General features: G+C 40.5%; 3 protein-coding genes and 1 long non-coding RNA gene across 5 annotated transcripts; 3 read left to right on the top strand and 1 right to left on the bottom strand.

The window, feature by feature from the left end:
* Positions 1 to 11,432: 11,432 nt before the first annotated feature.
* LOC138210782 (zinc finger protein 233-like) lies at positions 11,433 to 12,649 on the top strand. The gene is made up of 2 exons (XM_069170106.1): positions 11,433 to 11,565; positions 11,950 to 12,649. The coding sequence occupies exons 1-2, from the start codon at positions 11,541 to 11,543 to the stop codon at positions 12,576 to 12,578; spliced, it is 654 nt and encodes a 217-aa protein (XP_069026207.1). The 5' UTR covers positions 11,433 to 11,540; the 3' UTR covers positions 12,579 to 12,649.
* A 12,256-nt stretch (positions 12,650 to 24,905) lies between these two features.
* On the bottom strand, positions 24,906 to 25,769 carry LOC138210786 (uncharacterized). The gene is made up of 3 exons (XR_011179282.1): positions 25,683 to 25,769; positions 25,088 to 25,352; positions 24,906 to 24,994 (listed from the first exon to the last, which is right to left on the bottom strand). It is a non-coding gene; the product is annotated as an uncharacterized lncRNA (long non-coding RNA).
* A 691-nt stretch (positions 25,770 to 26,460) lies between these two features.
* On the top strand, positions 26,461 to 27,604 carry LOC138210697 (zinc finger protein 233-like). The gene is made up of 2 exons (XM_069169989.1): positions 26,461 to 26,591; positions 26,976 to 27,604. The coding sequence occupies exons 1-2, from the start codon at positions 26,567 to 26,569 to the stop codon at positions 27,602 to 27,604; spliced, it is 654 nt and encodes a 217-aa protein (XP_069026090.1). The 5' UTR covers positions 26,461 to 26,566.
* A 4,008-nt stretch (positions 27,605 to 31,612) lies between these two features.
* Positions 31,613 to 36,059, top strand: LOC138210770 (immunoglobulin lambda-like polypeptide 5). Of its 2 annotated transcripts, XM_069170082.1 has the most exons (6): positions 31,613 to 31,850; positions 31,944 to 32,748; positions 32,872 to 33,307; positions 34,895 to 35,203; positions 35,320 to 35,394; positions 35,630 to 36,059. In XM_069170082.1, exons 3-6 carry the CDS (start codon positions 33,190 to 33,192, stop codon positions 35,761 to 35,763), a joined length of 636 nt encoding a protein of 211 aa, XP_069026183.1. In that variant the 5' UTR covers positions 31,613 to 31,850; positions 31,944 to 32,748; positions 32,872 to 33,189; the 3' UTR covers positions 35,764 to 36,059. The 2 variants fall into 2 exon arrangements, with proteins under 2 accessions (XP_069026183.1, XP_069026184.1); XM_069170083.1 differs by lacking the exons at positions 31,613 to 31,850; positions 35,320 to 35,394 and having other exon boundaries at positions 32,115 to 32,748.
* The last annotated feature ends 14,555 nt before the right edge of the window (positions 36,060 to 50,614 follow it).

A 50,614-nucleotide genomic window follows, 5' to 3' on the forward strand; every position in this document is an offset into this window, starting at 1 on the left:
ATATCTTAATGAATATTAACTGTTTAATCATCTCAGTAGTTTTGTGTCATCTCTTGATGTTTTGGAAAAACAAGATATATTTTATTTATTATATATACATATATATATATAGTATTTTGTGTTAAGTTAAAATTTCGTAAAAACAATTATGAAACAAAACTACAAAAAGTAAAAAATGTAATCAATTGTCAATTAGTAGCTTAATTGTTAATATTGAATCCTGTTGGTACTAATAAAGTAAACATTTCTGTTAATTGTTTTGGACAGATAATTAATATCTTAATGAATATTAACTGTTTGATCATCTCAGTAGTTTTGAGCCATCTCTTGAAGTTTTGGAAAAACAAAATTATACTTTATTTTAAATTTAAGTTGAAATTTAATTTTTTTAAAAGAATTTTTAAGAAAACTATAGATATATATTAATTTTGTCGGATAGTCAATAAGTAGCTTAATTGTTGACGTTAAATTCTTGATAATTATTTGTTACATGAAGGTACAACTTTAATGTGAAAATACATGAATATAAAAATTTAATAAATATATATGCATTTTAAAAATATATATATTTGCAAAAATAAAAAGGTGATATTTAAATGAACACATTTTATTCCGTGAATTTTCATTTTCAGAATAATGTCTTACAAAACAGAATATTTAAAATTGTTATGAAATATAATTATCTAAAATTTATTGGTGTTTTGATGTGTTTAAAACAATGTTTTAAATCAAATAACAATGTTTCTCTCTTTAGAGGCAACTATGGAAACTTTTATATTTACCTGCATATTGAAGAAATATTTTCCATTGATTTCATGTAAATTCAATTATATATCATTAAGTTACATTAAAGTATTTGGTAAAATAATAACCGTGCAAATAAAGCTGTCATATGATTTAATTATTCAAACATTTTCAGTCTTCTACATGTGACACTTGAATACATGAAGTGATGATTGTGTCTGATATGAAGGTGAACACAGTATGTAGTGAACTTTGTGCTGTATTGATGAGTAGTTTATTGATCAGAGTCCATGTAGTTTCCAGGATCAGACTGAATGCAGTGCTGGAAGCTGCTGTTGACTGTGTCACTGTGTCTGTGCTGCTTGTTGCTGCTGTCAAACTTCAGATAAGCCGGTGGTGAAGCCGGAGGTAATCATGTACCCAGCAGCATGCAGAGCCCACCTGGAGGGGAGGACCTTCCTGCTGTGTCTGGCCTCAGCCATGTTTCCTCCTGAGGTCCAGTTCTCCTGGAAAAGACAGAACAAGAGCGACTCGCTGGAGAAGCTTCTTTCTTCTGAGGGAGAACAGCTGGAGCTCAGAGAGCCGGGACGCACCGCCTCCATCAGGGTGGTTGATCAGGATGATCTCCACACCTTTAAATACCACTGTTACGTCAAGCATGAGTCGAACCAGAGAGAAGGTAATGAAGGCTTGGTGACTGTGTTCAGCAGGGATTCAGCTTCATGTGGAGACTCTGTCAAAGAGGACAGACATGTCTCACTGCAGCTCCAAACATCTGTCTCCATTTTATTTCAGAGGTTCCAGCTCCAGCAACCACCGATCCTCCACAGACAGAACCAACAGCTGACTGTAAGATCACCTGCTGTCGGTGTAGGGGTCATATTAAAGCTTGGTCAGGTCCTGAAGGGCCTTTGAGCTTTCAGTCAAACTGTAGTGGACACGTGTCTTCTTGTAAAACTGGTTGTCCCGCCAGGAAATGTTAAAGCGATTAAAAATTGAATGATATACTAAAGAAATGTATATATTTGAACAGACTGTGGAGAGATGAATGACCTGTCTGTCTGTCTTTCTGTCTGTCTGTCAGTGTCCTTCCAGTCTCTGCGCAGGGTGAAGCTGCTCTGCGTGTTGTACACAGTGCTGATAGTGAAGAGTCTGGTGTACTGCTGTGGACTTTCTCTGATGACGAGCCTGAGAAACAAGAGACCGTCCACCAACTGAACACATGCTCACTGACTGTTCATCTTATATAAAACTTTAATCAGTGTTCAGAAATTTTATTTTTGACGTGTGGTTGGTTTAAATGTGGACTTGGATAGAGTTGTCCAAATGTTTTTAAAAACTTAAAGTGTGACAAACAAAACGTGAAATTAAGCTGAATTTTTAGCTGCCTTGTTGGTATTTTAGCAGTTAACATTTCTTTCGTCTTGTTCTTATTTTTAAATATTGTAGGTTGTAGGTTCCTCTCATTTATTCAGTACAATATTCTCAATAAACTAACAAAAAAACATTATTGTTTCAGGTCTCTGCTTACAGTTATTTACCGTGATTGCATATAAATTCTCTCCCATCCAAAACTGAAGTAAAAAAAAGAGAAACGTTCAGGCTGATACGAATATCATTGTACAACTAAACACAAACCATTCCTGTACTATTTTAGATAAACATGAACACGCAGTTTTTTATCTAAACAAGCAGGTGTGTGAGATCCAGCTGGTTCAGGTCTGCATCTCCTGATCATTTATTTTGTGTATGAATCATTTTGTTTTAACTTGTGTCAGTGTCAAAGTAAACCTCTACGCCAGGGGTGTCAAACATACGGCCCGCGGGCCGGATCCAGCCCACCAGCGGGTCCAGCTCGGCCCGCCGGATGACTTTGCGAAGTGTGAAAATTACAGAAAGACATAAATGGCATTTCTATGAGAACATGGAGGTTTATGAGTACAAACGTTTTGTTATTTTTGTTTTAATCGATCCAGTAATTGCTTCAAAAACAGCGTAAATGCGACGTCTGCTCCGGAGGAAGAAGCGCTCGGTGCCACAGGAAGCAGCGCTCGCTGCTCGCTTTGTGACGCGTTTGACGTCAAACGCGTCACAAAGCGAGGGAATCTGCAGAGGAGAGCCAGGGCAGATAAACAGTGGGCTGATGTCTGAGTTTTTGGTCTTTATGTTTGTAGTTTATTGTAGAAAGACCTTAAAACAGGGTTTATCATCCAAAAACCTTCACCAATGATTTAAACAAAGAGAAATATTGTTGTTATGTATGCGTTATTATGCTATGATTTTACTGGTCTGGCCCACCTGAGATCAAAGTGGGCAGTATGTGGCCCCTTAACTAAAATGAGTTTGACACCCCTGCTCTACGCTGATGACACTGTTGTTTACACACATGAACATACAGCAGATTGAGCTGCTCTGAAGCTACAAATGCTCAAAAACAACAATCATGCAGCTTTTTGATAAATCAGGGCTGAAGTCTGAATGCTGAAGAAATGAAGGGCGTGTTTATTAGTAGTAGAGAATGAGTTTAATTCCCAGTAGGTTGGTGTGTCAGTGGAACTTATGAGGTGAATTTGTTTAAAGTTAACAACTGAAAGTGCACTTTGATGTTCCTCTTACTGGGTCAATTAATTCATGAATCTTAATCACTCATTGATAGCGATAACTTGAATTAGAGTAGATTGAGTTTAATTTTCTCGTGTTGCATTTTCTTTCTTTGTAAATTTCTCCTTTTTTTTGTTTTTGTTTTGTTGTATATTCATGTGATTCAGCTCGGACAGCGGGGTCATTTAATTTTTGTATACGTGTACGTTCTCTCCTGTTCTGCTGATTCATAATTTAACTATAAAAAGGTGTAAAAACCTCCAGGTCATTTTGTGATGTACCGAAGTACTTCTGCATTAATGTCAAGTGTAAAACTAACGTGCCCCGAGCTTCAGGTGGGCGATGACGTTCAGTTTCAACTCTTGGCAGACGGGGGGCGCAGTGGAAAAAGTTATTTCGAGTAAAGAAGGAAGACCAACGACAGAGAGGGGAGCTCATAACAGCTGCAGATATGAATCTGTTCTCTGTGGTTAGAAAAACCAAAAAAAAAACTGTTGACTGCTAATGAAAACTTCCTTTCCTGCAGCAGACGGGCTGCGGGGGTTTCTGCTCTGCAGCCTCCACATTGTGGGTTTAATAAGACGTTGACAGTTACAACCGTTCACTCCGGTGGAAGAATGATTCCAGGAAGGAGCTGTGTTATTCATCGAAGAGAGAAACAGCTCAAACCGTAAATTGAGATCAGAGAAATGAACTTTGACAGAGTAAAAGCAGAGACCATAAACTTCCTGCTCTCTTTTTATGACCCGATATTTACAGTGTTTTTAGTCTGATAGAAATGATAAGAAAAAGTCTAAAAATGAATCTTGGAGAATAATAGTGACGAATCTTGGAGTGAGGTGTTGGTGACATGGCATTTTTGCTCATGTCAAACCTGTTAACAAGGTTATGCTATTAATACAAAGAGCAACAGCGCACAAACCACACAGAGACAGAAACACAAACCACAGAGACAGAAACACAAACCACTGAGACAAACAAGTCATGACGTTTCACACGTTAACAAAACCTGGAACTTGTTCGGTGTTGGTTCACTTCAGGTCTCATTATTTTAGGTGCTCATAAAAACAAAGAAATGTACCCGTCAGAAGAGTCTGTACATGTTAGTGAATTTAATCCAATAAAATGTAATTAATTCACCTCACTACACACATTGACCCACTTCTCTCCGGGAAATTTATGTTAAATTTTACCATTGTAGCCGTCTGTGTTTCACTCATGACGTGTCACATGATTCTTGCATTATAACATATCTTTAAGCTTATTAAGTCATTTTCGCTTCATTTGGGATCAATGCTACACTGATGTGATTTTGTATCTGATCTGTATTCACTGAAACGAAGAGATTGGCCGACTGTGGCCTCGATAATAAACTGGGGTTCCAGAAATCACAGCCCACCACTGAAGTGACTGGTCAAATCACTACTGAGTCCAGAGGTTCCAGTGAAAGAACTTTTATTCAACTTAGTTAGTCACCCAGAACGGAGGGGGTTTGCTCACATTCGTGGGTTAGTGTGTTTGTGTGGTTCTGAAACAGAAGAAGAACACACAACGTAAGAATAATGTAACTTAATAAAGAATAAGTTAATGGCAACTCGACGCCGTGTGGCATAACTAACACAAAGTGTTGACATCGATTCAAGGAACAAAAACACAGTCAGAATACTTGAAACAATGAGACTCAGGAACACATATCATACGTCAGTGATGAACTAAACAAGATCTCAACAGAGCGCTGAAGAAAGCATGCAGTGTTAATTAAGCCACGTGTGCAGAATGAATGGATGCTGCATTGCGCTAGCACTCGGCATTACAGGCTACAACAAACAACATGATGAAGGACGACTACTACTGATGTTACGAGATGTGCCGACGCTTCGAAGCGTGTCGAGTAACGGAGGGGGCGTTTCCTCGAAGCGCGTGTCGAGGGTTGCTTCATTTAGGGGAGGAGCCAAAAATGATGACCTCCGAAGCCTCGCTGCCCGGCTGTACCACGTGACTGCTTCGGGAAGTGGTTCAGATTTTGCCGGGAGGTTTGACGTCAAACGCGTCACAAAGCGAGCAGCGAGCGCTGCTGCCTGTGGCACCGAGCGCTTCTTCCTCCGGAGCAGACGTCGCATTTACGCTGTTTTTGAAGCAATTACTGGATCGATTAAAACAAAAATAACACAACGTTTGTACTCATAAACCTCCATATTCTCATAGAAATGCAATTTATGTCTTTCTGTAATTTTCACACTTAGCAAAGTCATCCGGCGGGCCGAGCTGGACCCCCCGGCGGGCCGTATGTTTGACACCCCTGGCGTAGAGGTTTACTTTGACACTGACACAAGTTAAAACAAAATGATTCATACACAAAATAAATGATCAGGAGATGCAGACCTGAACCAGCTGGATCTCACACACCTGCTTGTTTAGATAAAAAACTGCACGTTCATGTTTATCTAAAATAGTACAGGAATGGTTTGTGTTTAGTTGTACAATGATATTCGTATCAGCCTGAACGTTTCTCTTTTTTTTACTTCAGTTTTGGATGGGAGAGAATTTATGTACAATCACGGTAAATTACTGTAAGCAGAGACCTGAAACAACAATGTTTTTTTGTTAGTTTATTGAGAATATTGTACTGAATAAATGAGAGGAACCTACAACCTACAATATTTAAAAGTAAGAACAAGATGAAAGAAATGTTAACTGCTAAAATACCAACAAGGCAGCTAAAAATTCAGCTTAATTTCACGTTTTGTTTGTCACACTTTAAGTTTTTAAAAATATTTTCACAACTCTATCCAAGTCCACATTTAAACCAACCACACGTCAAAGATAAAATTTCTGAAAACTGATTAAAGTTATATTTAAGATGACCAGTCAGTGAGCATGTGTTCAGTTGGTGGACGGTCTCTTGTTTCTCAGGCTCGTCATCAGAGAAAGTCCACAGCAGTACACCAGACTCTTCACTATCAGCACTGTGTACAACACGCAGAGCAGCTTCACCCTGCGCAGAGACTGGAAGGACACTGACAGACAGACAGAAAGACAGACAGACAGGTCATTCATCTCTCCACAGTCTGTTCAAATATATACATTTCTTGAGAATATCATTCATTTTTTTATCGCTTTAACTTTTCCTGTCGGGACGACCAGTTTTACAAGAAGACACGTGTCCACTACAGTTTGACTGAAAGCTCAAAGACCCTTCAGGACCTGACCAAGCTTTAATATGACCCCTACACCGACAGCAGGTGATCTTACAGTCAGCTTGCTGCAGAGATGGAGGGTCTGTTGATTCTGTCTCTGGAGGATCGGTGGTTGCTGGAGCTGGAACCTCTGAAATAAAATGGAGACAGATGTTTGGAGCTGCAGTGAGACATGTCCGTCCTCTTTGACAGAGTCTCCACGTGAAGCTGAATCCCTGCAGAACACAGTCACCAAGCCTTCATTACCTTCTTCTGTCTGGTTCTTCACTGTGTCCCACTCATGCTTGACGTAACAGTGGTATTTAAAGGTGTGGAGATCATCCTGATCAACCACCCTGATGGAGGCGGTGCGTCCCGGCTCTCTGAGCTCCAGCTGTTCTCCCTCAGAAGAGAGAAGCTCCTCCAGCGAGTCGTTCTTGTTCTGTCTTTTCCAGGAGAACTGGACCTCAGGAGGAAACATGGCTGAGGCCAGACACAGCAGGAAGGTCCTCCCCTCCAGGTGGGCTCTGCATGCTGCTGGGTACATGATTACCTCCGGCTTCACCACCGGCTTATCTGAAGTTTGACAGCAGCAACAAGCAGCACAGACACACAGTGACACAGTCAACAGCAGCTTCCAGCACTGCATTCAGTCTGATCCTGGAAACTACATGGACTCTGATCAATAAACTACTCATCAATACAGCACAAAGTTCACTACATACTGTGTTCACCTTCATATCAGACACAATCATCACTTCATGTATTCAAGTGTCACATGTAGAAGACTGAAAATGTTTGAAACATTACAGCTTATTTGCACGGTTATTATTTTACCAAATACTTTCACGTAACTTAATGAAATATAATTAAATTTACATGAAATCAATGGAAAATATTTCTTCAATATAAAGGTAAATATAAAAATTTCCATAGTTGCCTCTAAAGAGAGAAACATTGTTAATTGATTTAAAACATTGTTTTAAACACATCAAAACACCAATAAATTTTAGATAATTATATTTCATAACAATTTTAAGTAGTGTTATGTAAGACATTATTCTGAAAATGAAAATTCAAGTAATAAAATGTGCTCATTTAAATACCACCTTTTACATTTGCAAATATATATATATTTAAAATGAATATATATTTATGAATTTTTTTATGTTAATGTATTTTCATATTTAAGTTGTACCTTCATATAACAAATAGTTATCCAGAATTTAATGTTAACAATTAAGCTATTTATTGACTAGCAGATAAAATTGACATATATCTATACTTTTCTTAAAAATACTTTAAAAAAATATGAAACTTTAACTGAGACTTAAAAAAAAGTTTAATTTTGTTTTTCCAAAACTTCAAGAGATGACTCAAAACTACTGAGATGATCAAACAGTTAATATTCATTAAGATATTAATTATCTGTCCAAAACAATAAACAGAAATGTTTACTTTATTATAAACAACAGGATTTCATGTGAACAATAAAGCTACTAATTGACAATTGATTACAATTCTTACTTTTCATAGTTCTGTTTCTTAATTGTTTTTACGAAAACACAAAATACTATATTTATATAATAAATAAAATATATCTTGTTTTTACAAAACATCAAGAGATGACACAAAACTACTGAGATGATTAAACAGTTAATATTCATTAAGATGTTCATTAACTATCTGACACGATGATTTAAAACGTGTACTTTCGTATACATTTAGAAGAACAATACAATATTAAATTAAATTTACCATAAATCTCATCTTGTTTTCAAAAGTCAAGTGATGATTTAGAACTACGCAGATAATCAAACACTAAATATTCCTACCAAAACTAAAATGTCACTTTTTGTGGATAATTTCATTCTCACGCAGAGAAAAATAAAAAGATTTAGTTGTTATGGGAGATTCAAACATATTTTCAGAGATTATAGATTTTTTCTTATGTAACAATGTCTGCAAGATGAATTCTCTGCTATCTGTTGAAAAAAATAACCTGTGAAGCCCGAAGCAGCAGAAACTGACTTTAAACACATTTTCAGTTTCTAAAATAAAATAGCTGAAGCAAAATAAATGTTTGTTCTTACCTGTTACATACAGTTTAGTTCCAGAGCCAAAGATCCCCCCACAGTGAAACAGACTGATACAAAAACCTGTCTTCTGCTGAACGTGTCAGATGAAGTGAACGAGTCCAAAGTGTCATATTTCAGCTCCATGATGTGTTTCTTTCAGGTTCATATCAACATGACTGTCTCTTCTTCTGATGGATAAGATGGACGTGAGGTCACAGTGACCTTGACCTTTGACCTCGACATTTGACCTTCCAGTCAGTTTATCGTTGACGTAGTGAACCTTTGTGCAACATGTGAAGAAACTACCTCCAGGCATTTATGACATATTATATTCATGAGGATGGATCAAAGTGAGCTGACAGTGACCTTGACCTTTGACCTGTGACCCCAAAATCCTTGAGTACAGGTGCTGATTTTATCCAAATTTGAAGAAATTCCTTCAAAGCGTTCTGAAATTCAAGGTGACAAGAATGGGATGACGGGATAGGAAAGACATGAGGTCACATTAACTTTGACCTTTGACCCTTGACCACCAAAATCAAGTTGTAATTCATCCTTTAGCCCGGTAAACGTTTGTACCAAGTTTGAAGAAGTTCTCTTGAGGCATTCTTGAGATATCGCGTTCACGTGTCGGTGAAGGAACCTGAAAACATAAAGACTCCCGTTATGGTTGTCGCTAAAAAATAAGATTTAAAGTACTTATATTTACAGAAGATGCAGCCTGTGTGTTCAATAATATAGTCACAGACTCTGATGTAAAACTACGTCACTTTTCTGACTCAGCACTTTTTATTTGACATTTTAACCCAACTAATGGTTCTTTAACTTCAGAAAATAAAAATGAGAACAAAAATATTGATCTTGAAAGCTGCTGAAAACAAAATGAAATAAATCTAAAATAAGTTCTGACAGCAGTAAAGAAAAACTTCCCTCAGCTCAGTCTGTTTGTGAGATGGAGGTGAAATGTGAACCTGAGCTGTGGTTTACTGCTCTCTTCCTGTCACAAACACTGTTTGACATCTGCTGGTTTTTGTTCAGGCTGCAGGGATCATTTCTCACTGTGGGTAAGACAGGAGCAGTAGTAGGTGGCTGAATGATGGAGTTTAACGTTCTGGATCTGCAGGACGCAGCCGTTCTCTTTATTCACTGAAGAGAAATCATCTTTTTGAGGATGATTGTACCCTGAATATATTTCTCCATCGCTCCTACGAATACCAAGAATCACTCTGAATGTTTCTGTTTCTTTCTTCTGGTACCAGAACACATAATCATTATCACACTGGTCAGTTTGTTTACAGCTGAATGAGACTTTGTCTCCAACTTTCCTGGTCAGAGTTAAATCATCCTGAATGAGCTCTGCTGCCATGGCAACCAGCGCTGTGGAGACACGGACGGACAGATGAAGGTCAGCGTGACGGCGTTAGTTAAAGGTGAAGTTTGCCGGCTCCCGATTGGCTGGAAAACACTCACCTGAACACAGACAGCACAGAGCAGCAGCCGGGAGGAAAAACATTTCGTTTCTTCGGTGCGGCGGCGTTTCCTTCTGGTGAACCTGGAGAGAAGTGACGCTCCGACGCAGCCGAGGACGAACGAGGACGAGCCGTGAGAGACCAGACGAGGGACACGTGGTTTCTAACAGGTCCTCAAAACCCTCCCATCAGCCCCTGCAGCACAAAGATAAGACTGCTGCTGCTGATTGACAGCTCGGCTGAAGCTGCTCGTGAGGTTTCATCGTCTGGATTTGAAAAAAAAAGAAAAAAAAATCTGGGTCACATGATGCAGAAACACTGAAAAACATTCAGGTTGGTGGTGAGTTTATAACACGGACTGTTATCTGATGTTTAAAATACAAAACTACAAATCCTCACAGCTCCTCAGAAACTGATTGAACTGATGGATTTAAATTTATTTAATAAAGTAAATTAAATTCTATTGATTTGAATTCTTTTCTCTCTTCTAACATCACAGATTTTGATCGTCATGTTGTTCACGTTGTTTCCACGAAACAAATATTTCCCCTCAGATTCAGTCCGACATGTTTCAAACTTTATAATCTGCTCTCACATTTTAAATAAAGTTCTGTTTTGATTTATGAGTTCGTGGAAACGAAGCCGTCAGAGATTCTGCTGGAAACAGAGTCGACTGCAGCTTCTTTTTTTTTTGTCTCCTCCACCTTCCAGCTGATGTGAAATTCATCTCCAACGAGTCGTCTGGATCTCGTTGTACTTGCGGTGACTCGCCTCAAGATGGCGCCGCCTCTGTTTGCTTCTTTGTTGAAGACACAGACGGCAACAAAAATCCTCCTGATGATAAAATATCAGTGTCGCTGCTCATTCTGTCAAATCCATCACATAAACCCAGCGGAAGTTTCAGCTGGAAGTTGTGAGGTTTCACATTTAAAGGGATAGTTTCCTCACAAATGTTCCAGTTTTGAATGAAAGCAGTTAAAATCCGAAACAAATATTTTCCCCCAGATTCAGTCTGACCAATAGAAACTCCCGTCTCCAGCGTTGGCCCCGCCCACTACATCCAACTTCACCTTCAACAATGCTTTTGACTTGAGAGTGAAGGTTTTAAATTTGCAGCCAAAAGAATTCTAGTTTCACGAGCAAAATTCTTCATCTGTGACCAAAACTAACAAAACTTTAAGAGCAAATTTGTTGGCAATGCAATAATTTTATTCTCAGTTTATATATGTTTTCCTTACAAACTTGATTTGTGACTACAGTGCCAGAAATTTGCTTTTAAAACTATTATTTGATTTGCTTGCATAATAAAGACACAAAAATACCCTTCATAGATGTTAATGTTCGCCAGCAGATGGCAGTAGCGTCAACAAGATCTCAATGAAGGCCGCTGTGCTCCTTTACAACAGTTCGGTCGACCCAGTCGACCCAGCGAGACCGTTGGGACGGACGTTAGAAACGCAGATACTCAATCGATGCTACTTTTATTTGTATTTTCAGGTAAGAAAATGACTAAACACTCGTATTAAGTTTGTTCTTGTTCGATATGCCGTCTGGTACGTTTGGTTGTCCAAGACGGGACTCGTGAATGTCCGTAAGTCAAGGAGATAACCGGTGAAACTAGATGATCCTTTCATGCTAAAAACAAGACCGACTAGATTTAAAATGTAAATATAAGATTATTTTACCCGGTTACACCGTTTTCTAGTCTAAGACTAGAAGTAAAAATCATTTGATGTCAAAAAGGCCTCTGGCCAGCTGGAAGGTGGAAGAGGTGAGAAAAACAAACTGACATCAACATGCACTACAGAACAACAACAACAACTGTGTGTTTTTCTGTCTTTACGTTAATAATCTTTTTCTCGCGTCTTTTCGTCCCTCCAGACGTCCCACAGCAACATGTCTGTCAGGAGGAGGAGGAGTTTCTCTCAGACCTTCAGCTCTGGAACGAGGAGAGGAACTCCGGTTTGGACCAGGAGGAACCAGAACCTCCGCAGATCAAAGAGGAAGAGGAGGAACTCGGTCGGGACGGAGAGCAGCTCGTTCTGAAGCTGGAGACGGAAACCTTCACGGGGACTCCAACTTTTGAGGAAAGCGACCGCAGCGACCCGGAACCGGACAGCGATCGCAGCTTTCTAGTCGCCGAGAGCCGAGATCAAAAAGGAGGCCGGCGCGCAAAGGCCGAGATGAAGCCGAAGAAGAGACGCCTCAGGAGCAACGCAGACGAGTCGGTCGCATCCCAAACGGGTAAAAAGCCTCTAAAATGTGACGTTTGCGGAAAGCGCTTCGACTACAAGTCCCACACGGACAAACATCGGAGGATCCACGCGGGCGAGAAGCCGTACTCGTGCCAAACGTGCGGGAAGCGCTTCACGCAGACGGCGCACGTGAAACGGCACATGACGATCCACACGGGCGACAAGCGCTACGCCTGCGACACCTGCGGCAAACGCTTCACCCAGACGTCGCACCTGAAAAAGCACACGAGGACTCACGCGGGGGAGAAGTCGTAGCGACCCGGGGAACTTTTTCTCTACCGGAAGCGCTTATGAATCATAATGTTATTTATTTTATTTTTTTCATGAAACTTTTATTTTTATTTTTTTTATTATTAAATCAGGTTTCAATCTGTATCAGACTGCACAACCCGTGTAAGGTTGTCTTGATTGTGGAGGAATCTTTAGCAGAAAGCTCATTGCATTTTTACTTTTAACAGTTCTGCATCTTTTTTTTTCTTCTTTTTTTTCCACTAATAGTGTTTTTGGAAAACGTCACGTTAAAAGTCTTCACTGATGCGAACGCGTGGAAAAACGTTTACAAAGAAAAGGGGAAGTGTTAACGTTGCCATGGTTGCGGCGAGTTACACTTTGGGATTTTATGGTGCGTTCATAATAAAAAGTAAAAAGACACATTTTGTTGTATTTATTTTTTAATGTTATATCTATTTCTAAATCGCTGTATTCCTCAGACAAATAATAAACTTTGTAGTTGGACTACTTTTAGTCATTTTATTTAAAAAATACTGAGATAAAAAAAAAATTATAATGAGTTTATATATTTTTTACTTAAAAACTTGATTTGTGATTGTAGTGCCAGAAATTTGCTTTTAAAACTATTATTTTATTTGCTTGCATTAGAAAGACACAAAAATACCCTTCATAGATGTTAATGTTCGCCAGCAGATGGCAGTAGCGTCAACAAGATCTCAATGAAGGCCGCTGTGCTCCTTTACAACAGTTCGGTCGACCCAGTCGACCCAGCTAGACCGTTGGGACGGACGTTAGAAACGCAGATACTCAATCGATGCTACTTTTATTTGTATTTTCAGGTAAGAAAATGACTAAACACTCGTATTAAGTTTGTTCTTGTTCGATATGCCGTCTGGTACGTTTGGTTGTACAAGACGGGACTCGTGAATGTTTTGTTTGTTTGTTTGTTTTATCACTGTATGATATTTAGATGAAGGTCAGTGTTTTAGTTTCCTGTCTGTTCCAGTGACAGAGAAGCTGATCGTGTGACCTTCAGGAACATGTTACATATTCCACAGTAAACCTGCTCTGTGAAGGATTTTAACTGCTTTCATTCATAACTGGAACATTTGTGAGGAAACTATCCCTTTAAATGTAAAACCTCACAACTTCCAGCTGAAACTTCCGCTGGGTTTATGTGATGGATTTGACAGAATGAGCAGCGACACTGATATTTTATCATCAGGAGGATTTTAAGTTAAAGGTCAGACAATGGACCGTAATTTTTCCACGTTTCTGGCTGGGGCCATTGTTATTGTTTACTCTCGTGATCAGCTGATCGCTGAGTAGGCCCCTACTGCTGCTGCCCGGAGCGAGGCCTGAGATCCCGGACGAACTTCGGAGAAGACGTCGGGGTTGCAGAGCTGGAGCTAAGCTGAAGGCGAAAAGGAGGAAATATAAACCAGCGGTACCGGAGATCTTAATGGGGAACGTGAGGTCGTTGGCCAACAAGACGGACGAGCTCGGCGCGCTGGTAAAGACCCAGAGAGAGTACCGGGAGTGCAGCATCATGTGTTTCACCGAGACGTGGCTGCACTCACATCTCCCGGACCACAGCGCGGCCGTACCCGGCTTCAGGACTGTTCGGGCGGACGGAGACGTTGTTCGGAGCGGCAAGAAGAAAGGTGGAGGGATTGCAGTCTATGTGAACGAGAGGTGGTGCAATCCCGACCACGTCTGTGAAGGAACGTTTCTGTAGCCCGGACATTGAACTTCTAGCCGTGGGGATGCGCACTTATTATTTGCCGAGGGAGTTCACGTCCGCCATTGTTATCGCTGTGTACGTTCCTCCATCAGCTGACGTAGAGGCAGCAGTGGACACCATCTACTCCACCGTGTCCAAACTGCAGACTAAGCATCCCGTTGCATTTTTGGCAGTTACTGGAGACTTTAACCAGTCTGGATAAAGTACTGCCAACTTTGCACCAGTATGTTAACTGCCCCACACGGAACAATAAAACTCTGGACTTACTGTATGCTAATGTCATGGATGCATACAGTACTACTGCCCCCCCCCCTTGGTAGATCAGACCACAACCTGGTCCTGCTGACTCCCAAGTATGTCCCCCTGGTGCAGAGGCAGCCTGTGACCACCAGGACTGTGAGGAGGTGGACACAGGAGGCTAAAGACGCCCTGCAGGACTGCTTTGAGTCCACGGACTGGGATGTGGTGTCCAACATGGGGAGGACATCAACAGCAGGACGGACTGTATCACAGAATATATTAAATTCTGTGAACACACCACCGTACCATCCCAGACTGTACACTGCTTCCCCAACAATAAGCCGTGGATCACCAGTGACCTGAAAGTTCTTCTTAAAAAGAAGAAAGCAGCCTTCAGGTCTGGGGACAGGGAGGAGCTCAGGAGAGTGCAGCGCCACCTGAAGGAGAAGCTCAGGGAGTGCAAGGACTCCTCCAGCAGGAAGCTGGAGGCCAAACTCCAACAGAACAACGTGAGGGAGGTGTGGACCGGTATGAAGGAGATTACTGGGTTGAAGGGGAGAGAGAGACAACCAGGGGGACCACAGTTTGTCCGTCTGGGCAGTGTGCTGTCTGATACGGTGGTCAGTGGTACTGGAGCTCCTCAGGGAACTGTTCTGTCTTCCTTCCTGTTCATCTTATACACAACTGACTTCCAGTACAACTCAGAGTCCTGCCATCTGCAGAAGTTCTCTGATGACTCTGCAGTGGTCGGTGTATAAGGGATGGACGGGAGGACGAGTACAGGACAGTAGTGGAGGACTTTGTGGAGTGGAAGGGAAGAAATCACCTGCTCCTGAACGTGGCCAAGACCAGAGAGATGGTGGTCGACTTCAGGAGGAAGACGACGGCTCCACCACCGCTGAGAGTTCTGGGAGAGAAGGTGGACATGGTGGAGGAGTACAAGTACCTGGTGTCTCCATGACAACAGACTGAACTGGAAGACCAACATCAACGCTGTCTACAAGAAGGGGATGAGTCGACTCTTTTTCTTGAGGAAACTTCGATCCTTCAATGTGTGCAGCAAGATGTTGGAGATGTTCTACCATCTGTTGTGGCCAGTGCATTGTACTTCACTGTGGTCTGCTGGGGGAGCAGCATTGGAGTCGGTGACACCAACAGACTTAACAAACTGGTTAAGAAGGCCGGCTCCGTCATCGGCTACAAACTGGACAGCCTGGAAAAGGTGGTGGAGAGGAGGATGTTGAACAAACTATGATCCATATCGGATCATCCTGACCACCCTCTCCACCACCTGCTGCAGGGACAGAGGAGCACTTTCTCTAAAACAGGCCTGGCCAACCCGCGGCTCCCGAGCCGCATGCGGCTCTTTGCCTGGTTTCATGCGGCTCTTTTACGTTCATATCAACATTTGTGTTTGTGTTTTTTTTTGTGTGTGTGTTCGCTTCGCTTGAGTTCAATATGGTATTTTCGTCAAACGCGCATGAGGTGAAATTCCGCAAAGCAGGAGGGGCAAACCCTTTCGAGTAAACAATTAGTGTCAATTTCGCTCTCAAAATGGCAGAAAAAAATGCACAGCTAAACGAAAATATGAAGATGAACACAGGACGTTTTTAACAGAGTGGGAAAGTTTATATTTTTTTGTTGAACGTAATGGCGAGCCATTCTGCCTGATATTTCAGACGTCATTAGCGCATTTCAAAGCTTCAAATCTTCAGCGCCACTTCAGCTCGCTCCATGCTAACATCGATAAGGAATTTCCAAAAGGTACTGAATTTCGCAAGCACAAGTTGGACACTTTGAAAAGTCAGGCAGAAAAGCAGGTACAGTTTTTCCAAAAAATTACAAAGCACTCAGAGACTGTCACGCTTGCATCGTATCAACTGGCTTGGAACATTGCACGGGCTAAAAAGCCATACAATGAAGGGGAGTTCGTTAAAAAATGCCTCAGTGACGTTGTTGAAATCTTGTCTCCTGAAAACGACAAACTAAAACGGATGGTATCAGATGTCCAACTGTCCCGCCACACTGTTGAACACAGAATATCGGACATTAACACGGCTGTTGAATCACAGTTGCACTCTGACCTTCAAGCATGTGAGTATTTTAGTGTCGCATTGGATGAGAGTTGTGACATACAAGACAAGCCTCAGCTGGCAATATTTGCACGGTCTGTGTCAAAAGATTGTGTGATCAAAGAAGAACTCCTTGATGTTGTGCCATTAAAAGACAGAACCCGTGGCATAGATGTGAAAGAAACAATGATGGCTGCATTTGCGAAAGCAAATCTGCCCGTACCGAAGCTAACTGCAGTAGCCACGGATGGAGCGCCGGCCATGATCGGATCTGTGAAGGGACTTGTGGGGCTGTGCAAAGCTGACCAAACATTTCCCGAGTTTTGGAATTTCCACTGCATCATCCACAGGGAGCAACTCGTGTCTAAATCATTGAATTTAGACAACGTCATGAAGCCTGTGGTGGAAATCGTCAACTACATCCGCACACATGCGCTTAACCACAGGCAATTCAAGGATCTCATCGCTGAGCTGGACCAAGGACTTCCAGGTGACCTGCCGCTGCACTGCACTGTGAGGTGGCTGTCAAAAGGCAAGGTGCTCGCTCGCTTCTTTGAGCTTTTGGATGCCGTGAAACTGTTCATGGAAGAGAAGGACAAGGACTATCCCGAGCTCTCGGACGTCGAGTGGATTATGGATCTGGCCTTTTTGGTCGACATGCTGTGTCACTTGGACAGACTGAACCTGACCCTGCGGGGTAAGTTAAAAATGCTGCCTGACCTGGTGCAAAGTGTGTTTGCGTTTGTCAACAAACTGAAGCTGTTCAAGGCGCATATTCAAAAGGGAGATTTAACGCATTTTCCCACTCTGCTAAAAGCCAGCGGGCAAGTCACCAGCGCCGCCGCCCTGAATAAGCAAAGAGCCAGATATGCAACACTGGTTGAAAACCTGCACGAAAGCTTTGTCATCCGGTTCCGTGATCTACAACTGAAAAGGCCACAGATTACGTTCCTCGTCGACCCATTTAATGCGGAGACGGACTGTTTGAAAGCCCCGCTAGTCACAGATGAGGCCGCGGCTGAGTTGGAGATGATCGATCTTTGTGAGGAGGACCAACTGAAACCTGCTTTAAGGGAAGGGACCATTGAGTTCTGGAAAAGTGTGCCAATGGAAAAATACCCCAATGTCAAACGGGCTGCGCTTAAGATACTGTCAATGTTTGGGTCAACATACGTCTGCGAGTCTGTGTTTTCTACCCTGAAACACGTGAAATCAAAGCATCGATCTGTTCTGACTGACACCCATGTGAAAGAATTGCTTCGAGTGGCAACAACAGAATACAAGCCAGATTTGAAGAGGATTGTTCAAGGCAAGGGATGCCAGAAGTCGCACTAAGCAACATGCATAGTAAGTGAAAAACGCTATTGTAAATTATTATGTTTTTGTTTGTGGACTTTGTTGAACTGAGAGTTTGTGTGTGTGAGACAGTGCACACAATGTTCATTGTTGAAAATGACTGGCCTGTGGTCTTAGTACTGTAGGAGTCAATTTCTGTCATTATCATGTTGGTGTGTGACATGATAATGTCACACAATAAATTTGGCTGAGCAGAGGTGTGTGTGTAAGAGGAAGGGATGGGGTGATGTTCATGTGTGCCCATGTGTATGATGTGGCTCTTTGCGGTAACACAGTAAAAAATGTGGCTCTTAGTCTCTGACTGGTTGGCCACCCCTGATCTAAAAGATTCCTCCAGCTCCGCTGTCACAAGGACAGATACAGGAGATCATTCCTGCCGACAGCAATAAGACTGTACAATAACTCACCTCTGGCAAAATCCATCACATAACAATAACACTGTTGACTGTGTGTCTTGGTTTGTTTGAATATAACATATATACATATATACTGTACTGTATATACTGTGCTTTTTATATTTTGTATTTTATATTTTTTACTGCTATTTACTGCTATGTTATTGCTTTTCTATTATTCTATTCTATTCTATTCTATTCTATTCTATTCTATTCTATTCTATTCTATTCTATTCTATTCTATTCTATTCTATTATTTTATTCTATTATTTCTATTATTATCTTATTGCTTCTGTATGCTGCTGTGGCGAAAAAAATTCCCCTCGGGGATTAATAAAGTAACTACCTACCTACCTACCTACCTACCTACCTACCTACAACACCATTTCCAATACATTTCTTAATTTTAAATAGACTAAAAATTACAATCTAAACACATTAATTACATATGATCTTTCCATAAATGTTTTAAAATATGTTTGTACGTTATGGTCTTTTCTCAAAATGTCTTGATAAACTGTGATTTTGACTCATCAGAAAAACTCTAATGACATAAAATAAACACCGACCTCATGAACTCTACTTTAATTGAGATTTACTGCAGCTTTGTAACTTCCATTTACACTGTGAATACAGATTAGATACAAAATCACATCAGTGTAGCATTGATCCCAAATGAAGCGAAAATTAATTAAAAAGCTTAAAGATATATTATAATGCCAGATTCATGTGACACGTCATGAGTGAAACACAGACGGCTACAGCGGTAAAATTTAACATAAATTTCCCGGAGAGAAGTGGGTCACTGTGTGTAGTGAGGTGAATTAATTACATTTTATTTGATTAAATTCACTAACATGTACAGACTCTTCTGACGGGTACATTTCTTTGTTTTTATTAGCACCTAAAATAATGAGACCTGAAGTGAACCAACACCGAACAAGTTCCAGGTTTTGTTAACGTGTGAAACGTCATGACTTGTTTGTCTCTGTGGTTTGTGTTTCTATCTCTGTGTGGTTTGTGCGCTGTTGCTCTTTGTATTAATAGCATAACCTTATTAACAGGTTTGACATGAGCAAAAATGCCATGTCACCAATACCTCACTCCAAGATTCGTCACTATTATTCTCCAAGATTCATTTTTAGACTTTTTCTTGTCATTTCTATCAGACTAAAAACACTGTAAATATCGGGTCGTAAAAAGAGAGCAGGAAGTTTATGGTCTCTGCTTTTACTCTGTCAAAGTTCATTTCTCCGATATTAATTTACGGTTTGAGCTGTTTCTCTCTTCGATGAATAACACAGCTCCTTCCTGGAATCATTCTTCCACCGGAGTGAACGATTGTAACTGTCGACGTCTTATTAAACCCACAATGTGGAGGCTGCAGAGCAGAAACCCCCGCAGCCCGTCTGCTGCAGGAAAGGAAGTTTTCATTAGCAGTCAACAGGTTTTTTTTGGTTTTTCTAACCACAGAGAACAGATTCATATCTGCAGCTGTTATGAGCTCCCCTCTCTGTCGTTGGTCTTCCTTCTTTACTCGAAATAACTGTTTCCACTGCTCCCCCCGTCTAATAAACTAATAATAAACACGCCCTTCATTTCTTCAGCATTCAGACTTCAGCCGTTTTATCAAAAAGCTGCATGATTGTTGTTTTTGAGCATTTGTAGCTTCAGAGCAGCTCAATCTGCTGTATGTTCATGTGTGTAAACAACAGTGTCATCAGCGTAGAGCAGGGGTGTCAAACTCATTTTAGTTAAGGGGCCACATACTGCCCACTTTGATCTCAGGTGGGCCAGACCAGTAAAATCATAGCATAATAACGCATACATAACAACAATATTTCTCTTTGTTTAAATCATTGGTGAAGGTTTTTGGATGATAAACCTTGTTTTAAGGTCTTTCTACAATAAACTAGAAACATAAAGACCAAAAACTCAGACATCAGCCCACTGTTTATCTGCCCCGGCTCTCCTCTGCAGATTCCCTCGCTTTGTGACGCGTTTGACGTCAAACGCGTCACAAAGCGAGCAGCGAGCGCTGCTTCCTGTGGCACCGAGCGCTTCTTCCTCCGGAGCAGACGTCGCATTTACGCTGTTTTTGAAGCAATTACTGGATCGATTAAAACAAAAATAACAAAACGTTTGTTCTCATAAACCTCCATATTCTCATAGAAATGCAATTTATGTCTTTCTGTAATTTTCACACTTAGCAAAGTCATCCGGCGGGCCGAGCTGGACCCCCCGGCGGGCCGTATGTTTGACACCCCTGGCGTAGAGGTTTACTTTGACACTGACACAAGTTAAAACAAAATGATTCATACACAAAATAAATGATCAGGAGATGCAGACCTGAACCAGCTGGATCTCACACACCTGCTTGTTTAGATAAAAAACTGCACGTTCATGTTTATCTAAAGTAGTACAGGAATGGTTTGTGTTTGTTTGTACAATGATATTCGTATCAGCCTGAACGTTTCTCTTTTTTTTACTTCAGTTTTGGATGGGAGAGAATTTATGTACAATCACGGTAAATTACTGTAAGCAGAGACCTGAAACAATAATGTTTTTTTGTTAGTTTATTGAGAATATTGTACTGAATAAATGAGAGGAACCTACAACCTACAATATTTAAAAATAAGAACAAGACAAAAGAAATGTTAACTGCTAAAATACCAACAAGGCAGCTAAAAATTCAGCTTAATTTCACGTTTTGTTTGTCACACTTTAAGTTTTTAAAAACATTTCGACAACTCTATCCAAGTCCACATTTAAACCAACCACACGTCAAAGATAAAATTTCTGAAAACTGATTAAAGTTATATTTAAGATGACCAGTCAGCGAGCATGTGTTCAGTTGGTGGACGGTCTCTTGTTTCTCAGGCTCGTCATCAGAGAAAGTCCACAGCAGTACACCAGACTCTTCACTATCAGCACTGTGTACAACACGCAGAGCAGCTTCACCCTGCACAGAGACTGGAAGGACACTGACAGACAGACAGAAAGACAGACAGACAGGTCATTCATCTCTCCACAGTCTGTTCAAATATATACATTTCTTGTGAATATCATTAATTTTTTTTATCGCTTTAACATTTCCTGGCGGGACGACCAGTTTTGCAAGAAGACACGTGTCCACTACAGTTTGACTGAAAGCTCAAAGACCCTTCAGGACCTGACCAAGCTTTAATATGACCCCTACACCGACAGCAGGTGATCTTACAGTCAGCTTGATGCAGAAATGGAGGGTCTGTTGGTTCTGTCTCTGGAGGATCGGTGGTTGCTGGAGCTGGAACCTCTGAAATAAAATGGAGACAGATGTTTGGAGCTGCAGTGAGACATGTCCGTCCTCTTTGACAGAGTCTCCACGTGAAGCTGAATCCCTGCTGAACACAGTCACCAAGCCTTCATTACCTTCTTCTGTCTGGTTCTTCACTGTGTCCCACTCATGCTTGACGTAACAGTGGTATTTAAAGGTGTGGAGATCATCCTGATCAACCACCCTGATGGAGGCGGTGCGTCCCGGCTCTCTGAGCTCCAGCTGTTCTCCCTCAGAAGAGAGAGGCTCCTCCAGCGAGTCGCTCTTGTTCTGTCTTTTCCAGGAGAACTGGACCTCAGGAGGAAACATGGCTGAGGCCAGACACAGCAGGAAGGTCCTCCCCTCCAGGTGGGCTCTGCATGCTGCTGGGTACATGATTACCTCCGGCTTCACCACCGGCTTATCTGAAGTTTGACAGCAGCAACAAGCAGCACAGACACACAGTGACACAGTCAACAGCAGCTTCCAGCACTGCATTCAGTCTGATCCTGGAAACTACATGGACTCTGATCAATAAACTACTCATCAATACAGCACAAAGTTCACTACATACTGTGTTCACCTTCATATCAGACACAATCATCACTTCATGTATTCAAGTGTCACATGTAGAAGACTGAAAATGTTTGAATAATTAAATCATATTACAGCTTTATTTGCACAGTTATTATTTTACCAAATACATTAATGTAACTTAATGAAATACAATGAAATTTACATGAAATCAATGGAAAATATTTCTTCAATATAAAGGTAAATATAAAAATTTCTGCAGTTGCCTCTAAAGAGAGAAACATTGTTAATTGATTTAAAACTTTGTTTTAAACACATCAAAACACCAATACAGTTTAGATAATTATATTTTATAACAATTTTAAATAGTCTGTTATGTAAGACATTATTCTGAAATTGAAAATTCAAGTAATAAAATGTGTTCATTTAAATAACACCTTTTACATTTGCAAATATATATTTTTTAAATGCATATATATTTATTACATTTTTAAAGTAATGTATTTTCACGTTAAAGTTGTACCTTCATATAACAAATAGTTAACAAGAATTTAATGTTAACAATTTAGCTATTTATTGACTGTGCGATAAAATTAACATATATCCGTACTTTTCTTAAAAATACTTTTAAAAACATGAAACTTTAACTTAAACTTAAAATAAAGTATAATATTGGTTTTCCAAAACTTCAAGAGATGACTCAAAACTACTGAGATGATCAAACAGTTAATATTCATTAAGATATTAATTATCTGTCCAAAACAATTAACAGAAATGTTTACTTTATTATTAACAACAGGATTTAATCAGAACAATTAAGCTACTAATTGATGATTGATTAAAATTTTTTACTTTTCATAGTTTTGTTTCATAATTGTTTTTTTTTACGAAATTTTAAATTAACACAAAATCCTACTTACATTTATAATAAACACAATTATTTTGTTTTTCCAAAACATCAAGAGATGACACAAAACTACTGAGATGATTAAACAGTTAATATTCATTAAGATATTCATTAACTATCTGACACGATGATTTTAAACGTGTACTTTCGTGCACATTTAGAAGAACAATACAATATTAAATTAAATTTACCATAAATCTCATCTTGTTTTCAAAAGTCAAGTGATGATTTAGAACTACGCAGATAATCAAACACTAAATATTCCTTCCAAAACTAAAATGTCACTTTTTGTGGATAATTTCATTCTCACGCAGAGAAAAAGAAAAAGATTTAGTTGTTATGGGAGATTCAAACATATTTTCAGAGATTATAGATTTTTTCTTATGTAACAATGTCTGCAAGATGAATTCTCTGCTATCTGTTAAAAAAATAACCTGTGAAGCCCGAAGCAGCAGAAACTGACTTTAAACACATTTTCAGTTTCTACAATAAAATAGCTAAAGCAAAATAAATGTTTGTTCTTACCTGTTACATACAGTTTAGTTCCAGAGCCAAAGATCCTCCCACAGTGAAACAGACTGATACAAAAACCTGTCTTCTGCTGAACGTGTCAGATGAAGTGAACGAGTCCAAAGTGTCATATTTCAGCTCCATGATGTGTTTCTTTCAGGTTCATATCAACATGACTGTCTCTTCTTCTGATGGATAAGATGGACTTGAGGTCACAGTGAGCTTGACCTTTGACCTCGACATTTGACCTTCCAGTCAGTTTATCGTTGACGTAGTGAACCTTTGTGTAACATGTGAAGAAACTACCTCCAGGCATTCATGACATATTATATTCATGAGGATGGGTCAAAGTGAGCTGACAGTGACCTTGACCTTTGACCTGTGACCTCCAAAATCCTTGAGTACAGGTGCTGATTTTATCCAAATTTGAAGAAATTCCTTCAAAGCGTTCTGAAATTCAAGGTGACAAGAATGGGATGACGGGATAGGAAAGACATGAGGTCACATTAACTTTGACCTTTGACCCTTGACCACCAAAATCAAGTTGTAAGTCATCCTTTAGCCCGGTAAACGTTTGTACCAAGTTTGAAGAAGTTCTCTTGAGGCATTCTTGAGATATCACGTTCACGTGTCGGTGAAGGAACCTGAAAACATAAAGACTCCCGTTATGGTTGTCGCTAAAAAATAAGATTTAAAGTACTTATATTTACAGAAGATGCAGCCTGTGTGTTCAATAATATAGTCACAGACTCTGATGTAAAACTACGTCACTTTTCTGACTCAGCACTTTTTATTTGACATTTTAACCCAACTAATGGTTCTTTAACTTCAGAAAATAAAAATGAGAACAAAAATATTGATCTTGAAAGCTGCTGAAAACCAAATGAAATAAATGTAAAATAAGTTCTGACAGCAGTAAAGAAAAACTTCCCTCAGCTCAGTCTGTTTGTGAGATGGAGGTGAAATGTGAACCTGAGCTGTGGTTTACTGCTCTCTTCCTGTCACAAACACTGTTTGACATCTGCTGGTTTTTGTTCAGGCTGCAGGGATCATTTCTCACTGTGGGTACCAGACGTCCAACAGGAGCAGTAGTAGGTGGCTGAATGATGGAGTTTAACGTTCTGGATCTGCAGGACGCAGCCGTTCCCTTTATTCACTGAAGAGAAATCATCTTTCTGAGGATGATTGTACCCTGAATATATTTCTCCATCTCTCTTATCAATATAAAGAATCACTCTGAATGTTTCTGTTTCTTTCTTCTGGTACCAGTACACATGAAAATCATAACACTGGTCAGTTTGTTTACAGCTGAATGAGACTTTGTCTCCAACTTTCCTGGTCAGAGTTAAATCATCCTGAATGAGCTCTGCTGCCATGGCAACCAGCGCTGTGGAGACACGGACGGACAGATGAAGGTCAGCGTGACGGCGTTAGTTAAAGGTGAAGTTTGCCGGCTCCCGATTGGCTGGAAAACACTCACCTGAACACAGACAGCACAGAGCAGCAGCCGGGAGGAAAAACATTTCGTTTCTTCGGTGCGGCGGCGTTTCCTTCTGGTGAACCTGGAGAGAAGTGACGCTCCGACGCAGCCGAGGACGAACGAGGACGAGCCGTGAGAGACCAGACGAGGGACACGTGGTTTCTAACAGGTCCTCAAAACCCTCCCATCAGCCCCTGCAGCACAAAGATAAGACTGCTGCTGCTGATTGACAGCTCGGCTGAAGCTGCTCGTGCGGTTTCATCGTCTGGATTTGAAAAAAAAAGAAAAAAAAAATCTGGGTCACATGATGCAGAAACACTGAAAAACATTCAGGTTGGTGGTGAGTTTATAACACGGACTGTTATCTGATGTTTAAAATACAAAACTACAAATCCTCACAGCTCCTCAGAAACTGATTGAACTGATGGATTTAAATTTATTTAATAAAGTAAATTAAATTCTATTGATTTGAATTCTTTTCTCTCTTCTGACATCACAGATTTTGATCGTCATGTTGTTCACGTTGTTTCCACGAAACAAATATTTTCCCTCAGATTCAGTCCGACATGTTTCAAACTTTATAATCTGCTCTCACATTTTAAATAAAGTTCTGTTTTGATTTATGAGTTCGTGGAAACGAAGCCGTCAGAGATTCTGCTGGAAACAGAGTCGACTGCAGCTTCTTTTCTTTTTTTTTTGTCTCCTCCACCTTCCAGCTGATGTGAAATTCATCTCCAACGAGTCGTCTGGATCTCGTTGTACTTGCGGTGACTCGCCACAAGATGGCGCCGCCTCTCTTTGCTTCTTTATTGAAGACACAGACGGCAACAAAAATCCTCCTGATGATAAAATATCAGTGTCGCTGCTCATTCTGTCAAATCCATCACATAAACCCAGCGGAAGTTTCAGCTGGAAGTTGTGAGGTTTTACATTTAAAGGGATAGTTTCCTCACAAATGTTCCAGTTTTGAATGAAAGCATTTAAAATCGGAGACAAATATTTTCCCCCAGATTCAGTCTGACCAATAGAAACTCCCGTCTCCAGCGTTGGCCCCGCCCACTACATCCAACTTAACCTTCAACAATGCTTTTGACTTGAGAGTGAAGGTTTTAAATTTGCAGCCAAAAGAATTCTAGTTTCACGAGCAAAATTGTTCATCTGTGACCAAAACTAACAAAACTTTAAGAGCAAATTTGTTGGCAATGCAATAATTTTATTCTCAGTTTATATATATGTTTTACTTACAAACTTGATTTGTGATTGCAGTGCCAGAAATTTGCTTTTAAAACTATTATTTTATTTGCTTGCATAATAAAGACACAAAAATGCCCTTCATAGATGTTAATGTTCTCCAGCAGATGGCAGTAGCGTCAACAAGATCTCAATGAAGGCCGCTGTGCTCCTTTACAACAGTTCGGTCGACCCAGTCGACCCAGCGAGACCGTTGGGACGGACGTTAGAAACGCAGATACTCAATCGATGCTACTTTTATTTGTATTTTCAGGTAAGAAAATGACTAAACACTCGCATTAAGTTTGTTCTTGTTCGATATGCCGTCTGGTACGTTTGGTTGTCCAAGACGGGACTCGTGAATGTCCGTAAGTCAAGGAGATAACCGGTGAAACTAGATGATCCTTTCATGCTAAAAACAAGACCGACTAGATTTAAAATGTAAATCTAAGATTATTTTACCCGGTTACACCGTTTTCTAGTCTAAGACTAGAAGTAAAAATCATTTGATGTCAAAAAGGCCTCTGGCCAGCTGGAAGGTGGAAGAGGTGAGAAAAACAAACTGACATCAACATGCACTACAGAACAACAACAACAACTGTGTGTTTTTCTGTCTTTACGTTAATAATCTTTTTCTCGCGTCTTTTCGTCCCTCCAGACGTCCCACAGCAACATGTCTGTCAGGAGGAGGAGGAGTTTCTCTCAGACCTTCAGCTCTGGAACGAGGAGAGGAACTCCGGTTTGGACCAGGAGGAACCAGAACCTCCGCAGATCAAAGAGGAAGAGGAGGAACTCGGTCGGGACGGAGAGCAGCTCGTTCTGAAGCTGGAGACGGAAACCTTCACGGGGACTCCAACTTTTGAGGAAAGCGACCGCAGCGACCCGGAACCGGACAGCGATCGCAGCTTTCTAGTCGCCGAGAGCCGAGATCAAAAAGGAGGCCGGCGCGCAAAGGCCGAGATGAAGCCGAAGAAGAGACGCCTCAGGAGCAACGCAGACGAGTCGGTCGCGTCCCAAACGGGTAAAAAGCCTCTAAAATGTGACGTTTGCGGAAAGCGCTTCGACTACAAGTCCCACACGGACAAACATCGGAGGATCCACGCGGGCGAGAAGCCGTACTCGTGCCAAACGTGCGGGAAGCGCTTCACGCAGACGGCGCACGTGAAACGGCACATGACGATCCACACGGGCGACAAGCGCTACGCCTGCGACACCTGCGGCAAACGCTTCACCCAGACGTCGCACCTGAAAAAGCACACGAGGACTCACGCGGGGGAGAAGTCGTAGCGACCTGGGGAACTTTTTCTCTACCGGAAGCGCTTATGAATCATAATGTTATTTATTTTATTTTTTTCATGAAACTTTTATTTTTATTTTTTTTATTATTAAATCAGGTTTCAATCTGTATCAGACTGCACAACCCGTGTAAGGTTGTCTTGATTGTGGAGGAATCTTTAGCAGAAAGCTCATTGCATTTTTACTTTTAACAGTTCTGCATCTTTTTTTTTCTTCTTTTTTTTCCACTAATAGTGTTTTTGGAAAACGTCACGTTAAAAGTCTTCACTGATGCGAACGCGTGGAAAAACGTTTACAAAGAAAAGGGGAAGTGTTAACGTTGCCATGGTTGCGGCGAGTTACACTTTGGGATTTTATGGTGCGTTCATAATAAAAAGTAAAAAGACACATTTTGTTGTATTTATTTTTTAATGTTATATCTATTTCTAAATCGCTGTATTCCTCAGACAAATAATAAACTTTGTAGTTGGACTACTTTTAGTCATTTTATTTAAAAAATGTTAAGATAAAAAAAAAATATTCTCAGTTTATATATGTTTTCCTTAAAAACTTGATTTGTGATTGTAGTGCCAGAAATTTGCTTTTAAAACTATTATTTTATTTGCTTGCATTATAAAGACACAAAAATACCCTTCATAGATGTTAATGTTCGCCAGCAGATGGCAGTAGCGTCAACAAGATCTCAATGAAGGCCGCTGTGCTCCTTTACAACAGTTCGGTCGACCCAGTCGACCCAGCGAGACCGTTGGGACGGACGTTAGAAACGCAGATACTCAATCGATGCTACTTTTATTTGTATTTTCAGGTAAGAAAATGACTAAACACTCGTATTAAGTTTGTTCTTGTTCGATATGCCGTCTGGTACGTTTGGTTGTCCAAGACGGGACTCGTGAATGTTTTGTTTTTATTGTTTTTTTTTATCACTGTATGATATTTAGATGAAGGTCAGTGTTTTAGTTTCCTGTCTGTTCCAGTGACAGAGAAGCTGATCGTGTGACCTTCAGGAACATGTTACATATTCCACAGTAAACCTGCTCTGTGAAGGATTTTAACTGCTTTCATTCATAACTGGAACATTTGTGAGGAAACTATCCCTTCAAATGTAAAACCTCACAACTTCCAGCTGAAACTTCCGCTGGGTTTATGTGATGGATTTGACAGAATGAGCAGCGACACTGATATTTTATCATCAGGAGGATTTTAAGTTAAAGGTCAGACAATGGACCGTAATTTTTCCACGTTTCTGGCTGGGGCCATTGTTATTGTTTACTCTCGTGATCAGCTGATCGCTGAGTAGGCCCCTACTGCTGCTGCGAGGCCTGAGATCCCGGACAAACTTCTGAGAAGACGTCGGGGTTGCAGAGCTGGAGCTAAGCTGAAGGCGAAAAGGAGGAAATATAAACCAGCGGTACCGGAGATCTTAATGGGGAACGTGAGGTCGTTGGCCAACAAGACGGACGAGCTCGGCGCTGGTAAAGACCCAGAGAGAGTACCGGGAGTGCAGCATCATGTGTTTCACCGAGACGTGGCTGCACTCACATCTCCCGGACCACAGCGCGGCCGTACCCGGCTTCAGGACTGTTCGGGCGGACAGAGACGTTGTTCGGAGTGGCAAGAAGAAAGGTGGAGGGATTGCAGTCTATGTGAACGAGAGGTGGTGCAATCCCGACCACGTGTGTGAAGGAACGTTTCTGTATCCCGGACATTGAACTTCTAGCCGTGGGGATGCGCCCGTATTATTTGCCGAGGGAGTTCACGTCCGCCATTGTTATCGCTGTGTACGTTCCTCCATCAGCTGACGTAGAGGCAGCAGTGGACACCATCTACTCCACCGTGTCCAAACTGCAGACTAAGCATCCCGGTGCATTTTTGGCAGTTACTGGAGACTTTAACCAGTCTGGATAAAGTACTGCCAACTTTGCACCAGTATGTTAACTGCCCCACAAGGAACAATAAAACTCTGGACTTACTGTATGCTAATGTCATGGATGCATACAGTACTACTGCCCCCCCCCCCCCCTTGGTAGATCAGACCACAACCTGGTCCTGCTGACTCCCCAGTATGTTCCCCTGGTGCAGAGGCAGCCTGTGACCACCAGGACTGTGAGGAGGTGGACACAGGAGGCTAAAGACGCCCTGCAGGACTGCTTTGAGTCCACGGACTGGGATGTGCTGTGTGGACCACATGGGGAGGACATCAACAGCAGGACGGACTGTATCACAGAATACATCAAATTCTGTGAACACACCACCGTACCATCCCAGACTGTACACTGCTTCCCCAACAATAAGCCGTGGATCACCAGTGACCTGAAAGTTCTTCTTAATAAGAAGAAAGCAGCCTTCAGGTCTGGGGACAGGGAGGAGCTCAGGAGAGTGCAGCGCCACCTGAAGGAGAAGCTCAGGGAGTGCAAGGACTCCTACAGGAGGAAGCTGGAGGCCAAACTCCAACAGAACAACGTGAGGGAGGTGTGGACCGGTATGAAGGAGATTACTGGGTTCAAGGGGAGAGAGAGACAACCAGGGGGACCACAGTTTGTCCGTCTGGGCAGTGTGCTGTCTGATACGGTGGTCAGTGGTACTGGAGCTCCTCAGGGAACTGTTCTGTCTCCTTCCTGTTCACCTTATACACAACTGACTTCCAGTACAACTCAGAGTCCTGCCATCTGCAGAAGTTCTCTGATGACTCTGCAGTGGTCGGTGTATAAGGGATGGACGGGAGGACGAGTACAGGGCAGTAGTGGAGGACTTTGTGGAGTGGGCGGGAAGAAATCACCTGCTCCTGAACGTGGCCAAGACCAGAGAGATGGTGGTCGACTTCAGGAGGAAGACGACGGCTCCACAACCGCTGAGAGTTCTGGGAGAGGAGATGGACATGGTGGAGGAGTACAAGTACCTGGTGTCTCCATGACAACAGACTGAACTGGAAGACCAACATCAACGCTGTCTACAAGAAGGTGATGAGTCGACAATTTTTCTTGAGGAAACTTCGATCCTTCAATGTGTGCAGCAAGATGTTGGAGATGTTCTACCATCTGTTGTGGCCAGTGCTTTGTACTTCACTGTGGTCTGCTGGGGGAGCAGCATTGGAGCCGGTGACACCAACAGACTTAACAAACTGGTTAAGAAGGCCGGCTCCATCGTCGGCTACAAACTGGACAGCCTGGAAAAGGTGGTGGAGAGGAGGATGTTGAACAAACTATTGTCCATATCGGATAATCCTGTCCACCCTCTCCACCACCTGCTGCAGGGACAGAGGAGCACTTTCTCCAAAAGACTCCTCCAGCTCCGCTGTCACAAGGACAGATACAGGAGATCATTCCTGCCGACAGCAATAAGACTGTACAACAACTCACCTCTGGCAAAATCCATCACATAACAATAACACTGTTGACTGTGTGTCTTGGTTTGTTTGTATATAATATATATAGATATATACTGTACTGTATATACTGTGCTTTTTATATTTTGTATTTTATATTTTTTACTGCTATTTACTGCTATGTTATTGCTTTTCTATTACTCTATTCTATTTTATTCTATTATTTTATTCTATTATTTCTCTTATTGTCTTATTGCTTCTGTATGCTGCTGTAGCGAAAAAAATTCCCCTCAGGGATTAATAAAGTAAATACCTACCTACCTACCTACCTACCTACCTACCTACCTACAACACCATTTCCAATACATTTCTTAATTTGAAATACACCAAAAATTACAATCTAAACACATTAATTACATATGAAGTTAGAAAAGAGAAAATAATTCAATTCAATAGAATTTAATTTACTTTATTGAATCAATTTAAATCCTTCAGTTCAATCAGTTTCTGAGGAGCTGTGAGGATTTGTAGTTTTGTATTTTAAACATCAGATAACAGTCCGTGTTATAAACTCACCACCAACCTGAATGTTTTTCAGTGTTTCTGCATCATGTGACCCAGATTTTTTTTTCTTTTTTTTTCAAATCCAGACGATGAAACCTCACGAGCAGCTTCAGCCGAGCTGTCAATCAGCAGCAGCAGTCTTGTCTTTGTGCTGCAGGGGCTGATGGGAGGGTTTTGAGGACCTGTTAGAAACCACGTGTCCCTCGTCTGGTCTCTCACGGCTCGTCCTCGTTCGTCCTCGGCTGCGTCGGAGCGTCACTTCTCTCCAGGTTCACCAGAAGGAAACGCCGCCACACCGAAGAAACGAAATGTTTTTCCTCCCGGCTGCTGCTCTGTGCTGTCTGTGTTCAGGTGAGTGTTTTCCAGCCAATCGGGAGCCGGCAAACTTCACCTTTAACTAATGCCGTCACGCTGACCTTCATCTGTCCGTCCGTGTCTCCACAGCGCTGGTTGCCATGGCAGCAGAGCTCATTCAGGATGATTTAACTCTGACCAGGAAAGTTGGAGACAAAGTCTCATTCAGCTGTAAACAAACTGACCAGTGTTATAGTGATCTGTTGTGGTACCAGAAGAAAGAAACAGAAACATTCAGAGCGATTCTTGATCTTAATTGGGTCAATGGAAAAATATATTCAAGGTACAATCATCCTCAGAAAGATGATTTCTCTTCAGTGAATAAAGGGAACGGCTGGGAGCTGCAGATCCAGAACGTTAAACTCCATCATTCAGCCACCTACTACTGCTCCTGTTATAAGTATTCGTACCCACAGTGAGAAATGATCCCTGCAGCCTGAACAAAAACCAGCAGATGTCAAACAGTGTTTGTGACAGGAAGAGAGCAGTAAACCACAGCTCAGGTTCACATTTCACCTCCATCTCACAAACAGACTGAGCTGAGGGAAGTTTTTCTTTACTGCTGTCAGAACTTATTTTACATTTATTTCATTTTGTTTTCAGCAGCTTTCAAGATCAATATTTTTGTTCTCATTTTTATTTTCTGAAGTTAAAGAACCATTAGTTGGGTTAAAATGTCAAATAAAAAGTGCTGAGTCAGAAAAGTGACGTAGTTTTACATCAGAGTCTGTGACTATATTATTGAACACACAGGCTGCATCTTCTGTAAATATAAGTACTTTAAATCTTATTTTTTAGCGACAACCATAACGGGAGTCTTTATGTTTTCAGGTTCCTTCACCGACACGTGAACGCGATATCTCAAGAATGCCTCCAGAGAACTTCTTCAAACTTGGTACAAACGTTTACCGGGCTAAAGGATGAATTACAACTTGATTTTGGTGGTCAAAGGTCAAAGTTAATGTGACCTCATGTCTTTCCTATCCCGTCATCCCATTCTTGTCACTTTGAATTTCAGAACGCTTTGAAGGAATTTCTTCAAATTTGGATAAAATCAGCACCTGTACTCAAGGATTTTGGGGTCACAGGTCAAAGGTCAAGGTCACTGTCAGTTCACTTTGACCCATCCTCATGAATATAATATGTCATGAATGCCTGGAGGTAGTTTCTTCACATGTTGCACAAAGGTTCACTACATCAACGATAAACTGACTGGAAGGTCAAAGGTTGAGGTCAAAGGTCAAGGTCACTGTGACCTCACGTCCATCTTATCCATCAGAAGAAGAGACAGTCATGTTGATATGAACCTGAAAGAAACACATCATGGAGCTGAAATATGACACTTTGGACTCGTTCACTTCATCTGACACGTTCAGCAGAAGACAGGTTTTTGTATCAGTCTGTTTCACTGTGTGTTTGGATCTTTGGCTCTGGAACTAAACTGTATGTAACAGGTAAGAACAAACATTTATTTTGCTTCAGCTATTTTATTGTAGAAACTGAAAATGTGTTTAAAGTCAGTTTCTGCTGCTTCGGGCTTCACAGGTTATTTTTTTTTTAACAGATAGCAGAGAATTCATCTTGCAGACATTGTTACATAAGAAAAAATCTATAATCTCTGAAAATATGTTTGAATCTCCCATAACAACTAAATCTTTTTATTTTTCTCTGCGTGAGAATGAAATTATCCACAAAAAGTGACATTTTAGTTTTGTTAGGAATATTTAGTGTTTGATTATCTGCGTAGTTCTAAATCATCACTTGACTTTTGAAAACAATATGAGATTTATGGTAAATTTAATTGAATATTGTATTGTTCTTTTAAATGTATAAGAAAGTACACGTTTTAAATCATCGTGTTGGATAGTTAATGAATATCTTAATGAATATTTAACTGTTTAATCATCTCAGTAGTTTTGTGTCATCTCTTGATGTTTTGGAAAAACAAGATATATTTTATTTATTATATATACATATATATATATAGTATTTTGTGTTAAGTTAAAATTTCGTAAAAACAATTATGAAACAAAACTACAAAAAGTAAAAAATGTAATCAATTGTCAATTAGTAGCTTAATTGTTAATATTGAATCCTGTTGGTACTAATAAAGTAAACATTTCTGTTAATTGTTTTGGACAGATAATTAATATCTTAATGAATATTAACTGTTTGATCATCTCAGTAGTTTTGAGCCATCTCTTGAAGTTTTGGAAAAACAAAATTATACTTTATTTTAAATTTAAGTTGAAGTTTAATTTTTTTAAAAGAATTTTTAAGAAAACTATAGATATATATTAATTTTGTCGGATAGTCAATAAGTAGCTTAATTGTTGACGTTAAATTCTTGATAATTATTTGTTACATGAAGGTACAACTTTAATGTGAAAATACATGAATATAAAAATGTAATAAATATATATGCATTTTAAAAATATATATATTTGCAAATATAAAAAGGTGATATTTAAATGAACACATTTTATTCCGTGAATTTTCATTTTCAGAATAATGTCTTACAAAACAATACTTAAAATTGTTATGAAATATAATTATCTAAACTGTATTGGTGTTTTGATGTGTTTAACAGTTAAAGTTAATGGTGGTAAATATTTAAAGTGCAACACAATGTTTTAAATCAAATAACAATGTTTCTCTCTTTAGAGGCAACTATGGAAACTTTTATGTTTACCTGCATATTGAAGAAATATTTTCCATTGATTTCATGTAAATTCAATTATATATCATTAAGTTACATTAAAGTATTTGTTAAAATAATAACCGTGCAAATAAAGCTGTCATATGATTTAATTATTCAAACATTTTCAGTCTTCTACATGTGACACTTGAATACATGAAGTGATGATTGTGTCTGATATGAAGGTGAACACAGTATGTAGTGAACTTTGTGCTGTATTGATGAGTAGTTTCTTGATCAGAGTCCATGTAGTTTCCAGGATCAGACTGAATGCAGTGCTGGAAGCTGCTGTTGACTGTGTCACTGTGTGTCTGTGCTGCTTGTTGCTGCTGTCAAACTTCAGATAAGCCGGTGGTGAAGCCGGAGGTAATCATGTACCCAGCAGCATGCAGAGCCCACCTGGAGGGGAGGACCTTCCTGCTGTGTCTGGCCTCAGCCATGTTTCCTCCTGAGGTCCAGTTCTCCTGGAAAAGACAGAACAAGAACGACTCGCTGAAGGAGCCTCTCTCTTCTGAGGGAGAACAGCTGGAGCTCAGAGAGCCGGGACGCACCGCCTCCATCAGGGTGGTTGATCAGGATGATCTCCACACCTTTAAATACCACTGTTACGTCAAGCATAAGTGGGGCACAGTGGAGGTCCAGACAGAAGAAGGTAATGATGGCTTGGTGACTGTGTTCAGCAGGGATTCAGCTTCACGTGGAGACTCTGTCAAAGAGGACGGACATGTCTCACTGCAGCTCCAAACATCTGTCTCCATTTTATTTCAGAGGTTCCAGCTCCAGCAACCACCGATCCTCCAGAGACAGAACCAACAGACCCTCCATCTGTGCAGCAAGCTGACTGTAAGATCACCTGCTGTCGGTGTAGGGGTCATATTAAAGCTTGGTCAGGTCCTGAAGGGTCTTTGAGCTTTCAGTCAAACTGTAGTGGACACGTGTCTTCTTGTAAAACTGGTTGTCCCGCCAGGAAAAGTTAAAGCGACATAAAAATGAATGATATCCCAAAGAAATGTATATATTTGAGCAGACTGTGGAGAGATGAATGACCTGTCTGTCTGTCTTTCTGTCTGTCTGTCAGTGTCCTTCCAGTCTCTGCGCAGGGTGAAGCTGCTCTGCGTGTTGTACACAGTGCTGATAGTGAAGAGTCTGGTGTACTGCTGTGGACTTTCTCTGATGACGAGCCTGAGAAACAAGAGACCGTCCACCAACTGAACACATGCTCACTGACTGTTTTCTGCTCGTCTTTTACCACCAACAAATATCATCAACTCATCTAAATTTGTAACTTTGATCAGTGTTCAGAAATCTTAAAATGGGACTAGTGTGGTTGGTTGAAATGTGGAGTTAGATACAGTTGGAGAAGTTTGACTTCAATTTAATTCCAAGTTTAGACGCTTTATTTGCTGCCTTGTTGATGTTTTAGCACTTAATATTTCTTTCGTCTCGATCTTACTTTTAATTATGCTCAGCGTTGTAGGTTCCTCTCATTTCTGCAGTACAATATTCTCTATAAACTGAAATATATCATTGTTGTTGTTTTTTAACTATGCTTGTAGTAGTTTACTGTGATTGTACGAAAATGATCTCACATCCAAAACTTAAGTAAAAAAAAAAAAAAAAGGCTGATACGGATCTCACTCTTTCTTTTGTCTTTTCAAACAGTTATTCTATACATACAAAAACATAAATACACATAAATCTTTAAAATTATTGTCCCTCTGCTCTGAGTGTTATTTTCTAATTTAATAACGAAGAAAATTCAACTATTATCTGTCAGGTATTTTTAACAGTATATCTCTCGTTTTTCATGTAGTAACCTCAATTAGGAATAAATCAATTATATTTTCTAACTTCACAAAATTAAGTTTTGAAGAATTTTTGTAAATGATATAAACTGTGAACAATCACAGCCTCAATAGTTTAACTCTGATTTTAAATAACATTTAATACATTCTCACAGAATGTCCCGAAGAAAATCTAAAAGAATACAAATAAAAATAAACATCAGGGTCAACAACGTTAAATACAGATCTTCGTTTAGTTTGGTTGTAGATTATCTTTTATAACTGTATTACAGTGCGGATGTAAACCTCTACGCTGATGACACTGTTGTTTACACGAGTGAACAAACAGCAGGGGGATGAAAACATGATGGGTGGTTTTAATCTTTTCATGAATTAGTTTCATTTAATATATTCATGCAACACATTTCAAAAAAAGGGAAACACAAACTGGCAATAATGTTTTATAGGAAACTAATGACAACACTATTTCCAATACATTTCTTAATTTGAAATATACTAAAAATTACAATCTAAAACATTAATTAAATATGATCTTTCCATAAATGTTTTAAAATATGTTTGTACGTTATGGTCTTTTCTCAAAATGTCTTGATAAACTGTGATTTTGACTCAGATCAGAAAAACTCTATGACATAAAATAAACACCGACCTCATGAACTCTACTTTAATTGAGATTTACTGCAGCTTTGTAACTTCCATTTACACTGTGAATACAGATCAGATACAAAATCACATCAGTGTAGCATTGATCCCAAATGAAGCGAAAATGACTTAATAAGCTTAAAGATATATTATAATGCCAGAATCATGTGACACGTCATGAGTGAAACACAGACGGCTACAGCGGTAAAAAATAAACATAAATTTCCCGGAGAGAAGTGGGTCAAAGTGTGTAGTGAGGTGAATTAATTACATTTTATTGGATTAAACTCACTAACATGTACAAACTCTTTTGATGGGTTAATTTCAATGTTTTTATAGCACCTAAAATAATGAGACCCGAAGTGAACCAACACCGAACAAGTTGCAGGTTTTGTTAACGTGTGAAACGTCATGACTTGTTTTTCTCTGTGGTTTGTGTTTCTGGTGAAAAGGCCGGGCTCACTTGGACTATTCCGCCACACCCCCTCGGAGTGGTACGTTCCATCTCTCAGGTGTGAACCAGCTCACCTGTGCAGGGCAGCTCTCCCCTGCAACAATATGCTGGAGGTGGTAGTCGTGAATGTGTGTTACAGCGTTTGAAGACTTCATGTGTGCGTCCTTTGACATGTAAGTAGTGATGGTGAGATGAAGCCTCATGAGGCATCGAACCACTTCAGCCAGTTGGTTCGAGAAAGGGTTCATTTCTCGAAGCTTCATGTGAACACGAAACCACCTACTGGCCAAGTGTATAATCACAGGCAGCTGTATCTGAACCACATGTGATGCATTGAATTTTTGTGTCTGTTATGGCTGTTGGGAATGACTATGAATTACAAAAATGCATGACCAAATAATTTCTGTACATAAATTATCACATATGTGCAAAATAAAATATTTTTTGAATATATTCTGTGTGTGTAAATTTTCCCAAAATGGTAGTATCTGATGATATGGCAGGTTGTGTAATCATGTTTTTCTGTCACTTTAGGAAAATGGCATGGGCTTAAGCAGGCAGAGGACAGTGGAAGTGCTTGTGGAACTAGGAAGAGGGGACTGAATATGCTTGTGTAACTTGGACAATGATGTACAGGACAGGGGACATTTTATTCATTTTCATTCAGAAATAACAGTTTCTCAACAGTTTTTGGTTTTAAACGATTCCTTTTTTTTAACACAACCTCTCCGGCCTTTGAAAACACCCTTTCACAGGGTACAGAAGATGCTGGCGTGCACAAAAACGCAAGAGCAAGTCTATATAAATTTGGATACAGTAATTTTTGCCTCTCCCAGTACTCCAGAGGGTTTCCAGCCTGCTTATATTTGGCTCTGAAAGGTAGTACTGGACCTCCACAGTGGCATCTGCTGTCACATTTTGAGTCTTCCGTGCCTCCATGACGCTGGTGTCTAAACGATGCCACAGTTTGCTACCTAAGAGGAAACCACAGATCATGTTACTAAGTGTTCTCATAGGAATAATTGATCTCAAAATGTAAAATAATAGATTACCTCCTGTGACATCATGAGAGGTGGAAGCCTGGGGGATTTCCTCTCTGCTTTGTGTTGACCGTATAATGGTGGCACACTCGGAGGTCAGTCGTTTTATTGCTTCGGTGGCTTTTGTTTGGCTGAAAAATCCTATTGCTTTAAATTGGGGGTCCAGGAGGGTAGCAAGAGACACGATGCTCGTCGACTGCAAAGTGTACAGCTTCTCCCGGAGTTGCCTGATGAGCTGGTCTCCCATTTCCAACGCTGCTGCAGGTGCCGGCTTTGTTATTTCCTCCTGAAGGGTGTGCTCCAGCATCTTCACGAGGGGGACAACTTTGGAGACAGACACATTTTCCTCTGCCGACAGCTCTACGGTGGCATCATAGAAGGGAGACAGCAAAGAAAGGCACCCTCCAACAATGTTGAACTCTTCTGATGTTAGGAAGGGGATGTCATGTTGTAACCCAGCTAACGCTGCTCCTACTGGCTCCCTTTGCTCCACCAAACGTTGCAGCATCAAATATGTGCTGCTCCATCTGGTCTCCACTTCTTGCATTGGCTTCATGTTTGCCATCCCCAGATGAAGTTGCACTTGTGTAAGCTTCTCCTTTAAAGATGCAGATGAGTAGGCCATTAAATCACTGCAGTAGGAACACAGACAAACTATTAGCGTTATTAGAAATTGAAATAAAGGGAAAGAGCATACCTTAGCAGTGGTGCTGCTTCTAAAGAAGCCAACCAGCTTCCGTGCTTTGGCCCGGATGCCAGAGAGCGCAGGCTGCTGGTCAAGTGCCTTCTTCACTATCAGATTCAGTGTGTGTGCAATGCAAATATGGTGCCGAAGCTTCAGCTCTCTCACACAGCCAACCATATTGGGAGCACCATCAGTGACCATACATGTCACCTTATTAGCGATTCCCCATTCCTCCATCAGGGAGGTTTTCACACGAGCTATATTTTCAGCAGTGTGTGATTGGGGGAATGCCTGCACTCCTAACAGCACTGAACTGAGTGTGGTTTTCTCACCCACAAAATGGCATGTTACAGCCAGGTAGGCATCCATATTGATGGATGTCCACATGTCCGAAGTAAAGCTAACAGCAGCCACCTTTTCCACTTTAGCCTTCTCCTTAGCTGACTCATACTTGGCCTCCACCGTGGCCTTCAGAGCCTAAAGGAAAAAATATATAGTGCTGAACTGTGAGACACAATAAAGTACTCATTTGTTTCATGCATGCACCCATACATACCTGCCTTGTAGGGAGAACATAATTAGGATCCAGTTTGGACACAAATGCCCTGAATCCAACATCATCCACAATACTGAAGGACTGTGTGTCCTTCACTATCATGGAGACGAGGGCTTCATCCAGCTCTTGTTTTCTGGTGGCTGGTTAAAAGAGAATAAATACAGTGTCTGTTACCTGTCTTTATTTACACAATAAACAAAAGTGAACAGGGAAAAATTGTGACGGTGCATTTGTAATACTGTAATGACTTACCTTGGCTGGGTGAAGCTCCAGTTTCCTCCTTATTCTCATGCAAGGCACGGTAACGCCTCAGCATGGATGAGGTGTTGTTATTGTACCCCAACTCCTTGGAGCACAATAAACACCTCACCTTTGAATAAAATAAGAAACTGTGAAAAATACAGTTCTTGATAAGCAAACCTAATGTGTCTGAAATAGAGTTAGATTTAGCTTACCTTATTAGGAGTTATTAAATCAAAGTGTTCCCACACAGGGGAAATCCTCCTCTTCCTAGCTGGCTCCATCTTATCACCTCCTTCTCTCCTCACTCTCCTAAATCTCCAAACTATCTCTCTCTCCCTCTCTCTAAACTCTCCAAACTATCCAAACTCTCAACTGACATCAACTCTCCACCAACAACCCACATTTTGAATGCAGCCTGAGGGGTTTATATTGCTGTCAAACCTCCCGGCAAAATCTGAACCACTTCCCGAAGCAGTCACGTGGTACAGCCGGGCAGCGAGGCTTCGGACGTCATCATTTTTGGCTCCTCCCCTAAATGAAGCAAGCCTCGACACGCGCTTCGAGGAAACGCCCCCTCCGTTACTCGACACGCTTCGAAGCGTCGGCACATCTCGTAACATCACTAGTAGTCGTCCTTCATCATGTTGTTTGTTGTAGCCTGTAATGCCGAGTGCTAGCGCAATGCAGCATCCATTCATTCTGCACACGTGGCTTAATTAACACTGCATGCTTTCTTCAGCGCTCTGTTGAGATCTTGTTTAGTTCATCACTGACGTATGATATGTGTTCCTGAGTCTCATTGTTTCAAGTATTCTGACTGTGTTTTTGTTCCTTGAATCGATGTCAACACTTTGTGTTAGTTATGCCACACGGCGTCGAGTTGCCATTAACTTATTCTTTATTAAGTTACATTATTCTTACGTTGTGTGTTCTTCTTCTGTTTCAGAACCACACAAACACACTAACCCACGAATGTGAGCAAACCCCCTCCGTTCTGGGTGACTAACTAAGTTGAATAAAAGTTCTTTCACTGGAACCTCTGGACTCAGTAGTGATTTGACCAGTCACTTCAGTGGTGGGCTGTGATTTCTGGAACCCCAGTTTATTATCGAGGCCACAGTCAGCCAATCTCTTCGTTTCAGTGAATACAGATCAGATATAAAATCACATCAGTGTATCATTGATCCCAAATGAAGCAAAAATTACTTAATAAGCTTAAAGATATATTATAATGCCAGAATCATGTGACACGTCATGAGTGAAACACAGACGGGTACAATGGTAAAATTTAACATAAATTTCCTGGAGAGAAGTGGGTCAATGTGTGTAGTGAGGTGAATTAATTACATTTTATTGGATTAAATTCACTAACATGTACAAACTCTTCTGACGGGTAAATTTCTTTATTTTTATAGCACCTAAAATAATGAGACCTGAAGTGAACCAACACCGAACAAGTTACAGGTTTTGTTAACGTGTGAAACGTCATGACTTGTTTGTCTCTGTGGTTTGTGTTTCTATCTCTGTGGTTTGTGCGCTGTTGCTCTTTGTATTAATAGCATAACCTTATTAACAGGTTTGACATGAGCAAAAATGCCATGTCACCAACACCTCACTCCAAGATTCGTCACTATTATTCTCCAAGGTTCATTTTTAGACTTTTTCTTGTCATTTCTATCAGACTAAAAACACTGTAAATATCGGGTCATAAAAAGAGAGCAGGAAGTTTATGGTCTCTGCTTTTACTCTGTCAAAGTTCATTTCTCTGATCTCAATTTACGGTTTGAGCTGTTTCTCTCTTCGATGAATAACACAGCTCCTTCCTGGAATCATTCTTCCACCGGAGTGAACGGTTGTAACTGTCGACGTCTTATTAAACCCACAATGTGGAGGCTGCAGAGCAGAAACCCCCGCAGCCCGTCTGCTGCAGGAAAGGAAGTTTTCATTAGCAGTCAACAGTTTTTTTTTTGGTTTTTCTAACCACAGAGAACAGATTCATATCTGCAGCTGTTATGAGCTCCCCTCTCTGTCGTTGGTCTTCCTTCTTTACTCGAAATAACTTTTTCCACTGCTCCCCCCGTCTGCCAAGAGTTGAAACTGAACGTCATCGCCCACCTGAAGCTCGGGGCACGTTAGTTTTACACTTGACATTAATGCAGAAGTACTTCGGTACATCACAAAATGACCTGGAGGTTTTTACACCTTTTTATAGTTAAATTATGAATCAGCAGAACAGGAGAGAACGTACACGTATACAAAAATTAAATGACCCCGCTGTCCGAGCTGAATCACATGAATATACAACAAAACAAAAACAAAAAAAAGGAGAAATTTACAAAGAAAGAAAATGCAACACGAGAAAATTAAACTCAATCTACTCTAATTCAAGTTATCGCTATCAATGAGTGATTAAGATTCATGAATTAATTGACCCAGTAAGAGGAACATCAAAGTGCACTTTCGGTTGTCAACTTTAAACAAATTCACCTCATAAGTTCCACTGACACACCAACCTACTGGGAATTAAACTGATTCTCTACTACTAATAAACACGCCCTTCATTTCTTCAGCATTCAGACTTCAGCCCTGATTTATCAAAAAGCTGCATGATTGTTGTTTTTGAGCATTTGTAGCTTCAGAGCAGCTCAATCTGCTGTATGTTCATGTGTGTAAACAACAGTGTCATCAGCGTAGAGCAGGGGTGTCAAACTCATTTTAGTTAAGGGGCCACATACTGCCCACTTTGATCTCAGGTGGGCCAGACCAGTAAAATCATAGCATAATAACGCATACACAACAACAATATTTCTCTTTGTTTAAATCATTGGTGAAGGTTTTTGGATGATAAACCCTGTTTTAAGGTCTTTCTACAATAAACTAGAAACATAAAGACCAAAAACTCAGACATCAGCCCACTGTTTATCTGCCCCGGCTCTCCTCTGCAGGTTCCCTCGCTTCGTGACGCGTTTGACGACAAATGCGTCACAAAGCGAGCAGCGAGCGCTGCTGCCTGTGGCACCGAGCGCTTCTTCCTCCGGAGCAGACGTCGCATTTACGCTGTTTTTGAAGCAATTACTGGATCGATTAAAACAAAAATAACACAACGTTTGTACTCATAAACCTCCATATTCTCATAGAAATGCAATTTATGTCTTTCTGTAATTTTCACACTTAGCAAAGTCATCCGGCGGGCCGAGCTGGACCCCCCGGCGGGCCGTATGTTTGACACCCCTGGCGTAGAGGTTTACTTTGACACTGACACAAGTTAAAACAAAATGATTCATACACAAAATAAATGATCAGGAGATGCAGACCTGAACCAGCTGGATCTCACACACCTGCTTGTTTAGATAAAAAACTGCACGTTCATGTTTATCTAAAATAGTACAGGAATGGTTTGTGTTTAGTTGTACAATGATATTCGTATCAGCCTGAACGTTTCTCTTTTTTTTACTTCAGTTTTGGATGGGAGAGAATTTATGTACAATCACGGTAAATTACTGTAAGCAGAGACCTGAAACAATAATGTTTTTTTGTTAGTTTATTGAGAATATTGTACTGAATAAATGAGAGGAACCTACAACCTACAATATTTAAAAATAAGAACAAGACGAAAGAAATGTTAACTGTTAAAATACCAACAAGGCAGCTAAAAATTCAGCTTAATTTCACGTTTTGTTTGTCACACTTTAAGTTTTTAAAAACATTTTGACAACTCTATCCAAGTCCACATTTAAACCAACCACACGTCAAAAATAAAATTTCTGAAAACTGATTAAAGTTATATTTAAGATGACCAGTCAGCGAGCATGTGTTCAGTTGGTGGACGGTCTCTTGTTTCTCAGGCTCGTCATCAGAGAAAGTCCACAGCAGTACACCAGACTCTTCACTATCAGCACTGTGTACAACACGCAGAGCAGCTTCACCCTGCACAGAGACTGGAAGGACACTGACAGACAGACAGAAAGACAGACAGACAGGTCATTCATCTCTCCACAGTCTGTTCAAATATATACATTTCTTTAGTATATCATTCAATTTTTAATCGCTTTAACATTTCCTGGCGGGAGGACCAGTTTTGCAAGAAGACACGTGTCCACTACAGTTTGACTGAAAGCTCAAAGACCCTTCAGGACCTGACCAAGCTTTAATATGACCCCTACACCGACAGCAGGTGATCTTACAGTCAGCTTGCTGCAGAGATGGAGGGTCTGTTGGTTCTGTCTCTGGAGGATCGGTGGTTGCTGGAGCTGGAACCTCTGAAATAAAATGGAGACAGATGTTTGGAGCTGCAGTGAGACATGTCCGTCCTCTTTGACAGAGTCTCCACATGAAGCTGAAACCCTGCTGAACACAGTCACCAAGCCTTCATTACCTTCTCTCTGGTTCGACTCATGCTTGACGTAACAGTGGTATTTAAAGGTGTGGAGATCATCCTGATCAACCACCCTGATGGAGGCGGTGCGTCCCGGCTCTCTGAGCTCCAGCTGTTCTCCCTCAGAAGAGAGAAACTTCTGAAACCAGTCGTTCTTCTTCTGTCTTTTCCAGGAGAACTGGACCTCAGGAGGAAACATGGCTGAGGCCAGACACAGCAGGAAGGTCCTCCCCTCCAGGTGGGCTCTGCATGCTGCTGGGTACATGATTACCTCCGGCTTCACCACCGGCTTATCTGAAGTTTGACAGCAGCAACAAGCAGCACAGACACACAGTGACACAGTCAACAGCAGCTTCCAGCACTGCATTCAGTCTGATCCTGGAAACTACATGGACTCTGATCAATAAACTACTCATCAATACAGCACAAAGTTCACTACATACTGTGTTCACCTTCATATCAGACACAATCATCACTTCATGTATTCAAGTGTCACATGTAGAAGACTGAAAATGTTTGAAACATTAAATCATATTACAGATTTATTTGCACGGTTATGATTTTACCAAATACTTTAATGTAACTTAATGAAATTTACATGAAATCAATGGAAAATATTTCTTCAATATAAAGGTAAATAAAAAAGTTTCCGTAGTTGTCTCTAAAGAGAGAAACATTGTTGTTTGATTTAAAACATTGTGTTGCACGTTAAATATTTAGCACCATTAACTTTAACTATTAAACACATCAAAACGCCAATAAGTTTTAGATAATTATATTTCATAACAATTTTAAGTAGTCTGTTATGTAAGACATTATTCTGAAATTGAAAATTCAAGTCATAAAATGTGTTCATTTAAATATCACCTTTTACATTTGCAAATATACATATATTTAAAATGCATATATATTTATTACATTTTTGTTGATGTATTTTCACGTTAAAGTTGTACCTTCATATAACAAATAGTTAACAAGAATTTAATGTTAACAATTTAGCTATTTATTGACTGTGCGATAAAATTAACATATATCCGTACTTTTCTTAAAAATACTTTTAAAAATATGAAACATTAACTTAAACTTAAAATAAAGTATAATATTGGTTTTCCAAAAGTTCAAGAGATGACTCAAAACTACTGAGATGATCGAACATTTAATATTCATTAAGATATTAATTATCTGTCCAAAACAATTAACAGAAATGTTTACTTCATTATTAACAACAGGATTTAATCTGAACAATTAAGCTACTAATTGATGATTGATTACAATTATTACTTTTCATAGTTTTGTTTCATAATTGTTTCTTTTTACGAAATTTTAACTTAACACAAAATACTACATACATATATAATAAATAAAATTATTTTGTTTTTCCAAAACATCAAGAGATGACACAAAACTACTGAGATGATTAAACAGTTAATATTCATTAAGATGTTCATTAACTATCCAACACGATGATTTAAAACGTGTACTTTTGTATAAATTTAGAAGAACAATAAAATATTAAATTAAATTTACCATAAATCTCATCTTGTTTTCAAAAGTCAAGTGATGATTTAGAACTACGCAGATAATCAAACACTAAATATTCCTACCAAAACTAAAATGTCACTTTTTGTGGATAATTTCATTCTCACGCAGAGAAAAAGAAAAAGATTTAGTTGTTATGGGAGATTCAAACATATTTTCAGAGATTATAGATTTTTTCTTATGTAACAATGTCTGCAAGATGAATTCTCTGCTATCTGTTGAAAAAAATAACCTGTGAAGCCCGAAGCAGCAGAAACTGACTTTAAACACATTTTCAGTTTCTACAATAAAATAGCTGAAGCAAAATAAATGTTTGTTCTTACCTGTTACATACAGTTTAGTTCCAGAGCCAAAGATGTCGCCGGATCTCCCCACAGTGAAACAGACTGATACAAAAACCTGTCTTCTGCTGAACGTGTCAGATGAAGTGAACGAGTCCAAAGTGTCATATTTCAGCTCCATGATGTGTTTCTTTCAGGTTCACATCAACATGACTGTCTCTTCTTCTGATGGATAAGATGGACGTGAGGTCACAGTGACCTTGACCTTTGACCTTCCAGTCAGTTTATCGTTGACGTAGTGAACCTTTGTGCAACATGTGAAGAAACTACCTCCAGGCATTCATGACGTATTATATTCATGAGGATGGATCAAAGTGAACGGACAGTGACCTTGACCTTTGACCTGTGACCCCAAAATCCTTGAGTACAGGTGCTGATTTTATCCAAATTTGAAGAAATTCCTTCAAAGCGTTCTGAAATTCAAAGTGACAAGAATGGGATGACGGGATAGGAAAGACATGAGGTCACATTAACTTTGACCTTTGACCCTTGACCACCAAAATCAAGTTGTAATTCATCCTTTAGCCCGGTAAACGTTTGTACCAAGTTTGAAGAAGTTCTCTGGAGGCATTCTTGAGATATCGCGTTCACGTGTCGGTGAAGGAACCTGAAAACATAAAGACTCCCGTTATGGTTGTCGCTAAAAAATAAGATTTAAAGTACTTATATTTACAGAAGATGCAGCCTGTGTGTTCAATAATATAGTCACAGACTCTGATGTAAAACTACGTCACTTTTCTGACTCAGCACTTTTTATTTGACATTTTAACCCAACTAATGGTTCTTTAACTTCAGAAAATAAAAATGAGAACAAAAATATTTCTGTGATGTGCAGTTTGCTGATTATAAAGGAAGTGATGGTCGTACTTCAAAAAAAGGTCCCAGTTAAAAACAATAATTCAAATTCATGCAACTTTACCATCAACTTTCTCTTGTTTTTATCTTGAAAGCTGCTGAAAACCAAATGAAATAAATCTAAAATAAGTTCTGACAGCAGTAAAGAAAAACTTCCCTCAGCTCAGTCTGTTTGTGAGATGGAGGTGAAATGTGAACCTGAGCTGTGGTTTACTGCTCTCTTCCTGTCACAAACACTGTTTGACATCTGCTGGTTTTTGTTCAGGCTGCAGGGATCATTTCTCACTGTGGGTACGAAGACTTCCAACAGGAGCAGTAGTAGGTGGCTGAATGATGGAGTTTAACGTTCTGGATCTGCAGGATGCAGCCGTTCTCTTCATTCACTGCAGAGAAATCATCTTTCTGAGGATGATTGTTCCTGTATTCTATTTCTCCATTGAACCTATGAATATAAAGAATCACTCTGAATGTTTCTGTTTCTTTCTTCTGGTACCACCACACATGATTACTACCACACTGGTCAGTTTGTTTACAGCTGAATGAGACTTTGTCTCCAACTTTCCTGGTCAGAGTTAAATCATCCTGAATGAGCTCTGCTGCCATGGCAACCAGCGCTGTGGAGACACGGACGGACAGATGAAGGTCAGCGTGACGGCGTTAGTTAAAGGTGAAGTTTGCCGGCTCCCGATTGGCTGGAAAACACTCACCTGAACACAGACAGCACAGAGCAGCAGCCGGGAGGAAAAACATTTCGTTTCTTCGGTGCGGCGGCGTTTCCTTCTGGTGAATCTGGAGAGAAGTGACGCTCCGACGCAGCCGAGGACGAACGAGGACGAGCCGTGAGAGACCAGACGAGGGACACGTGGTTTCTAACAGGTCCTCAAAACCCTCCCATCAGCCCCTGCAGCACAAAGATAAGACTGCTGCTGCTGATTGACAGCTCGGCTGAAGCTGCTCGTGCGGTTTCATCGTCTGGATTTGAAAAAAAAAGAAAAAAAAATCTGGGTCACATGATGCAGAAACACTGAAAAACATTCAGGTTGGTGGTGAGTTTATAACACGGACTGTTATCTGATGTTTAAAATACAAAACTACAAATCCTCACAGCTCCTCAGAAACTGATTGAACTGAAAGATTTAAATGAATTTAATGAAGTAAATTAAATTCTATTGATTTGAATTCTTTTCTCTCTTCTAACATCACAGATTTTGATCGTCATGTTGTTCACGTTGTTTCCACTAAACAAATATTTTCCCTCAGATTCAGTCCGACATGTTTCAAACTTTATAATCTGCTCTCACATTTTAAATAAAGTTCTGTTTTGATTTATGAGTTCGTGGAAACGAAGCCGTCAGAGATTCTGCTGGAAACAGAGTCGACTGCAGCTTCTTTTTTTTTTTGTCTCCTCCACCTTCCAGCTGATGTGAAATTCATCTCCAACGAGTCGTCTGGATCTCGTTGTACTTGCGGTGACTCGCCTCAAGATGGCGCCGCCTCTCTTTGCTTCTTTATTGAAGAGACAGACGGCAACAAAAATCCTCCTGATGATAAAATATCAGTGTCGCTGCTCATTCTGTCAAATCCATCACATAAACCCAGCGGAAGTTTCAGCTGGAAGTTGTGAGGTTTTACATTTAAAGGGATAGTTTCCTCACAAATGTTCCAGTTTTGAATGAAAGCAGTTAAAATCCGAAACAAATATTTTCCCCCAGATTCAGTCTGACCAATAGAAACTCCCGTCTCCAGCGTTGGCCCCGCCCACTACATCCAACTTAACCTTCAACAATGCTTTTGACTTGAGAGTGAAGGTTTTAAATTTGCAGCCAAAAGAATTCTAGTTTCACGAGCAAAATTCTTCATCTGTGACCAAAACTAACAAAACTTTAAGAGCAAATTTGTTGGCAATGCAACAATTTTATTCTCAGTTTATATATGTTTTACTTACAAACTTGATTTTTGATTGCAGTGCCAGAAATTTGCTTTTAAAACTATTATTTCATTTGCTTGCATTATAAAGACACAAAAATGCCCTTCATAGATGTTAATGTTCGCCAGCAGATGGCAGTAGCGTCAACAAGATCTCAATGAAGGCCGCTGTGCTCCTTTACAACAGTTCGGTCGACCCAGTCGACCCAGCGCGACCGTTGGGACGGACGTTAGAAACGCAGATACTCAATCGATGCTACTTTTATTTGTATTTTCAGGTAAGAAAATGACTAAACAATCGTATTAAGTTTGTTCTTGTTCGATATGCCGTCTGGTACGTTTGGTTGTACAAGACGGGACTCGTGAATGTCCGTAAGTCAAGGAGATAACCGGTGAAACTAGATGATCCTTTCATGTTAAAAACAAGACCGACTGGATTTAAAATGTAAATATAAGATTATTTAACCCGGTTACACCGTTTTCTAGTCTAAGACTAGAAGTAAAAATCATTTGATGTCAAAAAGGCCTCTGGCCAGCTGGAAGGTGGAAGAGGTGAGAAAAACAAACTGACATCAACATGCACTACAGAACAACAACAACAACTGTGTGTTTTTCTGTCTTTACGTTAATAATCTTTTTCTCGCGTCTTTTCGACCCTCCAGACGTCCCACAGCAACATGTCTGTCAGGAGGAGGAGGAGTTTCTCTCAGACCTTCAGCTCTGGAACGAGGAGAGGAACTCCGGTTTGGACCAGGAGGAACCAGAACCTCCGCAGATCAAAGAGGAAGAGGAGGAACTCGGTCGGGACGGAGAGCAGCTCGTTCTGAAGCTGGAGATGGAAACCTTCACGGGGACTCCAACTTTTGAGGAAAGCGACCGCAGCGACCCGGAACCGGACAGCGATCGCAGCTTTCTAGTCGCCGAGAGCCGAGATCAAAAAGGAGGCCGGCGCGCAAAGGCCGAGATGAAGCCGAAGAAGAGACGCCTCTGGAGCAACGCAGACGAGTCGGTCGCGTCCCAAACGGGTAAAAAGCCTCTAAAATGTGACGTTTGCGGAAAGCGCTTCGACTACAAGTCCCACACGGACAAACATCGGAGGATCCACGCGGGCGAGAAGCCGTACTCGTGCCAAACGTGCGGGAAGCGCTTCACGCAGACGGCGCACGTGAAACGGCACATGACGATCCACACGGGCGACAAGCGCTACGCCTGCGACACCTGCGGCAAACGCTTCACCCAGACGTCGCACCTGAAAAAGCACACGAGGACTCACGCGGGGGAGAAGTCGTAGCGACCCCGGGGAACTTTTCTCTACCGGAAGCGCTTATGAATCATAATGTTATTTATTTTATTTTTTAATTCAACTTTTATTTTTAATTTTTTTATTATTAAATCAGGTTTCAATCTGTATCAGACTGCACAACCCGTGTAAGGTTGTCTTGATTGTGGAGGAATCTTTAGCAGAAAGCTCATTGCATTTTTACTTTTAACAGTCCTGCATCTTTTTTTTTTTCTTCTTTTTTTTTTCCACTAATAGTGTTTTTGGAAAACGTCACATTAAAAGTCTTCACTGATGCGAACGCGTGGAAAAACGTTTACAAA

The sequence above is a fragment of the Embiotoca jacksoni genome, unplaced genomic scaffold (genome assembly GCF_022577435.1).
Source record: "Embiotoca jacksoni isolate LCO1_2020_lvr unplaced genomic scaffold, fEmbJac1.0.p SCAF_48, whole genome shotgun sequence".
Lineage (NCBI taxonomy): Eukaryota > Metazoa > Chordata > Actinopteri > Embiotocidae > Embiotoca > Embiotoca jacksoni.

Bases quoted from the DNA above. Each gene is read 5' to 3' on its own strand.
- LOC138210770 (XM_069170082.1), top strand. From the start codon at position 33,190: ATGACACTTTGGACTCGTTCACTTCATCTGACACGTTCAGCAGAAGAC. The intron at 33,308-34,894 runs GTAAGAACAAAC...GTCAAACTTCAG, and splicing joins AACTAAACTGTATGTAACAG to ATAAGCCGGTGGTGAAGCCG. The intron at 35,204-35,319 runs GTAATGATGGCT...ATTTTATTTCAG, and splicing joins GGAGGTCCAGACAGAAGAAG to AGGTTCCAGCTCCAGCAACC.
- LOC138210697 (XM_069169989.1), top strand. From the start codon at position 26,567: ATGCTACTTTTATTTGTATTTTCAG. The intron at 26,592-26,975 runs GTAAGAAAATGA...TCGTCCCTCCAG, and splicing joins ACTTTTATTTGTATTTTCAG to ACGTCCCACAGCAACATGTC.
- LOC138210782 (XM_069170106.1), top strand. From the start codon at position 11,541: ATGCTACTTTTATTTGTATTTTCAG. The intron at 11,566-11,949 runs GTAAGAAAATGA...TCGTCCCTCCAG, and splicing joins ACTTTTATTTGTATTTTCAG to ACGTCCCACAGCAACATGTC.